Source organism: Neolamprologus brichardi, chromosome 23 (genome assembly GCF_056152115.1).
Source record: "Neolamprologus brichardi isolate AB-2024 chromosome 23, ASM5615211v1, whole genome shotgun sequence".
In the NCBI taxonomy this organism is placed as follows: domain Eukaryota; kingdom Metazoa; phylum Chordata; class Actinopteri; order Cichliformes; family Cichlidae; genus Neolamprologus; species Neolamprologus brichardi.
In genome coordinates this window covers 11,505,491-11,577,579 of record NC_142125.1, presented here as the reverse complement: position 1 = coordinate 11,577,579, position 72,089 = coordinate 11,505,491, and the positions used below count along the sequence as shown (strand labels likewise).

The 72,089-nt window shown below is 41.6% G+C and overlaps 3 protein-coding genes across 4 annotated transcripts in view; 2 read left to right on the top strand and 1 right to left on the bottom strand.

Annotated features, from left to right (window-relative positions):
• LOC118454116 (uncharacterized) overlaps positions 1 to 642 on the top strand; it is a 1,827-nt gene extending 1,185 nt beyond the window's left edge. For both annotated transcript variants that reach the window (XM_035907425.1, XM_035907426.1), the window contains one exon: positions 1 to 642. This exon is cut by the window's left edge and continues 456 nt beyond it. In XM_035907425.1, the coding sequence (XP_035763318.1) occupies positions 1 to 634 (634 nt within the window). In that variant the 3' untranslated portion in view covers positions 635 to 642.
• An 8,486-nt stretch (positions 643 to 9,128) lies between these two features.
• nfil3-4 (nuclear factor, interleukin 3 regulated, member 4) lies at positions 9,129 to 9,922 on the top strand. Its single transcript, XM_006790554.3, has one exon. The coding sequence runs from the start codon at positions 9,164 to 9,166 to the stop codon at positions 9,920 to 9,922; it is 759 nt and encodes a 252-aa protein (XP_006790617.1). The 5' UTR covers positions 9,129 to 9,163.
• Positions 9,923 to 20,117: 10,195 nt separating this feature from the next.
• On the bottom strand, positions 20,118 to 51,293 carry lingo3a (leucine rich repeat and Ig domain containing 3a). The gene is made up of 2 exons (XM_006790347.3): positions 50,780 to 51,293; positions 20,118 to 23,003 (listed from the first exon to the last, which is right to left on the bottom strand). The coding sequence occupies exon 2, from the start codon at positions 22,946 to 22,948 to the stop codon at positions 21,110 to 21,112; it is 1,839 nt and encodes a 612-aa protein (XP_006790410.2). The 5' UTR covers positions 22,949 to 23,003; positions 50,780 to 51,293; the 3' UTR covers positions 20,118 to 21,109.
• Between the last annotated feature and the right edge of the window lie 20,796 nt (positions 51,294 to 72,089).

Sequence of the window (72,089 nt, the reverse complement as noted above, 5' to 3'; positions counted from 1 at the left end):
TCTGCCCTTGTCGCCCATACCTCCCCACACCCCTTCTCTCTTCCAGGCAGGGATCAGGGCTGTGCGACAACAGGAAACTGCACTGAACCAGTATGAGTCCAAGCTCCCTTGTTTTGGCTCAACTAGAGGTCTTTTTAACCCACTAAGCCATCGCAATTGTGGGACACAGCCAGGCATCCTTCCTCTCACCGGCTCCGGTGTCCTTTCGCTCCGAGATAGTTTAGGGAGCGGAAGGTCAGGGGAGGTAGGAGTGGATGTCCAGCGCCAGGTCTCCTCCGCCGATGTAATCCCCATCTCCCCCAGTGTATCTTCCCCACCCGTCTCTTCCTTCTCAGCAATCATGTCCTCACCTGACACTCTCCACCATGCCTCTGCGCTCTCGTACCCACCCCAAAACTGGCTGGTGCCCCAGCTGAACCACTCGGCTGTGTGTAATAATCTTCTTCTGCCCTGGAGGTCCTCCTACCTGGCTCCGTCGGCCGTCTACTCCGGCCTTCCTCTCCACTTACAAGAAAGGCAAAGCCAGGGTGTCGGTGTGGAGGCGCACATTCAGAGGGGGCTGAAGAGTCGGTTCAGCAGTGCAACGCCTGGTTTGTCTCAGCTCGGAATGCATCTCAGTTCTGGGGGACGCTGACTGGACAGTTTAACTGTTAAGGTGTAACTTACAAGAAGTTTTTAAAAAATCCCCAAACTTAACGTGATTCCATACGCGTCCAAATGAGATGTGAGGTGAAGGCTTTTGCAGCTGTTTTTTTTTTTGTTTGCCAGTAAATACGCAGTCCAAAAAGAATGAAACGTGTGCAGTGGGTCATAATGAAAATATGAACAATTAAAAAACGAAATAAACAGCCTTCACGTGGCCTATATTCCCCGAAAGATCAGCCATGAACAATGTATTTTACCACGAGCTACACGGCACGATTTTCTGTGGTTTTATTCTGTTTGAATGAAGCTTTTGCGCTCCCGCTCTTTGTCTGCATTTGTTTTATACAATGAAATATTAATGTATAATGTAATAAACACACAAGCTGTTTTTTCGATATTGTTTTTTAATGTTATTCCGGACTTTTCTTTTTCATTCAGATTATTTAATTTCATTGCAGTATAGGTATTTCTTGTACATTTTTTTACCCTTTGCCAGTGATGAAAAACAAACAAACAAAAAGAAAAACACAGCGACTGCACCAGTGAAACTGTGCGTGCTGACTCGGTATTCCCCTTTATCCCCACTGCGTGATTTCCCAGCACAATTCGACTCGATGGAAAACTGAACGTTGAACCGTTTATTTGTGGGTCAGCAGCTCAGTGAGACACAATCCACCACATTTCAGTGAGACACCACATCTGGGTAATGTTTAAATCTTTAAATGCTATGCTTTTGTTAGAATAAGGTCTTTAATATATGAATGTATATCCATGCATTCGAATAGTCCTGTTAGTCATTTTACAATCAAGTATAAAAGTAATGCTTTAAGTCTAAAAGTAAAGTAAGTATAAAACTCTAAGAATATACTTAGAATATACTCTAACTATAAAAAGTATTACTTTTATACTTGTCTAAGTATAAAAGTAATACTTTAAGTATAAAATATACTTAGTGTGCATATATATATATATAGATAGATAGATAGATAGATAGATAGATATACCAAGTATAAAAGTAATACTTTAAGTATAAAATACTTGGCGTGTATATATATGTGTGTGCATATATATACACTAAGAGCAAACGTAAGTATAAAACTCTAAGAATATACTTACACACACACACACACACTCTAAGTATATTTTATACTTAAAGTAATACTTTTAAACTTAGTTGTCTAACTAATATCTACCTTTAGTACGCACTCTGGGGAAAATTATTTATTCATAAGCGTCAGTAAATCACATCTGAGATTTCATTTTTGTGATATGGAAATAAAGGCAGGCCGTTAACGTGTAAAGGCAAATAAACAATCAGGAACATTCTGATTTAGGTCTATATCTTAGGTCTCAACGTTCACTGGAAAATCCACCTATAATCCTTCCAGCCTCATAACTTTGTTATTAAATATGCTAACATTAGCGCTTAGAAAGCCTCGTAAGCTTCTGTTCGGTATTTAAGCTCAAATCCACTTTTTGAGTTATGTTTTAAATATGATTATGTGACAGCAGATTTGCTATTAGAAGTACTTTCGGCTGCTCCCTTTCTTATAAAGCGTCACCACAGCAGGGGGGCTCTGCCTGCTTCATTTTTTTATTTGTATTTATTTGTGTTTAATCCCTTTTTATCCCCTTCTTAATGTAACCCCCCCCCCCCCCAGAAAAAAAAGGTCCGGGTATCCTCTCGCAACAGGATCTTTCACTTGTTAGGCGACTGGAGCATCATGTCATCTCTGACCTGCTACGCAGTGCCATCGCAATCGGCTCTTAAATACCCATGCACGATCTTGAAGCCTCCAGCAGAGGGCGCTACAACACAAACGGTGTGGCAGATGGATTTCGTTTTGTGGAATAATTTCTGCCTCTCCAGTAGTATGTATGCATTTTTCAAACATGCACCGGTTTTAGAGTAAATAACTAAATAAAGTAAACGTAAACTAATATTAATGCTACCAATATATTCACATTGCATATTTTTATTCAGACTTCAAAGAAAGAATATTATATATATATCCTGTATAGTTTGTGTGTTTGTGTGTTATGGGTTAAATTCTTTTTATGGGATATGTCATAAATGAGAAACTGGTGACATGACCTATATTGTCAGACAAAATCACATCCTTTGACCCAGATTTTATTTGTTTGGATGTGGTCACCCCAATTCAATCATGGATTTGAACTTTACTCTCCTCTGAATAAATGCTTGACCTCCTTTCTTGAAAAGGGACGGCCTAAATTAAGGCATCCCAGGTGTTAAAGTTAAAAACAGAAAAAAAAACGATGACTGAATGTCCTGTTTAACGTACTGGAACTCGTCCGTCAGGGCTCGTGATGTCAAATTCATGTCTTTGTGTAAGACACGTTCCAGCTTTGACAAACCGCGTGCGTCTCAGTGTTCGTCCATCCAACACAGAGAGATGGACTGAAAAGAAGTTTACGTGCGAGTTTAGAAAATAACATTTTGGCATAAAAGGAACTCTCTTTCAGCCCTTTGAAAAAGAAAACATTTTTGCCTCCACGTGGACCTCTCGTGCTTATTTTTCTAACATTAAGGACTTACACGCATCACAACAGGAAGCCAAAAATCTGTCTACATGTGACACTGGCTATACATAGAAATGGGCGTTGAAGTAAAATTTCCAGTCACGACAAAAGCATGTATTTTAATTCTTGTGTCAAAGTCATTTTGACACAGGAATTATTATATTATAACAAAAGATTCTAAATTTGGATAAGAAGAAGATTAACTGAGCAGAGGCTTGAAATACACTCTCATAAGTCACAAACACTTCTGCATTTTCTGCGAATCTGAGGTGCCAAAGATTTATTTAAAAGTCACACATAAAGTTTTAGTCACATCTCCTCACACTTATGCTTTACACTAAATATCTGAACAACGCAGAACTGATGGTCATATCATTACCTGGCTGTTGTGGCTTTTATCTCTAAAACGTCTCATATTACTAAGACTGCCGCAACTACTGCTGCGCCCAAGCTTTTCTGGAACGAGACATCAGGTATGTGACTGAATTTTAACATGTGGTTAAAACATTTCACTAGTATCATAGTGCAGCTGCAGTACGAACAAAATGCTGTAAAGATGCTAACAATGCATTTACTCTAGAGATTTGTAAAAAATCATATAGCTTTACTAAACTCTAGGGCATTAGATGCATGTTTTCATTCAGTTTTGGCATGCTATCGACCAAATATGCCTAAAATTGAAAGCAGCATCATACAGGGGAGACCCCTGTGTGGGCAAGCCACTACCACCACAATATGATCGACATCAAGGAAAGCAGTCAGACACTTTTCATGCGACAACAGAGGTGGACAGCCAGAGTTAAAGACAGGAAAACAGCGCGTTAAAAAAGGCTGAGAGCAAAGCAAAAAAGAGCGAGGTGAGAGGGTAGGACTGAAAGCAACAAAGTATTATGATCCCCACTCGACTCATATGTGCATTAATTGCTTGACAGTGTCTAACAGAAGAGTTCGGCACTCTAAGTTGTACATTAGGGCGAGAGCGAGACCTCTCTGAAACAGTTCACTGGCAGCTCGACGGCAGCAGATCTTGTGGATACGCTTGCAGAAGGTAAGGCCTGAAGCGCATTTTCTCACATATACTGGCACCGACCATGTATGTTAAAAGCAAAAAGACAGAATGAAGGAAATGGTTGAGGTGTTAGTGACCGAGGGACGGACATTTATCAACGCGTGCACAACTGGTCTTGCTGTGACCACAGCAAAACATAACTGTGTATTCTGTGAAATTGTCAGCTCAGCAAACCTTTGAATCGCTTCACTTCACTCGCGACCAAAAGCAGAATTAAGCAGCCAGACTTGTAAAGTGTCATTTTCTTAATTCAAAATTAAATCAGGTATTTATTCTATATTCTATTATCTGGTGACAGTTGTTTGAGGAAGAGGAAGTGTTTGCACTGTGTAACTATGCGCAAGAGGAGCCCAGTTGTGTACATGGAGCTTCTCTACAGCAAACGACATATTTCTGTTAGCTGTATTTTTTAAATAAACTACCAAGGATAGGAATAAAAAATACTTTTTGATGTTCTGCAATGACCTCACAGTTATATCAGAATACGAACGCTCTGAAAAAACTCAGAAATCTCAGAAAAAAACGAACGTTTGTTTTATGAAAGGTGAAAAGTTATACAAAGTTAGAATAGAGCACAGAACAACAGTAAGATATGATGTTGGATGATCTATAGCTCATATGAATTATTGTATGTCATCTCTGCAGTGGTGTTTATGTGAGTGATTCAGTTTGTATCTGTATGTTTCTCTATTTGCTAGTTGAATTATTCAAAAAGTCCGGGATGGATTTGCATGAAAATGACCAAACGTGGGCTCGGCCCAACTCAGAGATCGTTGGCTTTTGAAGCCGAGCTAGCCCCGCATGCAGATCCCCATTTTTGGAGGGATTCTTTACCATTGCGAGGGAAGGCGAAACTGGATACTTCGTGCAATTTTAGCAAATCCGTATCAAACTGAAGTCTTAAAAAATGGGACAACTAATCGTGATGTTCTCAAAAACAATGTCACAAATGAATCGCTTCTGATCCAATCAATTCAACCATGATGTGGAGGAAAATGTCTTGGACCGCTCTTAGATGCTGCGCTGTGATGTAGATGTGAGAAAGTGGGAGTTTTTAAACATTTATTAATTCATAAGTTACCAATCCATCATCGTGCATACTTCTCAGACTAAGAAGTGGTCTCACCCAAAGCTGAACATTTTTAATAAAATTATATTTACTGCAATGACGATACCTTGGTCACTTAGTAATATTTTACGCATGATATAGTTGGGACATTTCGCCCGTATGAAGCCTGAGTTTGATCGGAGCTGCAAACATCACAAGTTTGCAGAAAGTGAATGTGTGTTTTATGAAAGCATAAAATGATTTTACTAGTAAGTGAAGGTTCACTGTCCACTCAGAAGTAAATAAAGGTCAAGCACTTTGGTAGCAGCGTTGCTAGTAACGCTCGCTATGAGCGACCGGAAGACTTCAAGCATAAATCCAAAAGGTTTCAAAAAGTAGTGCGATCACAAGTCTAGCACATTTATGCAAATTTTATAGTCAGTCATGAAGCTAAATGTCTATTTTGTGATACGAATCATAATTTGTGACACTTGAATAATAAAATGTTTATGTCGGTATGGCTGACAAAACAATGAGGAAATAATATTTTTCACGTAAAGTCAGGAAAATTACAAAAAAAGGCAGAACGCCTGATGTTTCGGAACATATTTACTGCATGCAAAGCATCGTGAGGATGGTAGTTTGTATTTTATCTGCTCTTCAAGAAATGCATTGCATTAGAAGACGGTTAAAAGCAAGAACGGAGGCGAGTTCTTTATTCACCCAACAGGGAATTCTCTCACACTAATGGCAGTTTCAAGGTGATGTGAATAGAGTACATTGAGGTGGAAAGCCACAGAATATGGACTGACCAACTTTTCCTATGAGCACTTATTTTAACAAAGCTTGGCAGGGTACAGAGCAACACAACAACAGATGTTAGAGTGTGAGAAAACGGATAGACACCAAAAGAAGAAGTCTGAGAGTTCCTTACTAAAAAGCAGGCGGGCTATAATTAGTCGATAAGAAACAGGTGCAAATGTGCAGCAGAGTAGTGAGCGGGGTTGGCCTCAAGAGAGATTTCACTCAGGAACCCTCTCTTTTTTTATTTTCTCTTTGTCTGTGTCTTCCTTTGTGATTATTGTTTTCTCTCTTCCTGCTGTTGCTTCTTTTTTTTTTTAATGTACAACAAGTAGTTTTTGTGTCAGACACCAGTTTGCAGGTGTGCACGTTCTCACACAGAAACACACGGGGTTTCTCTGGGCAAAGGTTTGAATATTTTTAACCAATGTGTACTCTCACCACTACACACACGGTACATGGCCTCTTTGAAACTACAGTTCTGTTGCCTCTGGCAAAGTCTGACTGTACGGTCACTCGACATGCTAAGAAAGTACTTTCATTTTGTACAACAGAAATAAAAAAGGCCATTCTACAGCCTTGCAGGGCATTGCACGGTAAGTAATAAGCTGTGAAGTTATTGTTTGCATTTAAGAGCATGCTATATGTGTGACATCCTGAGTGACAGCTTTTTTTGCAGCTCTTCTATGAGGTGTCACAATTGACTACTATCATAAAGTACCGTGCAGTGTATGATTAAAAAAAACCCACTTATCAGGTATTATATTGTGAGCAAGAATAAGGTGTGAATGAAACATCAATGAGTTAAAAGAGATAAGTGTAAGCCTAGCATGTATGAGTCTATGTGTGTTTCTGATTGCACGTACAGGAGGCTGGCTGTGGTTTTTAACACATTGTTCACCCATCTTGCACAGCTTCCCATAAAAACCACCCACAAACCCACGTGAATAAAAGAGAATTCATTAGCAGCAGTCAGTATTCCTCCTATTCTGTTCATTTAAAGAAGGATTTGAGGTAGATGTACAGCAAAATGGACAAACTCTTACTGGCTGCACGTTTGTTCACACAACAAAGTGATGCACAAAGATGAAAGTGCTGGAGAGGGGAAGCAGTGACTAGAAGGACAAGGCGATCAAAGAGGAAGATGAGGGGGAGACAAAGTGAGAAACACAAAGCATTGTTTGACTTCACGTTAACTAAAGATACCTATGCGTAATTTGCATACGCCAAGCTTAGGTCACCTCAGCTGAACTAAAAGCCGCTCGGTGCGACAGCATCTTCTCGGTCGCGTAAAACCTTGCGTGAAAAGTTTCCGTTAAGAAGCGTTTTATTTGGTTTCACAGATATAAAAGTAAAAAGAGAAAGGCTTGATGAGTATTTTTATTTGTTTTTGACAACACAGATCTGTGAAATCACAAATGCAAACTCTTCTAATTTGGCCCATGATGCAGACAAAGCACGCTGATGACTCAGTATGGAATATGGAGCTAACACACAAAGCCACAATCTTGCCATTCTATGTATTGTTTCCAGCCTTATTATTTTCATATGTTTCATATTGAGACAGGTAGGTGGTGAGGCTAGTTCAGGAAGGGGTGATGTGGGTCTCGAGGTGCTAGACAGAGTGTAATAAAGTACTGAACTGTAATAGCCTCTAAATATTTTTGGAGAGGAAAAAAACCATAATGGCATGAAAATGGTCTGCCATAGATAGACAGCCTCTACAGGCACGTGCAGTATTTTATACAATTATATCCTATTTTTAAAAAAGCCCTTTCTATCTGAACATTAGCCATTTATATGCTTAAAGCGAGACAAACAAACACAAAGTTGCAAAAACACAAAGTATATGTGCCTCTATTACTCAAAACATTATAAGATTAGGGACTAGCACTGCAACGGCATCCCGTTGTCATCAGCTTGCCCTAACAATATGACAAAAATATGGAGAAGTGCCTGCTGTTTTCTTTAACCAGACCCTGAAACTGCCTCCGTAAGTGTAAGAATCCAAATGTGAGACATATTCAGATTATAAATGTGTTTAATGACAAGAATCACTCAGAGCGTTCAAACCTTCACCGAGGCAGCTCGCTCTGTGCACGCGACTTCCTTTTAAGGGAATAGGATTGCATTTCGTGTATGTTCACCTTGTTTTCCTCGTTCCTTTAAAATGCATTTAAAATATGTAATGGATAACGGGTACTGATTTGTAAATAACTAACTGTATTCTGCAGCATATCTCTGATTAGCTCATTCTCTCTCTTGATGATACTTTCTTTAAATATTTAACATATTTGAGGATCATCTTGAAAGAAAGGCAGATATGAGTCAAATGTGACGTGATATTTGGATGCAAACGATACTCAGAATCCTCAAATACCATAATCATCTCCTAAATGTTGTCAGGACAAACAGAGGCAGCAGAATTTTAAACATAAGACATTTTACTGAAGTTTGACCTTGAAGAAGAGGTCAGAAGTCCAAAGTAATATTTTGAATCCCCCTATATCATGTCTTATATTCCCTTATGCTGTCAATATAAACAGCGGTAATTAGAAACAGTTTTAAACAGCTCTACGCAGCATTATTATCACGTCGACTTATCTATTGACCTTGAAAGAGAGGTCAGAGGTCAAATGTGACATATTTTAAATCTTCACACGGTACTTTCTAAATGTTGACAGCGCACAGTACAGCTGTAAGGTTGCAGGAAATCGTCATGTTATTTGAAAAGAACCCCAAAGCATAAATATGTTGTGGTTCCTGTTTGTTTAATGTAAAGCTATATCTATAATTACCTCCACCAAGGACGTTTTTGGCAGCGTTTGCACGTGTGTCATTCTGTAAACGTGATATTTCAAAATGTTTTTATTGAATTCTGACCAGTGTAGAGCGGGGTCACATTAACAGTTCATTAAAATTTGTCTCATTAATCATTAAAAAACTGCAGATTAGTTTCCTGATAAAGAACTCATTGCTTACTCAGCTGCTCGCTCCACTAACTGCTCTCCTCTACTCGATTTCAGGTCTCTGTTGTGACTCGCTCTTCATTTAGCATGGAGTCCCTACCGCTAGCTTTTCACGGGGGCCAAGAAAACCATGTTTTACACGTGGAAAACGATCTGGTACGTAAAGGACCCCGTCGCAAGAGGGAGTTCATACCTGAAGAAAAGAAGGATGAGCTCTACTGGGAGAAACGTCGCAAGAACAACGAAGCTGCCAAGCGGTCACGGGAGAAGAGAAGGATGAATGACTATGTGCTGGAGACTCATCTCATGGCTCTGAAAGAAGAAAACGCCAGGCTCAGTGCTGAGTTAATGGCCATCAAGCTTCACTTTGGCTTGGTTCACCCTGCAGCGTACACAGGCCAACAAAGTAATCCACTGCAATGCCATTTCAACAGCAGCAGCCAGCCTGTAAGCACCACCAGCACCCACCAACAATCCCTGCAGAGAAACTACTACTGGGGTGGTAGAGACTCTTCTGTCCTGCCCAGTCACCAGCCTTCTAACTCCTTTCTGATCCCTGCATATGCCCTTCATACGATGAGAGGCTATTCGTATTTCAACAGACCAGCTACTAGCGGCTCTGGCATCCTCAAGCCCCTTGTGCTTCCTCGAAATCTCCTGCCAACCCATTCCCATCATCCCGTAGGTCCTCTACTGAAGCCCATGGCAACAAGAACCCCCTCAGATGAAGAGGAGGAGCAGCAGGTTCCAGGGCTGCTGTCCATGTCTTGCCCACCTCCGCCTCATAAAATCATCGCCAGAGCAGGCAGAGCCCATTCTCCACAAAGACAATACATGTCTGACTGACTGTGAAACACAGAAGGACGAATCTAGCGTACAGCTTCATCAACCAAGAAACAAATGTGTTATTTCTTTTTCAGTACTGTCATACATGCCTGCTGACGATGTAACGTTATTGCTGGGAACTAACTGCTCAAGGTGCGCAGCCCTTTCAAAACGAGAACTTTTCAAGTGTGTGCAGCATGCAAACCTCCCCCCTCTCCACTTTTTGTTCCTACAGAATCAGCTGTCAGCTCTAAGTTGCTGACCATTCCCATTGCAGCCACATAAAGAACATTCTAAAGTAGGGAGTACAATTTTTTCCATACAGTCCATTCAGGCTGTTTAACTTCACAGAGCACGATGCTGTGGTGTTTGTGCAGTTCGCTGTTTGGTACTTTCCTGAGAAAGTATACAAAGAATAAAATGCACACAGAAGTAGCCACATGTGGGTCAGTGACGATAACAACACACGCTCACCTTTGCCCACCACTCTCACTTCAGAATTTTATGCAAAACTGTGACCGAGCTACAGATGTGTGTCCGGTGTCACGGTGTTTCACTGGTGTTAATGTGACTGACGATGTTAATGCAGAATTTACAATTAAACTTCTCTGTCATCATATCACACACTGCCTTTACAAACTGTAGGCCACAGTCTGCCTCCAAACGGAAAGAGTGAAGTATGAAGATGATCTGTTTTGCCGTGTGAGCAGATGTAGTCATGTTCTTCCATACTATGCCTACAATTTGTTTTTATTGTTCCATTAGAACCCTGACATTGTTTTTAATATTTTTACATGCAAAATTGATTAAAACAGATGAATAACAGCATTTTGAACAAAGTCTTTGCTTTATTCTTTGACACAAAGATGAAAAACACTTCTCTGACTTCTAACCATGAAGATTGCCCACCCCTGGGCCTCTGTGTCCATGCTTAAGGTTTTTGGGGCTTTGCTAATAAAGTGTGACAGTCTAACCTCATAGAGATAAAAACAGAACTATTGCATAGGATTTACAAAAACAGTAGCTGTGACCCCTTTCTTGGATTTGGCTTGCGTTTCAGTGTGTTTTTGAGTCAGCAGCCAGCCGCCCGGGCTGTAGCAGGTTGCTGGCTCATTGCCTGACAGTGCTGCTGGCCAGGCAATGTCCCAGTGGCTCAAAGAGAAACTCAAAGAAACATTCAGTGTCAACAGAAAGACAGCAGCTGACTGCAGATGAACTCTTTTTATAATATCACACTACTTTACAATAACTTAACCAGCTATTTAACATCAATTACGAAGCAACATCAGATATGCAAAAGTAAATTGGAACTTGGACTATGTTCAGAAACAATTTGCATTCAATAAAGAGTGAGCAAAAGAAATCCCACCTGTTTGCTTGCTTCTTATTTGTTATAATTGTCTCTCACGGGTAACGCCTAACTTTGTTATCAGCAGATATCCAACTGAAATAACAGGCAGCTGTTATTCCTCTGAAGCTATTAGCTGGGTTATATTTCTCATCAAGACTACAGCCTACAGGAGTCTGACGGACAGCTAGCAAGCTATAAGCTATTTTTTTTTTTAGCCTTTTTCAAATAGGAACAGTGGACAGAAAGAGGGGGGGAGGCATGCGGCAAATTATTTTTACGCGCTCTCAGCCATACAGCATTGTGGTCGCCGACTCATCCCAGTGAGCTTAAGCAGCACAGGAAGCTACTGATCTGGTGGCTAAACAAAACTTCCATGTAGTTACAACAGAGAAAATGTGGTAATTTCAGAGTGAGATGCACTTACAGCTTTTTAAAGCTGCCGAAGTACTCGTGGTGTTCTTTAAGCATTTGTGGACATTAGATTAAACAAATAAAATAAAAAATAAAGCACTGGAGGGATTTTTTTTTTCTTAAATAACTTTGTTTTACCTCTGGATTACACACAGCCAGGATTATGTTTTAGCTAACCACCAGTGGTTCTGATCTATGAGATTTATGCGTCTCTGTTATTAAGACTAGTTTATGATATATTGTTTTCTTTTTTGTAGTGGTGACATTGAAGCGATCAGAAAAACCACTAAATAAAACTTGGCTTTCTAAAAATAGTTTTGTATGAACACAAAACTATTACAGCAAAGCTGCACTGCTATAGTGGTCAAGGGACCAGAACAGCAAGTTCAATTTCAAGGGCTGGAGGGAGGTGGGGGTGGCCTAAGTTTATATTTGGTGAAACCCTGATTGAGATATACTGGTGACTTCAGTCACATCAAATGAAAGCAAGCTAGTTACAGTAAAGCAACATATAGCATCATACGCGTCACCACAACTGCAGACAAAGTCCGAGCTGTGACCTCAATCACAGCCTCACTGGGTCAGCCCAGCCAGAGCAAGTGCTCTGAACAGAGATCTGGTTGCTGTATGACAGTTTGATCTTTTGAAAAGAATAATGAGCAATGAATGAATCATAATTATTTCCCCTCACTGTACCGGTTACATATCAATATAGTAATCAGTATATTATCACTAGACTGGTCCAGCACAATAACTCTTCAAAGGCCCAGAATTTTCCATTTGCACACTGTCATCACAGTCAGGCATACTGAAATACCACTACATATAAAAACAGTGCAGAATTACATCTGGGTTATATGGTTTGTTTGTTTTTATTCTTTGGCAGACAGGCTCCCGTGAGACTTCATGCCTCTCAAACATAAAGAGCAGACACTGTTTATTTTCTTCTATAATTATCATGTACAGAACCACTGCATATAAAATTAGCAGAGACATACTGAAATGCTGTAGGCTATGTTTTATAAGCATACTTTGTAGTTGGCTGATATTTGCTGCCTATTAGTTTCCATTTGTCTGTAGATTTTTCTCACATCGAGTTTTAGTTTATGCTCTTTGGTTTAGCTTCTCTTTGACATTTTGTGTCTTGTTTAGTAATTTCGTTGGACTGGAGTTTTATTTTTAATGTTCGACTCCTTGTGTTTAGTGCCCTCTTGTATGTTATGTGATTCCCCTTTTAGTGACTTCCTGTTTTCTTCTGTTAGTTATTAGCCTCTTGTGCCTCACCGTTGCTTTGTCTTTCCTTGTTATTGTCTTAGTTTGTTTCAGCTGTGCGTTGTTACCCTGCTGCTTGTACTTTTCTTGATTACTTTGTGTTTATGCGCAGCCTCAGTTTCCCTTTTTCCTTCTTCCTGGTGTCTGTCAATGTGCCATTATGTGTTCCTGCTTAGTTATCCCATTTTGGATTTTTATATTCTCTGCATTCGACCTTATTTATGTGTTCTTTAGCGTAAATTTTGAGTCTCACATTTAGGTGCTGATCCAGCAGTCAGTGATACCATATTTATAGCCTGAAATACATTTTCCAATAGCTTTAGAGAAAATGGCTTTTGGTCTTCATATTTGTGCATGTTACATTTTTATTATTTTTTAAAAGTAACATATTAGACTGTAGCCTAAAAGTAAAACAGTGCTGGATGAGCAACCATCATTTCAACTTCATATCTAACTAAAAATAGAAAACTAAGTGAAGAGCATTTTGCAGCTATTTAGTTTAAGTGGCAGCAGGTCAACAACATGATTGGGTATAAAGATCGGCAAAGGTTTAGCAATCTGGAAAAAACACAGAACCATTTTAGAAGTATGTTCCTCTATGTACAAAGTCTAAGTGAAATTTTACAGCTAAGATAATGAATATCTGATTATCTATAGTACATAACATCTTAAAACGATTCTGAGAATCTAGAGAAATCTCTGTGCAGGAGGCCCACGGCTGAAAGTCTGCACTGGATCACTGTCATATTTGGGCCCTTGTGCAGCACTACATAAAAACAAGGATGATTCTGTCATTCTGAGTGAGTGCACGGGCTCGTGAACACTTCCAGAAACGCTGCTGTCTCCTCTGGACCAGAACTAAGGCTGGGCTTCAGTGGAAAGCTGTTCTGTGGTCAGATGATTGACGTTCCCGAGCCCGTGTGGTACAGAATCAGTTAGTCGTGTCATGTTATACACAAGTATCTTTTTCCTTTATTGGTTTTTGACCTTGTCTATTGTGTTCAGAGGTTTTTCTAGAATCTTTGAGTCGTTTAAGCATCACAGATGATAAATTCACCAATTTTACGTTGACAAGGCCTTGACATACATTGCTGAACTCATGCCCACACAGTGTTTTTGCAGCATGGGGAAATTCTTTTAGTTCTCAGAAACTCCATCCCTCTGACACTGACAGTTAACTTCAGTTAGTAGTGAGATATTCCAGTGGATGTTTTTTGAAGTATTACACAACTTTCCCTCCCTTTTGGCGTCACAGTTCTAAATTTCTGGAAATGAACACATATTTTTCAAAACACATTGGAAATGTTTCGGCTGTGTTGTTTTTGTAGTATGACTACAATATGAATGATATGCATCTAAGTCTGTTCTTTTATTTGCATCTCAGTGTGTATTTTTCCACGTTTCCTTTATTGATTTATTTCTGTATGTATTCATATTAGAACCACAGTTTTCGACACACAGCCATCGGTGGTTGCTGGTAATTCTTTGTGCAACCTGCTGGTGAAAGAGCGTGCTAATCTACAACTACTTTAACCACTTTATGTTGTGATATAACTGAAAACAATTTGAACTGTTTGAACTTGATCGTAGACTTTTTATTCAAGTCACAGTAGCAAACTAAATGATCATAACACTGACAAACACAGGTGTCAACAAATGTCATCTCACTACTAGTTAAAATCTAAACCAGTACAAAAATGACAATTCCCAAGACAAATCACCACTCTGAGATGACACATTGCAAACACTAACTAGTACTGATTTGCACACTTTTCTTGTTCAACTCTCAGTCATATGCTAGCTCAGTAATCAACAGTAATCTATTAAACTTTTGAGAAACTCTTTATCAGAACATGTGTGAAGGTTTGGGGGTTTTGAAGCAAGAAACTAGGCTCAGTTTAGCTGCACTGCATTTGTTCTTTACTTAAACTAGAACCTGTGCTTGCAAATTGTTACTTTCCTCCTTTTCACCCTCACCAACGAGCAGCTGTGGCAGGAGACACTGTACATCGGCAGTCTTTGTTCAAACTAATGATTCAGATGTAAGATCTTGCCTTAAACTTGTGTGAAACGCAACCTTTGAAACATTTTGTGGGGCACAGGATTTGGATAATGAATGCAAATACACATTTATTAAGCACAAATTGACAGGTGCATAGTGCAGGTGTGCTTTTTGAAGAGCTTATCAGAAGCGCTGCAAGCAAATGAAAAGCGGCGCACATGTCGCAGCAGGTGAATTGTTTTTTTTAACAACTGCTAACCACTGCATTCCCATTTAGACCACCACACCTCAACAACACGGTAGCAAAAAAACGTGTGATTACGACCCCCCACACACACACACACACGCACACACCCACTGTGTTACATCATTTCAGCCACTTTATGCTTGTTCCCATGGTATGGATGGAAATAACCTTGCTGAAGCACAAGCTGGGTATCTCTGTGTTAAAGTGCATTCTGACATCATTTCCTCTGGCAGCCAAATGAAGAAGATAGTTCAGGGCAGGGTTTTAACACGCTTTGTATTTTGCCACTTTTGTCTACTCCAAATAAATTAATAAATGGTATAAATGCAAGGCAGACCCAACTGAGTAATGATGTCATTTCACACTAATTCTGGCATCTAAAGCAGGTGATGACACATCTGACATGTTCGTTATGTCTCTTCAGAGACCGCCGAAATCTGCATAGGTAGCCACAGTCAGTGCTCAGCAAAGGCGGAAGGAGTTTCAGGTATATTACTTTGAAGTTACAAAAGAAAAAAAACTGTCACAATAATTTGTTTTCAAAGAAAATGTAACAATTTAAAATTCAATTTCAACAAGGTTTTGTTAAAATCCTATCTTGACTGTAAATAGCAGAATAATATTTAACGCGGAAACCTGTTTTTATCTATTCACATAAACGCTATTGATTCAATTGCAGCAGGTGTCTTGAAGAATAAAAAGCTAATTATCAATAAGTCCTTTCTCTTTTACATACAGTACCTACATAATCAGCTACTCAATATCTAAAAAAGAAAAACAAATGTTATTAAATACCAACATTCTTGTTCGTGGTCACTTTTTTCAGATATCTTCCCCTGTGTCAGGCTAAGAGGTGTATATAGATGAGATATCACTAGAAAGACCTGAAAAGAAAGAGAAAGAGGGGACAGTCATAACAAATGCACAGGCTTCCACACGTGTGACACAGATGAGCGGTAAAGGTATTCTCATTCCTAGTATAAAAGCGGATGAGATGTGATGATCAAAATTTAACAAGAACGTAACGATCAGAGGTGACTCATTGTAGAGTCATTGTAGGTGCAAAAACCATTCACTTTCACATGTGCCTTCAGAGGTATGAAAAAAAACCCTTATAAGGCGAGATGAGTCATTCTAGTCTGTATTCTTGATAAGTAGCCAAGTGTTAGACTGGTAAACACAGAGAAATTCTTAAAGTGTGAATGACACCCCCCCCCCCCCTCCCCACCTCCCCCCCCTCCAGGGGATGGATATGTCTGATATGCATTGGGGGTAAATCGCTTATACATCTAGTTCTGAGGAACGCTTCTCTTCTCTGCACTTTTTTAAACATTTTGTGGTGGTTTGAGTGGTTTCAACAGTTGGGGGCACAAACATGGTGCGATTATGATAAATACCTGTGGGTGATTTTGGACTCATGTTTATGGGAAAAGCTTTTGAAAGATAATGCTCACCTTGATGTCATCTGGGCTAAGGGGCACTAAACGTCTGGTGTGTTTTTGTCAACACGTTTGCAAATGTGGGATCTTATGACCTATTTGCTCACCTTTATACAAAATAAAATCTATAGTTTTGTTGTTGTTTTTGGTTTGCAGATGAACTCCAGATATATTTTGAGACCCTTATTTTTTTAAAAAGGAGGAAAATTTGATAGAAAATAATACAGGCCTATGAGTAAAAGCAAAATGCGTCTTACATCACTGAAAGTTTCAGTATATGTGTACTGCAGGCTTCAGCTTTCCACGTGACATCAGTGTAATTTAAATACTGAAACCGTCATGGCTTCCAGACTAGCAATGATACCACAGATCTTGAAAATAAACGTGTTAAAATCAAATTTATAAATATACTTGTTGTTCCTACAGTATTTAAAAGTAGAACGGGAGGCAGAGCCTTCAGTTTTCACGCCCCTCTTCTGTGGAACCAGCTTCCAGTATGGATTCAGGAGACAGACACTATCTCTACTTTCAAGATTAGGCTTAAAATTTTCATTTTGCTAAAGCATATAGTTAGGACTGGATCAGGTGACACTTAGTTATACTGCAGTAGGTCTAAGTTGCCGGGGAATTCCCATGATGCACTGAGTGTTTCTTTTTCACTCACCATGTGTTTATACACCTCTCTGCATTTATTCTTTATTTAATATTAATCTCTGGCTCCCCTATCTTCCTCCCTTCCCTCCCAACCGGTCTCAGCAGATGGCCGCCCCTCCCTGAGCCTGGTTATGCCCAGAGTTTTTTCCTGTTAAAAAGTGCTTATATATATAGGGGGTTGTCTGTTTGTTGGGGTTTTCTCTGTCTTACTGTAGGGTCTTCGCCTTACAATATAAAGCAACTTGAGACAGCTGTTCTTCTGATTTGGTACTATAGAAATAAATAAAGTAACATTGAAATTTAATGTTAAAATATTCCTGGATGAGGAAGCAATAACTCAAACAAACTTTTAATGCACGGGGATTTTAATGGGGCAGTGGTTCACACTGTTGCCTCACACGGTCCTGTATGGAGTTTCAGTGTTCTCACCCATGCCTACGTGGGTACTCTCCAAACATTGCGGCTTCCTCCCACAGTCCAAAAACACATACAGGCTAGGCTAACCTGCGATTCTAAATTGGCTGCAGATGTGAATATGAGACTGTCTCTTTCTCAACCCTCCAACAGATTAGTTGTCTATTCAGGGTGGACCATGCCTCTCAGCCCCTGAGCCCTCCATTCCATGACCCTGAACTGGATAAGGAGAAGAAAATGGATGGGACTCTTAATGAGTATGAAGCTGTATACTGAGTGTTAAAATGCTGAGAACTTTATGTGTCATTTATATGACCAGTTATCAGTCAGATAACTGGTCATATCAGTACAAAATTCATTCATTTACCCAGTGAACACTGTAGAAATGTTTAGCTTATTTTAGAGTTTAGAAATGTGTTAACATAGAATGTAGAATTATTGTAGAGACACTGACACTGCCCTCAATGTAATAAAGGCCTGACTGTCATGAACTTAGGAGTAGATGGTAGGAGACCCCTCCTCCAGTTGAACTGTGAAAGGTCTCAACATTTGACCTGGATAACTGTGGTCTGGAAGGGAAATGGGTTTTTTATGACCTCTAGGGAGTCACCTACACCCACAGTGTTTTAACTGTCACGCACACTCACTTACACGCACACACATACATACAGGTATGCGTACACAGTCACACACGAGCACTGACATAGACACAGACACAGAGTTTGCAGCACACCATAGGGGGGTTTTATGATGGGGACGCCTCTATAAAGCTGGCTGTAACTAACAAAGGGGTGACGATTTTGCAGAGGGACACACCGGCCTCGTCTTCCCTTCTAGAAGTGCATGCTTAAATGAAGATGAATAAAGATGAATAAAAGTTTTGTGAAAATGACTACTGAGTTCCGGTGCCGTCTCTGGATGCCTCGACGAATAAAAGAACAGGGGTAAAACTGATTTCGCAACAACACCAACAGGGCTTGTTTTTGTTTTATATTAAACTCACTGCCATGGATTAAGTCATCATACACGATTAAGCAGTAACAATCTTGAAAGCCCACAACAGACACATCTGAAAGTGTGAATGCAGAGTTGACTTTATCTGCTCACAAAAATGAATTTATTTTTTGTAACTTTTGACGAATGCATAGAAAATGAACAGTAATAACCCTCCCCAGACACTATATCATGCTTACTCATTCATCATGGCCGGACAAGAATGCTTTCTGCTGAGCTCTATATCTTTACTTGTGGAGCTGATAGCACATCAATCCTTCTGATGCAACTTTCTTTTGAAATTAAAATACGAGCACTTCCTGGGGAAAGAGAAGCAAATAAAAGCACAAAATCTTCTAAACAAATTTCAATGGGGGTTTGGGGGTGGGTCTATCGATACACTCCTGAGACCACCACCATACACACTCATTCGCTGGCCAGCTGCTATTAAAATGGAACAGGGGACAAGACATGATTGTAGCAGATAATATCACATGCTTTATAAACAGTGTACTTCATTATTTATAAAACAGTAAAGTACAAAACAGTATAGCACAATTTCCATACACAGTGGTTTCCATATTTACAGGAGGGATCGGGGGGAGGAAAAGAAAATTACAACTGAAACCAAAGTGTTTACATATTGAAAAATACAAATAGGAAGGCTAACTGATTTGAGATCGGTCCACGGATGTATTCAAAGTTCAGTATTAATAACTCTGTTAGTAAAATTAGTTGTGCAGTGTCGTTGTTGTCGAAACACGGGACTCAGTTTTGTGTGTTTGAAGAGGCAGGGTATACTGTTTTAATTCCAGCGCTGATTTAGGTCAACCATTGCTGAATTCCACATTTGCCTTTTGAGAAATTGAAAAAAATGACTTAATATTAAGTAAAACCCTGCTTGCACTATAGAAATAGTGAAAAGTACAATACTCGTCTTAGTCAACAGAGGGCAGCAGAACAACACTGTTAGAAATCAGCAGTCAAAGCCAAACAGAAAAATATGGTTTGTGATGATGACATTGGGTCCCAGCCCTAAACCCACAGATCATGAGATAGAGCTTGAGGGCAGAACGGCATGCGGGTGACCTCTGTTATCAGCATCTAGGCATCAATGTTAGTCACAGTTATCATGCAGCTTTTTGTTGTTGATTGTATCATTAAGCTTTCCTCAAATGACTTTGGCGGGTGTCATTTAGAGTTTTGCAAAGATTTTTTTTTTAAAACATTTACACTGAATGCCTCAAACGCAATTAGAGTTTCTTCAGCCACAGGTCAGACAAGCCTTCGTGTTATTTGTACATCTACAAATAGGTAAACGAAGTGAAACTTGATGCAAATGCCTTTCATGATTTGCTGAGTGAGTGAGCTCAGGGAGTGGGTTGTGTTTCAGTCGAAACTAAATAAAAATAAAAACGCTTCTAACTGAACTGTTATGAGTCATTCCGAATAGGACTTTAACACTTTAATAACAGCACATTAAAACCTTATTAATCACTCAACAGTACTATAAACGACCACAAGAACTTCAAAGTCAGTAATTACAAAATATATAATACATCTTATACACCCCTATGAGTGTTTCCTTTACAAATAATACAAGTTATTCAAAGTAAGAAGCCGACTCTGTACATGCATTTCATTTTATACACATGTTTGCAGATTAGGAGGAAGCTGTAGTTCTTTACTGAACAACAATGGGAAATCTGACTAGCAAACGTGTATTGGCATGTGCTGATTTGTCACCACATTACTGTGCACCAGGTCCCACTGTAGCTAAAAATCTGTAGAATGTTATTTTAAACAACTTCCAGCCGTAACTATTGATGTGAAACTTCTTTTTGCCGTCCCTTTGGACTGATGGTGATATTACTTGGTGCTTTCCAGTCGAATTGGCAGTGTTGCAGAGTGTATTTTAAGTGTAATATATTCTGTACGAACCCACCATCAGCAAAATGTCTTCAAGCAGAGCGAATATATCGTTGCACTCAACTTATGACTGTAAATAAGTCTAAATATGCAGTATATAGCTGGAACTACTAAAATACATATTGGCATGTCCTTGGCATTTATTGAGCACCACCCTAATATTATGTATTCACCGGTTTGTAGACAGAGCAGACGGAGGAGAAGGGTGTATTCTTTTTGAGATAAACGGGGGAGAATTCCTCGAACTGAGCTGGTCGGAGCATGAAGATAGTGTAGATGGGACTTTGCCGATCGGTCTTTTAACAGTCTGTTCGAGAGTTTAAAACATATTCGATGATAATATAGCTTTTCTCTGCACAATAATGTGAATACACGAGAAAGAGCTATAGAAATATATCAAGGTCTCGCAAAGATTTGCCGTTGATGCTCTTCAAGCACAGCAGTCCACTTTGATGTGTGCTTATAATCAGCACTGAGGAGAGAACACTAAAACAAATCAGATCATTTTCATGTTGAACTTCCGCGCTCCACCTTGTCCTCCACTGGCTGCAGGCCCGTCCACTTTTCTAAAAGAATATTCTACAGAGAAGTTGTTTTTGTGCTGCCCTCGCCCTCGACTCCACACAAACAGCAGAATGAAACAGAAAAGGACTACCCCCAGAAACATGATACAGCCCATGGCTGTAGATATGAGGATCGTCTTGAGGTCCAGAGTAAACTTCAAGAAGACTCTGGTATCATTCAGATTTGTGTCATTAAGATCCCCAGCATAGTAGGTGCGGTTGGCCATGAGGGCTGCATCCAGCGGCAGCCCACTCACTGTAAGTGTGGCAAAATATGTGTCATTTCCACCGGCATTGCTGGCTATGCAAATGTACGTCCCACTATCTGTGACCTGGGCATAGCGGATTTCTAGCGTGCCTTCTGGTAACACGGTAAGGCGGCCGCTACTCTTTGTGGTGATGCGGCGGCGCTGAGGAGAAATCCAGAATATCACTGGTGTGGGTTCACCTTCTGCTCTGCAAATAAATGACACTACCTGTCCCTCGCGGGCAGATATCTGCTGCAGTTTCCGGTTGCGGATTTTGGGCTTTTGACAAGTAAAGTGGTCAAAGAGAGCTGAATCAGAGAAAGCATTGAGAGCACGTCCTTGCACTTCAACAGGTGTCATACACACCGGGGAGGCACCATCAAAGTTCAGGGTCTTCCTGCGCTGAAGGATCCAGAGCAAGCGGCAGTCGCAGGCCAGAGGGTTTCCATCCAAACGCAGCGTCTCCAGAGTGTTGACAGACTGAAAGGCTCCCTCCTCCAGGGTCACCAGGCTGTTAGAGGAAAGGTTAAGAAGGCGGATTTGCCTTAGACCACCGAGCGCATAGGGCTGCACTACTGCCAGGTTGGTTTTGACTAGATGCAGCTCCTTCAGCCTTACGAGATCCCGCAATGCCCAGGACTCCAACACAGTGATGGGGTTGTAAGATAGGTTGAGGCTGGTGAGGTGAGCCAAACTACGCAGGGCAGAGGTGGGCACAGAGGTGATGTTGGTGTGCGTGATAGACAGCCAGGACAAGTTGAGACCCTGCAGGCTGTGAGGAGAGATGTACTCCAAAAAGGGCCAGTGATCGATCTCCAGGCCCCTCAGGTTTCCCAGCTTCCGGAAGTTTTGGTCCTCTAAGGCAGAGATACTGAGGTAGCGGAGCCGCAGAGTCACCAGGTTATGCAGATAAGACAAAGACTGACTGGACACCGAAGTCAGGTTACACCTCTCAATTGTCAGCTCCTTCAGTCCCACCAAACCCAGAAAGGCCTTGTTAGAGATATAAACTAAATCATTGTCGCCGACCTCCAAGTTCTTTAAACTTCTCAAGTCTTGGAAAGTAAAGTCCAAAAGAATTACAATCTTATTCCCACTAAGGTCCAATGAAGTTAGGTTGGAGAGACGTGAGAAAGCTCCCATAGGGACCAGCTTCAGTTGGTTACCCCTCAGTGAAAGCGACTTAAGGTTCTGAAGGCTAGAAAAAGCATTTGGTTCCAGGACACTGATCATGTTCTCACTCAGGTCTAGCTTTTCGAGACGTGAATACGGAAGCAGGTCTCCGTGTTCTACCCAACGCAGTTTATTCCCACTCAAGTCCAGGATCTTGGTGTCCAGTGGGATTCCATCGGGCAGTGCAGACAAGCGTTTACCATAACAAGACACAGTCTTGAGCTTAGCAATGCACTCACAGCGCTGGGGACATCCTTGGCTTTGGGCAGGTGACACTGTGATCATTAGTAACAAGAAAAGGAAAGGCAGCAGCCAGCCTACATCCTGACCTAGGCTCGCCCTCGTGGCCATCCTTTCTTCCTCTTCCTTCGTCTCCTGTCTGGGCTCGAATCACTGGGCCAGACACCTGCAAAACGAGAAGAAGGGATAGAAAGAGTTAGACAGAAAAAAACCCAATAAGGCAAGAACAGAAAGAGAGGGGAGACAAAAAGACAGATAGTGAGAGAAATTCATTAGCGTCAGCTCTCTTTAAACAGCAGCAATCAAACACTCTAAATGAGCGGAATTACAATTACAAACTCTAATTGACCCGACACAGCAGTGAAATTAAAGCCAGAGCGCCAAGATAATCCTCAAAGGACTGATTCGGCATTGAGTTGAAACAGTTTGGCTTACAATGGCCGACTGTGCATTGTAAGCTTACTGGTTTTATAATCACTTGCCGTGGCACAAAAACCCTAATAGCCGTGACTCAATTTGATATATGATGGTTAGGGTATATTGCTCCCCAGCCTGTCTGTATGAAACTCATGCATTGTAAATGAAAACGGGGAAATGGAGAACCTATTGTATTAAAAGCACCCCATGTGAGAAATCTTAAAATGCATGAAAAGCTAAAGTGAAGGTGGGCTCTCAAAAGTCTTTAACAGCAAATACCTGAAATGGTGCACATGAAGTGTATGTTGTGCAACAGAACACAAACAGCTATACTTAACACTTTGTAGAAGAAAACACAAGCAAGTGAACAGAGTGACTAAAACATCAAAGCGACACTGAATAATCAATAGACATAAAGCACAGTATATCCACCCCAGAGTCTTTGAGTACAAGCCCGACACTGTCTCGCACTGTAGAAGAAGGCCACGACTGGGTGCTTCAGTATAACTCCCATCACATCATCTGCACGAGGCTCTGAGGCATGAGGCTTATCATGAGAGGAGCTTGTCTAGGCTGATCTGCTAGTGGTTTCTCTCCCACCTAACGTCTTTATCTGCTGATGCTTTGACAGCAGATTGGCAATCCTTTATAAACCCATTGTGAAAGACTAACAAATAGGATGGAAAGTAACTCCCTATTTCACCTTGTTTTAGTACCTGATTGTGACACTAACTGTGTGTTAAGAGACGATCAAAAGCCACCTTTAGTTTGCCACGCTATCAATTGCATATTTAAACAATACCTATTATTTATACCTATTTCCTCTTGGAAAATTTACAATGCATCTTAGCTGACAGATGATTATTCCCAATACCCCACCTGCCACTAAATGCAGTTATACACCTGAAAATGTGTATAGAAAGCTCTGATAAATTGACTTAATGACACTGATTTTTCGAGAGCCACCATCAAAGACGCTGTGACAGAAAGCGATATACCAAACATCCCACACACTCTCACCCACACGCAACAGCCTGACACATAGCCTTTTGCAGTCGACCCAGAAACTTTGTGTTATTCACTGCGATCTAACAAGGCTCAGTAGACACTGGAGCAAGAACTCGCGCTGCACCCATGGGTAGTGTTTAGATTGTGGCTCAGACTTTGTGCATGGAAAACAAATCGCAGCAGATGGTTTAGTAGCAAGAAAATGGCAAAGCATTAAGAGATTTAATCGCCTGGCAAAGCAGATGTTCCCAAGGCACAGACATAAACAATGCCGTTTTAAAATAGAGCACCGCTAATGTAATGCAAAACATCTTCTTCATTTGATGGTCCAACATTCAACTCTGATCTTTACAAAACTTATGAATATGACATTTTAAGTTGGAAAGCACTCACTGAAGGATGCTTCTATTTTCTATTTCATTCTTTCCATTGCTGACGAGAAGGGAACTGCTTTTTGGGGGGAAAAAATATACATCATATAGACCTCTAAATTGAATTGCTGAACTTGTCTGCATGATTTCAAGGACTTTATGTCATGCCAAGCATGTCTTTAGTTGGTCTGACATGTTTTGACTGTGTGACCCAGGGTCATGCTGGTAAAATAGTAAAAACTCACCTCGTCTGCACAAGTAAAAAAATATTTCTTTCAGTATTCACCACCAGAGTATTAGCCACAAACTTCCTCTCTAGAGTCCTACTGTCCTCAGTCCTCTGCTTTTAAAATGTCTCTAGTTTCTCTGTCAGTCACATAGCCATGCTTTACGAACCCATATCTGGTAGCAGACATTCACTAATAAGCCCAGAGGCCCCTGGCTAGAGAATGCACCATAAGTCAACAGCAGGTGAATAGGGAAGTGTGCACTCTACTGTGTGTGTGTGTGTGTGTGTGTGTGTGTGTGTGTGTGTGTGTGTGTGTGTGTGTGTGTGTGTGTGTGTATATATATATATATATATATATACACACACACACATATAAAAGTATTGGTATTGATATTTGCAATAATGGCTCTGTATTTACTTTCGATATCAAAATTTGCAGTATTGCACAGCACTAGTACCCAGACCTATAGGAGTGTCAGTCAGGTCAGCTAGCTTAGGGGCAGACAGCATGGCTGTGGCTGTATTAGCATGGTTTTCTGCTGGGTGATAATAAATGCCTGCCAGCTGCTAAGGAGCTCTGCTTTCTATTTTTAAGAACCTTCCGTATAATGAGGATGGTGCAATGGTTAGCTTTGTGGCTAAAGGGAAATTTTGTCATGGTTGTTCAGTGGTGGAGATTATTATTAACCAGTGAGGTAAAGCTACTACACTAACATGTAAATGAACAGCAGGAAACACACAAGTGTTTGCTTTTATTAACACAAACTTGCTCTCACGGGCTATTTTTTTCTATAGGTAATATTATAATGTAAGAGATTCTATTTTAATAGCAGTAATTGTGTAATGCCACGAGTTTTAAATATAAAGTCACCGAGCACAGTCAGTGTCACATCTCTCTGATTATGCACTATTATGTTTCCCACTGACCTTCGGCGATTTCAATGAGCTACAGCGAAGCTGCTGCTCAGGCTAAAGAGTGGCTTCTCTTGACAAAGCTGTGACTGACAGCAACTCTTCCTCGTTACTCATAACTCACTTCACCCTGAATTTTTAAAAAGAGTAACATTTTGTGGTTTCTCACCAGCCAACTTGTAAAACTGATCACTATTGTACTGGCGTGAGTCATTAATAGCGACACTAGTGAAACAGAAACTTTAAAGAGGACGGAGGACTTCCAAAAGTGGACGCCAAAGGAAGAGAAAAAAAAACTTGTGAACAGCGGTGCTAATGTGATCGTGTCTCAGTTTTAACTATTTTAGAGTCAGTAAAGTAACTGAAGGGTTTAAAATACTCGGTCCATGGGATACGTGGGCTGTCAGTGAGATGCTCAGTAAAGTTCAGTTATGTAAACACTCATCTGTGAAGTCAGAGGATGTTCAACAAGCTGAGATACATCAGCTACGCCTCGCAGACAGAATCAATATGCAGCTCTGATATGAACCGCAAAGCTTCCAAAGGACAATACTGTAGGTGTTTAATGTTGCCATGGCAACGCTGCACCATCTCCCTCCACCCATCCTTGAAACGCTGTCCTTCCCAGTCTCCTGTTTTTCATATCAAGCTCAAATGCACCTGTCCACCAGATAGCTTCAGTAAGTTTCCCGCCCCTAGCGGCTGTTCCTGTTTACAGAGACACTGCTCATTAGCTCTTTGATAAATATTGCTAATTATTATCAAGTATTTTAAGCTCAATTATACTGTGTTGTTGCTGATGTGTACAACATCCTTTCTGCTTCATACCTGTAGAATATTCTGCCCCCCCCCCCCCCCCCCTTCCCTTTTCTGCTTGGTGTAGGTGCATTTAGGTCCCATTTCCTGTTACTTACCACCATCACAGCTGCCTGTCACATTCACACATTGCTTGTGCAATATGTGCACACATTCATAGCACTGACAAGTGGTCAGTTGTCTTTTGTTTTACTATTTTTGTTGCCAGGCAACATTTAGCACATGGTATTAGAAAAAAAAAACTTCACTGCCTGAAGTCATTTTCTACTCCAGAGTTGACTCAGTGTTTAAATGCATGGGGGATGGACTCATTTTATTTTATTTTTTTCCTGAGAACGCTGCACTGTTAGCTGCAGCAGCTTTATATTTCTGGACATCTAAGCCTACAAAAGCGTGCAATTTGTATTCGATTTTGCACATGATGGCTAAATCTTTTGAATTCATGCATGTCTTTTCTACTTTGATATGTCAAACTATGGATAATTCAAGAGGCAAACACAGAGTGTTCCTCGACCTGGATCTGAATTTAACTAATACTTGAATATTTTTAAAGGAATGCGGGAAACTGTAGGAATGATCTGTTATTTGTGACTTAAAATTACCTGAAAAATTCCAGCAGTTTGCTTATGCAAGATCAACACACGTGTCAGTGTCCCTGTGGAGATGAAAAGCATGAGTACACAGTCAAACTGTGCTGCCATGAAAGCGGAATATACAGAAGGCAAGTAAAAATCAGACGATGGCTTAATCCTGTGCTGCTCTGCACTGTGTTGTTCAACTTAATTTAGCCCGTACTATCGAAATAATAATGAAGGGCTCCAAGCTCTGAATAAAAAATAGTTCTAGAAACTAGCTATACTTTCTGATGTTTAAGAGCACCAAAGGTACATGTAATATTAAACTTTCTGGGGGAACTCAGGGCACCCTAATGCACACATGAATTAACCACAGCCTCGTAAGAGCCACGTTACAATATTCAGGACGTGTCTGTCTAATGGGATGGAATCAGCTTTAAGCAGACTTTAGTCAGGAGCTGACAAAAATGAATGTGGTGTTATTAAAATTTCATTAAAGAGACTTTGGTAGTGACCCTGCTATTGGTGCTATTGCTGCTGATGCAAACTGATGTGCTGACTGGCTTTGGAGTCTCCATTTCTACCTTCCTAAGACCCCTAAGTTCTCAGGGTGAATCATTCCCACACTTAATTAATTTTTATACTGAACTCAAATTTAATTAGTATTAAACTAATTAAACGTTTCAAATTTGACTGTGCCGTATCCAGCTGTCTGGCATCCTGATGGTGTATGTCATCTTTTCAGGTGCATATTTTACAACATTTTGAACAAATATTAATGATTTAAAAACTTATTAACACATCACCACAGGATGGAGTTTAAGAACTTTTGATCCAGATATGTGGATCACAGGATGTGACCCTCAGCCGGCTCACTTCTAATATGTGTTCAGTGCTAATTACCAAATATCAGGATGATAATAAGCGTGTTGTTTGCACTAGTCTATGTCCATGAATCCATTAGCTCTTATTAATCATGCCTGTTTTGCTTTTGTTGATAGATTTTGTTGTTTTGATTTATGATTTTTGTACTTTAAAAATTCATGCAGATTTCTTCTAGTACGCGTAGCTGTGGTAAATAACCCACCCCCCCTCCCCCCGCCCCCGTTTGCCCGATGTCCCCCGTCTAGAGATGAAGAGAAGCATGGGCCTGAGCTCTGAGTCTCTAAAGCGCAGATGACGGAGCAGGCGACCTGGAATTCATGTGCTCTTTGACTCCGGCCCAGTTGCCATCGGAGACATCGCACATACCCAGAGAGCGGGGGTGTAGCAGGAGATGTGTGGCTTTTAGCTCGAAAAAAACCAAACGCAGGTTAGATAGCAACAGCGCCATAATTAGACACTCGAGTGGGCAGAGGCCACAGCAGCGGGGAGGCTCGCTGAGATGTTCTGCCACTTCTCAACCCCACCACCACCTCTTCTTGCAGAAACCACTACATGATTTATTTCACTTACTATCTTTACTGCCAACTCATCTCCTCCCTGGTTTCTCTATACACAAAAGCAATCAGAGCTTGAAAACTAGCAACTTAAGCTGATTGGCATTATGTAAACACTGTCCTTCTTGCTGCAGCAGAAGAGGAGTCTGTGTGTGTTTGTGTTGCCTACAGCAAGGCCCTGAATCAGAACCAGCTGAAGCAGAGCAGAGGATGAGACTGGCAGACTTATCTGCAGGTGTAGGACACAGCTGACAAATGAGCAGGAAGCGTGTTGGAGTGTGTAGGTGTAAGCAGGCACCCTCCAGAAAGACACACAGGCCGAGGCATAACATCCACAAAAGCTCCTCGAATGGCTGCGCTCGCTGATTTTCACCGTGCCCACTCATTACGGTTTATATAAGCAGAACTCGCTCTCTCTCTCTCTCTGTGTGTGGTATGTGCTGAAAGTGTCCTCCAGAGAAAACACATTAGTCATTTACACTGAGGGAAGCCTTCGTCAGTGTCCATCAGTCTGTGCAGGGAAACCCTGAAGACCATGGCAGTGCAAGTTCCAAGGAACACACAAATAAACACACACTCGGAAAGCAAGAACAAGCTCAGGGATAAATGTGACTGACTTGTTTGTTCCCTCTAATGTTCCTGTAACTTCCACCTTGCAGTACAGTGATGGATCATTGTTACCGGGAGGGTCGCGCTACCCGACACAGCTAAGGACGAAGAAGAAAAGCTGGAGTGGAGAATTTGTGACATTCATATAAAAGCAGTTCCAAACTTAGGAAGAAGAATTGCTGTTTATTTACGCAAGTAAACGCCTCTTCATGTTCGAGCACACGAGCTTTCTGTGGACACTGAGGCTAAAAGAGGAATGGATGAGAGAAATGGTACACAAACAGCTATTTAAAGCGATTTCATCCCCGGGCACCTCATTACAAACTGATCGGTTATGTTGAATATTTCCATTGCACCTCAGCATCTGATGCAGATTGATATGAAACACTAGTCTAAAGATGCCAAATAAGACTCTCATTATTATAATGGTTCCAGGGAGATTCTTAAATTTCATTTCTGTTCTATGCAAAGCATGAACGTTGAAACCGAAGGACACAAAGGGGTGATTAAGAATGTGTGCCATGAATCTTTAATAAGAGAGACCTGTTTCAGGGCTTATGGACGTAAAGGCTTCTACAACCAGGAGCTAAATAATTGATGACGTTATGCTGGGTGGTCATGACCCACTGACATGGAAACTTTGACCTTACCTGGAGCTAAAATAGCTACATAACCAAAGACATAGAGAAACAAAAATATTATTATTGGTCAGTTACTGGTTTTATACTTCAGCTGATATAAAAATAGTTCAACTTTAATGATACATCTTAGCTTCAAAGAAATACCTTATAGCAACCTGCCTCTCGGTCCATGTATTAAGTAAACGGCATTTTGTATTTCCTTTGTCTACAGACACATAATAATAAAGTTTTGGCTGTTTATTTACATAACAAAGGACAAAGTGTAGCATAGAACAAAATGGACTTGCATCTTTTTCAAATTTTATTATACCTCAAACTGCACTGAAGGAGATTTCATTCTGTGATGTTTTTCAGTTTAGATGAGAGAACAGGTGGGGGCCACGATGCCTTACAAACACACTATCGTGACAGGCTCTGACCTGGTTTTCTATCTTATCAGTTTGTACTGAGGCATGTTCACAGCTGAAGGTTAAAACAAATATTGGGGTCCCTACACAAGCACTCCCACACAATCTGAGCCCTCCGAGCGCAGCCACTTTGATTTAACACAAAGGGATCTGTGGCTCCAAAGAACATTAAATTCGATGCCAAGCTCGGAGAGGCCACAGGCCATCACTGTAATGCAGAGGGACATGCTTTGCCACGGTCACATACACACACTGTATGAAGCTGGCTGAGGTTTACTAAACAATCAACATTGTTATAGCAACAAAACACTGAATACCTTCAAAAAGTGTACAATTACTCAATTACTGTACAAATTCTGTAAAATGTGCTCCTCATAATTAATAAAAACTAAAACTAATACTGAAAACTAATGAACTGGAAACAAAAACAAAATAATAATCATTTGAAATATAAATAAAACTCTGCTTAGTAACTCAAATTTACTTAAATTCAGGCTTAGCTTAACTTGAGACTACAAATGAACCTCCCATTGTCTGAATCTTCTTCTAACCGTGATCATGTTATTAATCGACAAACGTGATTATGAACACAACTGAAAAAAATGATGGAGGCATCTGGAACCGCTCTGGCTCTGCTGTTCTCCACCAACAGACATGGGTTTCACAGTGGAGCGACACTGGTCGGTCACCCGTCTGTCTTTCCGGCCTGCTTTCCGCATAGGCAGGCTGCCACTGGCAGCTAGCCTATTAAATGGCCAACCTCTCTTTAAGCCCTCGTGATCAGACTGTGTCAGTCAACCAGCAGTACCCCTCCTGGAGCAGCCTCTCGGGCTAGTTACACGACTTCAGCAGGGATGAGAAGTGACAGACCACCAGGAAAGAGAAGACATAATTGGGAGGACTAACCGTTTGTGCTCAGCGAGGAGAACAAAAACGTTAATTTGTCCTTGTCCAGATCTTTCACGACTGTTTTTACATTAAAAAAAAATACACGAGTAGAATTTGGTCAGCACCCTGATCGTGTCTGGCAATTACTAGTAAGTTGATACAATACGACAATCCGGTTTGAAGGCGTCACGGGCCATTTAACTATGAGATTCATGTCCTTGAAAGCTCCCTGATCAAATGCTAAACGTAATGACTTGGAAACATCCACTGTCTCTCTGTAGCTTCAGAGTAAATAGCTGGTTGTCATTTGCTCCAGTTTGACTGTTTAGTATGCATGACACATGCAACCCATTACTGTAGCGCTCTCTTTTGTTTCCATTATACTGTGAAATAGAGAACCTGGGCCAATATAACGCCGAGCATTACTGCTGGGGGGGGTTTTCCCCCTCTTTACCAATTAAATCACATAAAGCAGATTTCGCCTGTAAACTTGTACAAACAGTGACAATTCATCACTTGGTCTCTATTCTCACAGCAAAATAAACAAATCCTGGGTAATTTCAGGGCCGTCATCCCATAAAAAAAGTAAGTAAGCAGTAATAAATCATGATGCAGACGCCAGTCCCTCAGAAAAGAGGGGTTTTTTTCCTTCTGTGCATGAATAAAACTTGAGGTCAAAGGTTAATAAGAGTAATATTCACAAGCTCATATTATTACTAGCTACTCTGTTGGCAGCAGACTTTAACTGTGACCCTTAATTTGAGGTCATTTCTCCCATAAATGCAAAACTAAAGCTGTATAATCTATATTGCCTGTTTTTGGGTTTGTTGTTTTTTTTTACAGAGGACAAAGAGACAAGAGCCAGAAGTTCTTAGAAGGTGGAGGTGAGTGTGATCTGTGTCTCTGCTGGCATCTATTTTCTGACTGGCTGGCCTGTCTGCAGTGTCACCAGCCATCACTTCAATCCAGGCTCTTTCCATGCCAGTTGGCTCGGCTCTCGGTCGCTCTCACACTGCCTGCCACATTCAGAGACGAGAGGCAGAGATGGGGCGTTTTAGGCTGGCATCACACATCACACGCTTGCAGTTCTTTGCACTTCGCATACACACACGCAGAGATTTGCGTGTTCCAATTTACGCACGAAAATGGTCGAATGCACAGAGATACAAAAACAGACATGCATGCATATTCACTCACGCTCCCACTGTCCTCAATCTGCAGGGGAGTGTGTGTGAGTTGTATCTTAAAAGGCTAGTGTGTAAGGGATGCTGACCTTTATAACAGCCCTGTTTACAACATAAATGCTGAATAGAAAGCAGCTAAAAATCAAGTTGTGGCAAACGTGGGGTGTCTATAAAAGATGTAAACCGTACATCGTACGTACATCAACACTGATCTTTTTCCCCTTTGGTTTGAGAGACTCGTGGAAGCATCATAAGGGAAAAAACTGCTGGCGCCTGCTTTAATCCTTCTTGAAGCCTGCAGGCTCTCCATGTCCTTCTCATTGGATTCATTAAAAGGATCCCTGTCCTCTCAACTTCCCTTTCACTGCCTGCCGCCTGCTCATCAAGTGGGCCAATTACAAGCACGATCAGGAGTCAAGAACTATCTGAAAGGGGTCACATACACACTGCAGCTCCCTCTTACTTCCAGACGGAAAAGCTGAAATGATGTCGTGTAAGCAGTGATGCCACTTGTGTAGAAAATAAGGAGCATATTGTGTAACTATATCCAGCATACACAGAACACATGCACGGCTAGTCGCTAGCTGTCTAAACAGTAATGTCCTTTGCTAGATTGCAGCCTAATGTTCATATTTTATAAATGTAGATGCTAAGCAGACAGCTGCTACTAGCCCGGGCTGCAGGACTGGTGAAGAGAGTCTCAGTTAGGAAATGAAAAATCTGTGAACTGTGTCAGTTGAAACTGGCTTGTAAGGACGTGCCTGGAGCAAGATATTAACTGCTGAGTAGCACACCTGGACATTACTCAGCAAAGCAGAGGTGGTTTCTATATTTGTACACTTCAACAGACTAATTTGCCATTTTTCCATCTGTAGTGTTATGAGAAGCATCAAGTGCCGCACACTTAGACACAGATCAATGTTGTGTTTTCTTACTTTTCACCCACTAGTGAATTAGTTGCATCTGTAATGGAGATTAATTTCTTAAACTTTTTATGTGATTGGGTTAGAGTTTCAGATGGCAATCTAATACCCTGGAGGTCCTTTGAAAACGAAGTCTGACTACCAGTGCGAGGCGGCAAGGGGGTCGGTGTGCAAATTGAAAGTAATCCTCAGACCTAGGCAGCAGTGCAGCTGGATTCACGTCTATTCATAATTCATCACTCAACAGCAGTGGGGTGAAGATTGTTCTATATGTGTAATAAAGCAAGAAGAGACGTCTCTGAAAGGCACTGACAGACTCACATAGATCAGCCATTGTGTTGCTGAACGTCCCAGGTGAGGGACACACGTCTCCGTCTGTCACAAGCAGAGAGACAGACGGAGACGATAGCTGCAAGTCACACCGCGTTAGCTCCTACAGCCATCCATCCGCGACTTTCAAGAGGAGAGCAGCTGACTGAGCCTCTGCCAGTCTAATATGAACTGTCAAAAGCCTAATTAGACAGCACCCAAGCATCACTCACAAAAGGCACCAGTTTCCCTCCAGTTGGAGCGTTCAAGTTTTTCCTGACCAGAAAGGAGTCAAACTGCTACACTGAACCCCGAGGGCGAGAGAAAGGAATAATTGGTAGCACATTTCCAGAACAAGCTTAAACATTTTAAGCACACACTTGTGGTTGGTAAGTTCAATATTCACTTTTCTCTGACTCTTTAAGTTTCCTCCAGCATTCATGAAAAATATCTAAAAACCTTTGCTGTAAAATCATTTAGATAAATTATGTTTAATCACAAGTTTTTCCCGGGTTCCAGGTTTAATGCAGTCATCCAAAACACACGATGAGGATACATCGGACTCAGAGGAACTGCCAAATCACACTGTAATTCTCTGTGTGTTTGTATTTTCTGATAAAAAAAAGATGATTTAATCCCTTGTTATTGTAAAAACATAAGTCACAGCTGCTTCATCACTTTTATCCTTGTAAACTCGGTAGGGTAAAATGAGTTTATTTCAATGATATAAAAAAGTCACTTTTCCCTGGGCTGTTTCTGTGATAAACTCTTTGAACTAAATTGAATCATTCATCACTTTTCAAATTAGGTATCTAACGCATGAGCATAACTGCAGCTGAGGATTTAATTCACTCGTGGGACAGATGCATAAATCCTTATAGCAGCTTGATGCTGACATTTTTTGGAAGACAGCAACAGCAAGTCAGCGTGATTGATGATGATGACAGACACATGACAGACACTCAGACAGCTTGTGGACCCCAGACACTCAGCACTGCTTTACCTAATAGAGATTAGGAAAAGTTGAAACAAATTCACAAGCCGAAACCCTGAAAACGGCTACACTCAGAGGGTGTTGAGGCTTCACCTTGAATACAGAAGTTCAGTGACATTTCCTCATCTTCAAAGATGCACAGTTTGCATAGTGACAACACTGAGCCTACTGCACACTGTGGAGGTGACTTTGGCTGTCAGAGATGTTGGCTGCCCCCTAAAGTTCTGACATCACACGGTCCTGATGCTGAGGAGGACACGGTGGAAGTGAGAAAAAGAAGGAAGGACTTTTAAAAGATGCGATGTGGTGAACTACTAGTTGGCATATAGTGCCTGTGTCATGATAATACTGTCATAAAGTTTTGTGTGCTAAAAAAGTGTTGTATTGGAATGTTATTGTGCTTAGGTTCCATAGTGCACGCAACAGCAAAACAAGCCTGGACATGTCTGAGAGCGAGAGCAGCGTCAGCATCCCAGGACTACTTCAACAACCTCTAATCAATAAAGTACAATGCAAAATATGTTTTAAAAAAAGTATACAAACAAAAAGTATGTTTGTAGAGGTGCAAACAACAAAAACACACTGTGGAGTACAACAAGGCCACGAAGGGAGGCCAGCTGGTGATGTGCAACCCAAAACTAAACTAATGACTCAGTCAAGCACTGCTTGAGCGCTCACTGGTTGCACTCCATATGACAGGAAGAGCAAACGGTAGATGCAAATTACAGATGCAGTAACATGGTAGTAAAAGTGAATGTTAAGACAGTAATGTGCAGGCCCCAAAGAGTAACAAGGTGGTTAATTTAGTTATTGCTACAGTAAAAATGTAAGCACCAAGGATACTTTTACATCTGACTTATGTTCTAATAATAATAATAGTAGTAATGTACACTTCCCATGATGCCCATGGGATGCCCATTACTCTGCATTTAACCCATTCACTCAGTGAAGCAGTGGGCAGCCACCAGCGACCAGGAGCAGTGTTCAGGGGTACCTCAGGGTAGCCATTCAGTGGGTTCAAACCCCCGACCTTCCGATCATGGGGGCAACCACTCTACTCCACTCTCTACTGAGCTGTCCCTATTGCTGGCACCAAATTCACACTTCAAATTAGGTAGTGTGTCATCAGTGAAAATAACATCTTAAGTGTCACAATTGCAAATTTCCAATAAAATGTAAATATATTTAAATAAATATAAATAATAATGATAAATAATTTTATGGCTATAACACCCATCCCTACTACTAGATTGGCTATAGCCACATAATGTGTTTTTCTCATGTTTGTGCTGAGTCAGGCTAACAGACTGCTGCCATTACTGTTTTATTTAGCATATAGACATGAGAGTGGCATTGAGCTTGCGTCCTATGATGTTATTTTATTATATATTTACATTTTATTTGGGACTACCGAAGCAGGAGTGTAACAAGATATTGGAAAACGCAAAGACAGACCCAGAGTAAATATAACTTAAAGATGTGATATATTAGGTTACCTCCAGAGTAAAGCTCACTGCACCGTGTGCTTTGTCAGCTCTTTGTAGATATCCTAATTGCATTTTTAGAGATTAGTCATAAGGCTGACATGGCTTATGTGAAATACAGCATTAAAACCATAGGTGAACAATAATTTGCAACCAGGAGGTTTTTTCTATGTGTCTGCCATTCCTGACCTCCCTGTTTCTAAACTGCACCGGCTCATCGTTGTCACTGATATTTTGTAAGATGTTGCTGTTCCATGTAACGAGTCTCATTAGGCTGCTGCTCCAGCAGGGTAGGTCATAAAAGGTCATCAGCATCCAAATCAACAGCTCATAACTAACATCTGCTTCAAATTAGGATTGACAATCTCAGTTTCTGTTTCTGCCAATTTGGATATTTTCAGTGTTGCTATCGTTTCACACTACATTGAGGAAGATCATCTAAATATGCCTATTTAAATACAAAAATACAGCTGAATATCTTTCTCGTCTCGTTCCTCAGAGTCGACCATTGAATGTGAGAGATTATCAGAAGTAACCACGAGTTCACTCCTCTATACTAATATCTTTTTCTGTAAAGAATTTCTACGCAGCTCACTCCACAGCAGTGAGCAGACCCAGCTCTCACTCTCGTCTTACGTTCAGTAATACAACACAAACCTGTGCTGCAGAAACAGAGCGTTGACAGCTAGCCTTGTTTTAAAAAAGAAAAATACATCAAGACCGGTGACATCTCCACAGCTGTTATCCGTCAGTGCTTTGTTCCCTTAAATGCAAACAAATGCTAGAATTGATCACTTCTCTTTCAGATATTTGACACGAGCAAAGCGATTTTGCTCCAGAACGCATTTCCTGATAAAATAGGGCACCTCTGACATCAGCGTGAGTCTACATTAAGGTGAAAATGACGCAGAAATATCCACAAGTGTTCCTGACCAGTAATTATCCCTGTCTGACACACATGCAGCAGGAATAGCCGCTGGCCTGAACGGGATTACAGCGTAATGACATGCTGATGAAATGTACTGGGCCATCCAGCTCTGTCTATGTTATGGCCTGTTGTCCATATTTCAGCTGAGCCTGTTTGTATGGCCTACTTCGCAGTCCCACACTCTAATCCCGTGCCGATGGGAACTGCCACGCCGCCTGGTCCCCTTCCCATCTCTCCTCCACTCAGCTTTAATCTCACTTCGGCTAAGATGGTGATGGCGAGCGCCAAAGTGGGGATGGCTGACAGTCAAAAGCAGCCTCGGTTAAAGTGTGTTTTTGATTCTGATAAACAAAAACTACTTTAACTAAATCTCGTTATTTTGTCCACAATTTACAGTCTTCGCATGAATGAAAACAGCAGCGGATAAAACGACTGTGTGCCGTTTGGAGCTGTGAGCGAGTGGCATGTCTTCCTTCCTGCTGCGCCGATCCTAATAATTTGAGAATAGCGTGGTCTGGGATTTTGGTGTAATTATCCGAGAGCGCTAATTGCAGTAAGAATTCGGAAGCAATTATGAGGATCTTGAGCATCGACGCAGGCACTGAATCTGCATTGCGCAGAGTCTCACAGCAGCTGTTGATTAATCCTCAAGCTTCACTAACACACAAATCCCTGCACAAAACTTGTGGAGATAATCATTCATAAGTTAAATCCCAAATTTATTCGCTCATCCCTTTATTTGATTTGTGCGCACAAGGAGGGGATGTTTAGTCTGGAAAGAAACTCTTGTTTATAGCTTTGAGCTGAAGCAGAAGAAGCAGAATGTTCAGTATCTGTGCCACGTCTTCTGAGAGATTAACTAATGTGGCAGCAAGCTGCCTGATAAAAGGACTCAAGAAGTCAAGTGGCGGGAAAGAGAAGAAGGCGCTGACCAATGAGGGAAACGAAACAAAGCAGTCAAGAAAACGAGGAGAAACGAGAGGAGAGAAAAGCAGTTATTGAGCACAGGAAAGCAGAGGAGGGCGCAAGAAGAAATTATAAATAGAAATAAAAGAGCTTCTTCTTTTTAGTTTTCTTTTTTTTTTTACAGGGTGACAGATAAAAACAGAAAGCAGAGATGTGAAATGGTTTAGGGAAGGTGATGAGGGATTATACATCCTGACAGAGCCACAGAAGAAAGAGAGCCTTAGAAATGGATTTGTCAAAAGTGAGGCACTTCAGAGGAACGTGGACTGCAACCGTGTGTGTGTGTGTGTGTGTGTGTGTGTGTGTGTGTGTGTGTGTGTGTGTGTGTGTGTGTACGTGTGGTTGACAGCCACACTCTCTTATCTCTCTGTTGTAAATCTGAACTCAAAAGAGAATCTGTCACCGACTGTGCTGCTGCTGCCGTTGTCCATAGAACCTCTCTGAGAACCCAATTGAACACTTACATACTGACAATGAAATTGTAAGGTACACATAAGTTCTGCAAAAAGAAATACAAAAAAAACATGTACAGGCTCTCAGATGAGGCTTTCTATAGCGTCAACAATGACAGCACCTGTGATGAAGGCTTAGTGAGAGAAAGGGCTGGGGGCTGTGGGGCGGGGGGGATTGGTTTACCCCCAAAGCAAACAAACAACTGTCCACGGTACAAGCGCGAAGGATGAGCAATGAGTGTCCTTAAAGGAGATCACCATGCCTCACCATCTCACCAAGTCCAATGCAGATTACGGCATTGCGGCCTTTTATCTGCCATGCAAAGGGACCTCTTTAAAGTCTCTAGGCATAGCTTTGGGCACCCAGTAATTGGGTCCTGCCTGCACATTAAACATAGATCTGTTCTGGCATCACGCAGGAACTCAGCATCGGATGTACTGGGATGAAACAGCATGCTGGATGGAGTAAGAGGCACACACTGTGCCACACCAAAAAAAGAAGGAGAAGAAGAAGAAAAAAAGATAAAAACCTCACCCGTGCAAACAGACTGAACCACAGCTACAGTCAGACATACAAATTATTCACAGGCTCTTTTGAAACTGTTTACTCTGGGATGCAGATGCTGCCTTCCTCACACTGAGACAGTCGAGAGATAAACTGAAAGTGGTTCTGATGAGGGATTGGTTGTGAAGGATTTGATTGTGGGACAAAAGTGAGATGCAGAGGAGTTCTTTGAAGGAAAGCTACAGTATGCATGCATACAATAGACTGACAGAGGCAAAAGGAAGCAGGCAGGGCTGCCTTTGAAATAGGTGAAAGAGGCTGTGACAGTGTGTTGTCAGGCAGGCGAGCTGATCCCTGATTCTGTGATCAATGTTTTCCAAGAAAATAAAATTTAAAAAAAGATGAATAATTCAAAACAGACGAGTGACAGGCTCGTGAAGACGGGTAAAGCAACAGCGCTCGTCTGGCTCGCATAATAAATTCATAACATTCCCCTGATGTCCAGAACCGGCTTGTCCTTTTCGCCCGAAAGTGTGGCAAACAGCACACATCAGAGAGTACACCTGTCAGAGCTCGAAAATGTGACAGAGCATGAGCAAAGATGCGCTTGTGTACATAGGCAGCAGCACAGTCGCATGGACGGATATTTATAGCTACGCAGATCTGCAGATTGTGATCTATACCGACAAACATAACCCCATAATTCTAAGAAGCAGCATGAAATCCACCTCCACATATAAAATGTACCCACCGTGTTCCAGCTATTCTGTGAGCAGAGTATAGCCTCCATAAGGTATTGACCTAAACAACAGAAAAGAAACTTGCCACAGCTGTGATTTAGTTCAAAGCAAAGAATCTCAGCAGACTACTTCTGATCAAACACGTCTGACAGGCAAACCGAACCCGTACACTCCCACAAAGGAAGGGGGGGAAGATGAGAGGAACCACAGTCTGTTAAGCCCAATCTCATCACACCCATCTGTCACGGTTACACACGGACATTTACAGCTGCACATTTATTAGCTCAAATCAGGCCGGAAGAAAACAGGGAGAGATTTTCTTCCTTTCAGATGACAGCCTGGAATAAAGCTTCCCCCTATAAATATACTGTCCCTCTCTCTGCCACTGCATGAAAATAACACACTTGCTTCTCAGTGCACGGCAAGTAGGGTCATCTTTTATGGACTCTGCTATAGCTGCTGTTTTAAGTGGACTAATATTAACAAGGCATGTGTAAATAAAAATCAATTAACCTTTAATTCTCAGCATTATAAAAAGCTTCAGCATTTTCATAAAGTGGAGGTATTTCTATATCTTCTTAAACTATTTGAAAAAGGAAGCCAGCTCAAACTAACATCTCCATAATTATGTATTACACTGACACACGGCTGTAACACCTTCGAGCTACAAGCTCAAACGCTCTAATGAACACAGTAACGTCTGATATGTCTTACTTGACTTCAGTGTCACCTCCTTTGATTTATTAAAGAGGAATAATTTTCTTTTACCTCTGGTGATCAAAATCTGAAAAATGAGGAGTCTCTTGAATATATTTAGGGAGCAGAAGTTAGCCAGTAGTTAGAGCTGTATCCACGAATCCATTCTTTTATTTGACACTTCCTAATTATGATCCAAATTTCAATTTAAAAAAAATGCTTGAAAGCTTCTTTTAGGTTCTTTTGAGAATTATATTTAATTTTGTTTGAGCTGGAGGCAGCATCAGGTTACATTAACTGAAAACAGGGGGAGGCCGCTAGCTTTGCTGTGTCCAATTTGCTGTCACAAAACCTGCAAACTGCTGGAGACTCATTGTTCCCAGACCAGAAGTAATCAAGTAAAAAGAAAGCACACCCTCTCTCAGTTCTAAGGTTTTACGTATAAAGCCATAATAGAAAAACGTATGTGGTCCTCGGCAGGTGTTAAAATTGAAAAATACAACCTGAAATGAAACATTACACATATTTCCGAGTCACTATTTAAACGAAAACTGGACAATAAAATGTTTCCACATTGGAAGGAAGGATTCATCAGCTCGGGAAATGGGATCATCCAATGAGCACGTGAATGAACAGTTATTCAATTCCGAAAGTGAAGTTCACTGATTTGAAATCAAGCATAAACAAGGTTTACATTACAGTTCAAATGCTCCCATTTCTTGTTTCTATTGGGAGCAACTAAAGTGCACGCAAGCTAGCAAAAATATACTACAAAAGACGCAACACATAAGGCAAGTGAAGCGAGGATAAAAGGAAAGAGCAGCCTGACTGCGCAGTTCAATCTCATCTCCCTGTTCCACTGATCTCCACTTCAGGAAAATGATTTGATCAACTGATTATCTGATTTATGTTCAACAGCTGAAAAGGAGATAAAAGTCAGCTTTAGTTCTGTCAGCGTGATCCGCGGAGTAGACAGAGAGGAGAGTTGGAGGTCGTGGAGTGAGCTGAAGATGCAAAGAGGCGTGAGTGTTTAGTCTTCATTTATACAGACGGTTCAGTCGGATATTTAAAATAGCTTTAGTAGGTTCAAAGAACAATTATTTAATGAGGATGAGTAAGAGAAACAGACAATACCTAAAAGAGCTCCACGGACAAAAGTAGACATGGAAGCAATGCGCCGGAGTATTCATATTCTGCACGACTGATCTTGATATAAATGCAAAATTAGCTGATCCGGGCCAAGATGTTGAAGTAGCAGAGAGAAAACCATCTATTGCAGTAATGCAATCACTTAGACATAATAACAGATGCATAGCTCCTGTGAAAAACACGTCATGTCAACTGAATCCAGTTCAGCTTGGCAAACTTTATACACATCTGGAACAATTTTACGCTACAATATGCACTATGGGCTCACCACCTGGAAACAACAACGTCGGACCCCATCAAAATCTGCAAAAAGGCTCGTTACATAAGAATGAGCATCATTATTTTACAATTTCAACAAAATATAATACATTAAACTGGAAAAACGCTGCCAAACGTGCAGATATCCAAGTGTTTAAGCAAAATTAAACACATTTAAGTATTTAAGCAGGTGGCTGTGGCTCAGGAGAGGCGGTAGTGCAGGTCATCTACTAATTAGGAGGTTGGTGGTTCGATCCCTGGACGCTCCAGTCTGCATGCCAAAGTATCCATGGGGAAGATGCTGAACCCAGAGTTGCTTATCGGAGTGTGATTGTTAGACAGAAATCACTTGGACGTAGAAAGAAAGTGCTTCTGTGAATGAGCCATGTTGTATAAAGAGCTTTGTGATGAGCCCTTTCCTCTACTCCCTCTTCACCCACGACTACAGACCTGCTGATGGTTCCAACACCATCATTAAGTTTGCAGATGACACCACGGTGATTGGCCTCATCAGTGACAACGATGAGGCCGCCTACAGGGAGGAGGTGGATCGTCTGGCTGAGTGGTGCGACAGAAACAACCTTCTGCTCAACACCGAGAAGACTAAGGAGCTCATCGTGGACTACAGGAGGAATGCTGACCCACATCCACCCATCCACATTAAGGGGACAGCTGTGGAGCGTGTGAGCAGCTTCAAGTTCCTGGGAGTCCACATCTCCGAGGATCTCATCTGGACGACCAACTGCTCCAAGCTGGTCAAGAAGGCTCACCAGCGCCTCTTCTTCTTGAGGACTCTGAGGAAGAACCACCTGTCCTCAGACATCCTGGTGAACTTCTATCGCTGCACCATCGAGAGCCTCCTGACCAACTGTATAACAGTCTGGTATGGGAACTGCTCTGCCTCGGACCGGAAGGCATTGCAGAGGGTCGTGAAAACTGCCCAGCGCATCGCCGGAGCACCACTTCCTGCCATAAAGAACATCTACAGGAAGCGGTGTCTGAAAAGGGCTGGGAAAATCATCAAAGACCCCAGTCACCCATCACATGGACTCTTCACCCTCCTGCCCTCTGGGAGGCGCTACAGGAGCCTCCGGACTAAGACCACCAGGAACAGCTTCTTCCCCACAGCTGTCAGACTCCTGAACTCTGCCTCCTGACATCTGACCCACATTAAACTCATGGTCTGGACATACACACACCCACAACCACCTACACACACACACAATGGACAACTGTACCCTCAAACACACAATAATAACATGGACTGAACCACCACTCACAACCACTAGCACTTTATATACCTCTGTAGAAATTATCCACATATCTCACTTATCTTAACTGCACTATAGCTCTGTGTAAATAATCATTCTGTACATACGATAATTTTTAATCCTACAACTGTTTATAACTTGCATAGTTCACATTTATGTATAACTGTATATCTCAGATTTCTGTATAGTTTTTTATTTCATATTTATATCCTGTTCATAGCCTGTACATAGCTTGTACTCACTACAGCCTGTACATACTTATAGTTATAGAATATTCATAACATACTTCATACTGTGTACATTATAACATACCATAATAGACCCATTTCTGTAATATACTTATATATCTATATTATTGCTAATATATATTGTAATATATCTATATCATGGCTAAAGCACTTCTGGATGGATGCAAACTGCATTTCGTTGCCCTGTACCTGTGCATGTGCAATGACAATAAAGTTGAATTCTATTCTATTGAGTGCTCGAGAAGAAAAGAACTGTTTATCATTTTCTACAGAGAATTGTAAATACTGCTTACAGAAAGTACACTCTGTCTTGAAATACCAACATCCATGTGACTCAATGATAATTTGTCTTTGCTTTAGTAATTCTGCTTATGTCCTTCATTCAGTGTATTGTTAAGTGTCGTATGGTTACACAGTTTTACCATTCCTGATCCTCTCAGCTTTTGTATCTTATTTGTTTTTATATTTCTCGATTTAGCTCTTTGCTACTTTCTTCATAGCTCCCTCGCCGCCGGCTGGGATATATTAATACATCCAATTTAGCAGCCCTGAATTGAATAAACATGTATGAACGTTATGCGACAGACTGGCGACCTGTCCGGGTGTACCCCGCCTCTCCCCCTATGACAGCTGGGATAGGCTCCAGTGCCCCCCGCGACCCTGGGAAGGATAAGCGGAAGCAAATGGATGGATGGATGGATGGATGTATGAACGTTATTATTAACATTAACATTATTATTGATGGGTCTTTACCTTACAATATAAAGCGCCTTGAGATGACTGTTGTTGTGATTTGGTGCTATATAGATACAACTGAACTGAACACGGATGCATGGATGTTTATGTGCTATCAACTACTAGCCACTATTTAAATATATAAAGATAAGCATCACCGCACAAACACTTAACTGAGTGTTTTCAGAGATCAGCTGGATCGAACACACTCTTAACTATTGTGAACATCAGGACCTATTTGAAGACTGATTAATTAATCCCTTCCTTGATACTCTACTCTGACCACTACACATGAAGGTCTCATTAAGCCAAAGTCATTAACCGTATCTGGACTGAGGGAACACTATAAAGGGAGAAAAAAAGGTATATTTGATTAAGCACTTAAATATTAATTAGTGGATGATGTTGACTGGATGAGGGTGTGCAGGTGTGCTTGAAGATAAAGCTGCGGAAGTTTAATTAGGTATTGCAGTTTAATCGTGATGTGTTTTAATGCATGTGAGGGCAAGAAAAATGGGAAAATGTCGCGACTGCAAACACTTATGCGTTAATCTAATCTTGCTCGTAGTTACATAATTTAAGAGAGCTGATTATGAAGCGATCTCATGTGCGGGGTCTGTGGTATGAAAGATATGTGTAACTTGAGTCAGCCCACAGGACACAGCTGGCTTGACGCAGTGGTCCCAGATACAGTAAGCCGCGACCGCCTGGCTCAGCTGCTGCAAATGCAGTTTAATGACAGAGCTGGAAAGACTGATGCCCCTCGAAGCATGAAGTAATAATATTTCTGGAATCTATCAGTCGCTTTATACAAAGTAGAAAAGGTAAATTTACATTTTTATCTGCAAGTTATTTTCCATTGATGTGTTTAGAAAAACACTCTAAAATCCTTTTGAAAACATGAACTCTACTTTGGGCTAAATGTGAATTTATGATGTGAGAGTTACGGGTAAAATAGATAAAAGGCAGCTTTTAAAACAAGCTGTATTCAGAGAGTTAACATCTCTTACAGTCTGGGTACTTTTTCATTTGAAGAATCAAAACATTTCTCAACACGTCCTGAACAAAGGAGACAAATAATGCTTTAGGATTCTGCAGTGAGATGAAAACAACCGGGTGCCCTTCAGAGATGAGTGTTTCCATGCTACTGAATTACAGTGCCGCAAAAAGTGTTTGCCCCCTTCTTGATTTCTTACTTTTTTGCCTACTTGTCACACTGGCATTCTTCAGGTTATCATCAAATTTTAATATTACATAACAATAACACAGGTAAATACATAATGAAAATTCAAAAAGATTTTGGATTTATTATGGAATAATCTATCCAAGCCTACCGTTGCACTGTGTACAAAGTAATTACCTCCTGAACCTGATAACTGGCTATTCCACCCTTGGCGGCAAGAACTGCAATGTTTGTGATACCTTCAGACACATTGGAGGGTTTTCCAACATGAACGTCTTTAAGGTCACGCAGAAGCAGCTCAGTCTTATTTAAGTCCAGACTTTGACTTGGATTCTCCAAAACATTCATTTGTTGTTTGAGCCAATCAGAGGTGGACTTGTCACTGTTGAGTGCCCTTGAGCTTCAGGACATGAAGTAATGAGCGGAAATCCTCCTTCGGGGTTTTCTGGTATGGAGCAGAATCCATGGTTCCCTGAGTTACAGTGAGTCGTCCTGAAGCAACCGAGCCCCCCAGACCATCACACTACTGCCACCGTGTCTGACTGCTGCTGGGATGTTCTCTTTATGAAACGCTGTTAGTCCGATGCAGATGTAACGGGACTCAAACCTTCCAGAAAGTTCAGCTTCTGTCTCATCAGTCAGAAGATTTTCCCAGGAGTCTCTGAGGTCATCCAGATGTTTGTTGGCAGATGTGGTGTTCTCCTTGGACTCTCCCATGGAGGCCATTTTACCAAGTCTCTTTTTTATGGTTGAGTCATGACCTCTGACCTTAACAGAGCCAGACGAGGCCTGCAGGTCTTTAGATGTTGTTCTGGTTCTTCTGTGACCTCCTGGGAGAATTTTGGAAGGCTGGTCACTCCTGTGAAGGTTCAGCGCTGTGATGAGGTAAATACTTTCTCACAGCATTGCACGTTAAATGCTATGACTGAGAATAAAGTGTTATGGTGGCGGTTGAGCAGTTAGAAATGACAGGTAACCAATATTACAGTATGAATACCATTTACTCTGGTTAGTTGTTTCCTTTTGCATGCATTTCATCTGATAACTTAAAACAAGTGATGTCAAATGCAGAATCTATATCTCAGATGTAAAAGGACAGTTTTCATACTGCCAGACACAGACTGCCCAAAGATGGCACAGCAGTGAGCCCATGTTTTATGTTTTTAATAGCAGAACGAAGTTGGCATACAATTTAAAACTTGAATAAACAGTTATCTGTGTCACTTATTAGTTTATTCACGACTTGCTAATGATATATCATGTATTATTTTTGACTGGACAGATGGATTATTCTTGATTTAAGGAGATTATTTTTGAGGAACTGCCATATGTAGTCCTCAGAGTCCTGTTTAAATAATTTCTTACGCTATTAAGGATAACTTCTCTGATGAGACACCGAGCAGGAGCCCTGAACTCCATTTTCTCCAGCAATCTCAGCCATGATTGTCGATCCATATTGAGAAATTTTGTTTTATAGCCGTCCAGTCGCACCACTTTAAGCTGCCAGCAGCAGCAGAAATACATAAAATGAAATGAGGCGGAGAGTCTGACAAGTATATAAGCTCCCCAGAAACCCTCCTCTTCAAGCCCTAGCACAGCTCAGTGATGGAGACTCTTTGCTCTCTGACACACACGCTCAAGTATCAGCTCAGACACATTAGAGGTTTAAATAGTTGATCTCTCTTTTCTGTGTTGTTTTATAGATGATTTCATTTTTAGATCCAGCTGGCCTGGTGTGAAGCATTCATCGCCACAAACGTTCTCATCCTAAGGAGCGCTGGGCAAACAAACTGACTTCATGCAAGAAGCATGAGACAAAGTGTGATCTCTGAACTCCTCTTAACTGTGTAAACGCAGACACTCGTGAGACTCATTTGATTCCTCTTATTATTTACGTAACTACTAAGACCGTCTCATCGCACATTCTTTCATCCAGAGGCCGCGGAAAACATAAAATATGCAGCATCCAGAGTGCAAAAACCACTTCTCTCATGCCATCGCTTCCTCTCTGGATCTCGCCTGTGTCCTCCAAAGTCACTCTAGAAAAATCATCATCAGCTTAAGCGAGCAAAATTTCAAAAGTACACAGATAATACAAGAAGTTGAGGTATTATAAATAGGCTGTGCAATAAAAAGAAAATACATTAGCTAATGTAGTTTTAAACTGAAGGTAGATATATTTTCTGAGTGGGCCGTGACAGAAATTGCATCTGTATTGTTCTGGGTTGATTTATTTCTTTGGCTTTGATTCTATGGCTTTTAAAAAAATCTAGCGAAAGCCTCTGTAGTTACTAGCGGCTCCATTAGAGTCACATAAATAAGCAGCCCTGCAATGACAAACTGCAGCGTGTGGCACTTCATGACTGCACTGCCGTACTAATTCATCTAAAGCTTCAGCCTATTTTCCGCAGGTCAGGGAGCATAATTTTGAATAAAAACGCTCACATTTGGCCTTGATTAAGCCCTGGAAAAAGGTACACACACACACACTCACACACATGCAAGAGTCTAATTTCACTAAATTATTCTAGATGCCATTTGAAGATCAGTTCACATTCATAAGGTGATATATTGAGATCAGTAATTGCCATCCAGGGGACACAGGTGTTTCTGCAGCAACCACGGTTACGTAAAGACTGTCAAGCTGCTCGAGCAATCTTAAAATAGTTAGCTGAATGTAATATATAAACAGTGAAATAGTAAAATGCATAGCTCCAGGAGCTCCAGTTTCCCCTAGCATCAAAAAAACATAGAGGACTTTTTCTCCTGTCATGTGCTCTCAAACAAGGCACGGTGGCTGGCAACTACTACTAATATAAGGATGGGTTACAAGAGGAGAACTAGCTTTCCTACAGGGATGAATAAAGGAAATCTTACCCTCTATGAGTAATGAATAAATGATTAAACCAGAACGTCACTGATGTAGTAGCTCGTCCGACTCATGATCATCACAATTCACAGGTCATTATAATGTGTGAGGTACAGAAAGAAAGTAATAGGCTTCGCAGTCATTGGTTGGCGGTATTTTATAAACTAATGAAAATTCAAATCTACTAAAAAGTCAAGGAGGATTGCAAACAGTCACACGCGGGAAACTACAAGCTGAGCATTACTCAGGAGGAGTGATTTTTGTGACAAGCAGAATGACCTTGACCTTGATCCTTGCGTGTAAGTTTCACTAAATTCTGGCCAGTACTCTGTGAGCACTAGCAGGTCTAATCTCCGAGCTACATCATTAGATCCCTACCATAAATATTAGTTAAATAGCCAAAAGTGGCAATAGGCAGCTGGAATATTTGGTTTAACATGTTAAATAAAGGATTAGCCATTTGACAGAGTACAGAATTAGCTAATAGTAATAGATAAATTGATAAAATTCCCTCCAACTAGAAGCTGAAAAAAATCCATCTTTTTGGTCAGATTTTATCCCAACTGCACTCAGTTCGAGGATGCGATTGGACTGATCTGACAGGGCTGTTGTGGTCCATCTGGCATAGGACTACTGCTCTAAGGTAACGAGGTCAACCGGGCACTAATGTCACAACAAATGCGAAATGAAGAAATCACATTTTTAAAAAGACTTGTAACGCCCACGCGCTCTCTAAGCTCTGCATTAAGGTTACAGCCCCGTCTGAATGTCTGTAATGGCATTACAGTAGTCTGTGGGAGGCCGGCCAGCGGACGCAGGCCGACGATCATTCCAGCTGGACATCTTAACGCAGACAGATGACACGCCAGCCTGCCTGCAGGTATCGGACAGCCACTCGCAGGAGCACTCTCTCCTTTCAGTCCCGCATCGCATGCCTCCTCCTCCCTTTTCCTCCCTCAGCACTCTCCTCCCTGTAAGAGCAGCGATGCCCTCATCTCGCTGACAGTGGATGCATCTCTGTTTTATTGCCCTCATAAATACTGTGGAGTTGAAAACAATGAGGCACTGTTAAGCTGAGCCAATGTGACTGTTGAGCTTGGATGACAGCTTTATGTGCAACAGAAAGGTTCAAAATGAGAAGGTAAGTGTAGGCGTAGTAAAGGACAAGGCTAACAGGCCTGCTTTAATAATGCACTCTGAGGAACTTTGCAGACATTTCATTACTGACACATAAATCTGTCAAATAAGGAGGCTAAGTGGCACCTCGGGTACCATTAAGAGCTGTTTCATAATTGCCTTCACTTCAGTTGCTGTTTTTTCTTGATTTTCTTTAAGTAACTGCTCTCAGCAGAGATCTATAAGATGACACATGGAGGCACAAAATGCACAGCAGAAATCCAGTAATAATCCTGGGATTAATAAGAATGTAAGATGTTAAAGGAACTGCACCTACAGTACCTTAAGCAGATTAAGCATTTGCAATGTGACCCTTACTGTATGAACCCAGTGTCCAAGGACACTTCAACAGGTCGAAAGCAGCCAGTGACTGAACAAAAGCTAAGGCACCCGACTGCAGGACGCCAAACATAATTCTTCAGTCACAGCGCATGAAAAGAGGAAACATGGTGTTTGAAAGGATTTTCATTTGAATGTTGGTGAAATTACCGACTCTGCGGCTCTCTACCCGCCTCTTATTGGTTTAACGGTGACCGATTACCTGGGGCAAGCATGCAGGGACACTACGGTTAAAAATCGTTGAAAGGGCCAGTCTCAGACTGACTGAATCAATGTCAGTCAGTCTGAGACTGGCCCTTTCAGCCTGTGGCTGAGAGATGTGAATGTCACGGTATAAAAACAGGGTAGTCCGACAGACTTGGACTCGAGTACTTTCAGGGACCTTTGTTGCATCTCATTATCCTCCTTTGTCAACAAGTGACCCCCAAAATACTCAGATGATCAAACTCACAGGAATTACAATTCCCTCGTGTACTATCTTAAAAACAGAAACACATCAAATGTGCAATTTCAGCAACAAAGCAGCCAGTTACAGTATGTATGCAAGCACTGTTGGACCAGAGGAAGAAAGAGATTAAAGCAAAACTATATTCAGAATTTTCCTAAAATAATCATCCGTCTTCCAGAGACTGCACTAAGAACAGAGCAGAGGCGCAGTAAAAACAGAGCTGGGAGAGGGCTGAGCAAACACCGACAGAGGGTTTAAGACATGCCAGGCGGAGGACAGGCACCGAGCCTCTCACACCGAGACAACTGCAGGGATCGATCAAAGACTGCCTCCCCCCTTCCCTCGTTTAGATCATCAAAACCTAATTGACAAATGGTAACCAATGACACACACATACACACACAGTGGCTCTGCTTGCATGGTTGCACTAGCACACCATCCCGAGGTTGACAATAGAAAAGCACGAGATAATGAGACCTGATGTCCAACTGAGTTAGAGAGCAAATCAATCACATAACAGAGTGAGAAGTGTCTGAGGGGATGGGATGTGTGGATGATTACAGGCGCAGCCTTGGGCTCATCAGGTTGTCTGTTAAGGTGAGAGTTGAATATAGCAAAGTGGAAGAACGAGTGAAAGACACATGCAGCAAAGAAGAGGGACACAAATGATAAACGCCATGTGCACGGTCTCGTTTTGTGGCACATTAATGGATCACAGAGGAGTATGGAAAAGTGTTTGTTTGATTGCGAGAAAAGATGGGCACTTGACTCACCCAGGAGTACAAGTTGACCGGCTCTCCCTCCACATCTGAGCCTGGAGGTACCCTGGTCTCCGCTGGCCGTCTCCTCCGAGTCTGTGCAGGATGATGTTACAGTGTTGGTCCTCCAGCTTCTCCAGATGCTGGGCTTCTTCTTCCTCCTCCTCTTCCCGCAGCAGCAGCAGCAGCTGGACCGAAGTGCATTCACTCACCTTCCCTCACCGTTCTCTGCTCCTCCCAGCAATGCCGCGGAATTATCTTTCGCCTCCCAAATGGAGTCCCCCGATTCCCCTTCACCTCTGCTTTGTGCTACAGAGCCAGCAGGAGCTCCTGCCACAGCTCTGCGCGTCGGCGAAGGCAGCCACTAGCAGCGGCGAGCGGGATGGACTGATGGAGCTGTGGTTACTGGATCGCGTTTGTGTGAGTGTGCTGGCATTTGTGTGTGAGGGATGTAGAGCGAAGTGTGTGTATGAGTGTGTGTGTTTGAAAGAAGACCCGGCTTCTGATCATTGGGGCTCATCTGCACTCTCTCTCTCTCGCTCTCGTACTCGGGCAGTTTTGCGCTGCATTCACGTTCCGTGTATAAAAACGGAAAAGAGTCAGCTGCTTAGAAATTCAGCCCACCTCAGCTGAATTAAAATGTATGAATGATGAAATACATTTCAGCACATTTCAAAATTATTCGTTTCTACTACAATATTTTACTATTTGATTTATTCAGTTTGTGTTTGATTAAGATTTTTATTTATTTATTTTATTTTCATGTATTTAAACTATATTCTCGCTTTCCTCGGCAATACCCTAAACTTCTTATGATGTAGTAAACAACATCTAATTTACTGTAGGCTATTTCCGCCCAGCTAATAGAAATATCTATAAAAATTCTACTTTTAGCTCCGTTTTTGTCCTCCACCACCTTGCCAGGGGTCTCTCATTAAACAGTAGGCAGGTGTTCTGCAGTGGATTTACCAGAGCCTACTTGTAAACAGTTGCTAGAGCTGCTACTTGAAACTAGCAGTGAGAATGAATGAAAGCAGAAAATATTTCTGACCATAAAGCCAAAACAATGAGCCGAAGGACAGTAAAACTCTGCAGAGTTGTAGAGATCTGCAAAGACAAGTGGTTTTTGTACAGGCCGTCCTTGCATCTACAGCTAGTTCTATATTTGTTTGGCCCTGTAATCGATTTTAAATCAAATAGACACGAAGTGGTTGAAGTGCAGGTTTTCATCTTTAATTATTACAACAACTGTGCATTAAATGTTTGAAAATTACAGTAGTTTTTATACACAGGCTCCCATTTTTGAGGCACATTATTTATTGGACCATTGATTGCAGTTTCATGGCCGGATGAGACCCATTCCCTTTTTATTTCATGACAAATGAAGCAGAAATCATATCTGAAGTTAAAGTGTCGAGTTTGTATTTTACAGTTTTTCGTTGTAATTTCTGAATTTGACAAGAACAAGAAGTTACCAGAGATACAAAAGGCTTTAGGAGGGCCAAATCAATAATTTAGTTCATTCGTAAAAAGAAGGAATGGCGAGCTGAGCAACACCAAAAGACTCAAAAACCAAAGGAGGTAAAGTGGATGAAGACAGAATTTTTTCCATAGTTGACAATTATCAGACCAAGATAAGATCACTGCTGAGGAGACGAGTGTATCATTGTCAAGCTCTATAATTTACTAAAAGTTCTGCAAAAGTGTTTTTCAAATACAGAGAACAATGAAATACAAACCACTAGCTACACTCAGGGAGGTCCCATTACACTTTGCCAGGAGACATCTAAAAGAGCCTGCAGGTTTCTGAACATACATAAAAATCTTGTACTAGAATGATGGGAATAGAAAAGTCTGGGCAAGGAGAGAAACATGAAAAGCAATAACATATCATTGCTGGAGCCAATATTATACTATAAGGATGTATAGCCACTACTGTTTATTATTATTATTACCTTTATTTTGCCAGGAAGTCCCACTGAGATCACATTATCTTTTACGAGATAGCCCTGACTGAGGTTGCAGCCACACAACCTAAAGCGTCTAAAAATGCTACAAATGCAATATAAAATATAAAACCACAGCTTAAAACACAATATAAAAATACCCATAACATAAAATGCTAAATCATTAAGTGATTTGTCAAAAGAAACATCCACAAATCTTTCACTGCATTCCTCATTATGCTTCTAAATTCACCAATGGATAGAGGCATGTTTAAATTTCGGTCTTTCTGTAAATTATTCCATGTCCAAGATGTCTAGTAATAAAAGCAGTTTTTCTGAGATCTAACAGAACCCCAGGTACATCAGAAGGCAGCCATTTAATGGAGTGATGATGTGATAATAGTAGTAAGATGAAATGTGAAGTGTACCATGCTGTACTCTCTGCTCAGATTCAAATAAACGCTGTAAAACTATCTGACACAGTGCAAAAAATAAAGACCCAAAGCATAAAGCAAATGCAACCCAAGAGTTTCTCAAGGCGAAGAAAAGTGATGTTCTTCAATCCCCAACCTAACGTGGAGCTGAGAGAGCAGCTTTTCAGTTATTAAATATAAAATACAGTAGAAAGACACGCAATCAAGCAGTAACTAAGGTAGCTGCTGTAAAGGCCTGGCAGTGCAGGAGGAAACAGTATTTGGTGTCCATGGGATCTAGACTTCAGTCACTAACTGAATTCAAGACTAACAAATAATTCCTATATTTAAAATTATGTCTGTTTGTTCAATTAGATCCTGAGTTTCTGAAAATGGGGAACTAACTCTCTGGCTCTCTTACAGTTTATAAATAGACCTGGTAAATAAGTGTTAAATCCATGTTGGTCCTCAACTATCCTGTTCCAGTTCAGCTTCCTGTATTCCCAAAATGACAACCATCAGAGAGCAGAGGTCTCCATGTAGGAACAAAGGGAAGCAATTTGGGGTTTAGTATGTTGTTCCAGGAGAAAACAAATGAGCAGCACATTAAATCATAAACTCTAGCCAACCACCAGCCCAGCCTAACTGAGCAACAGCTGCTACACTGTTGTTCTACAGTGAGACTGAAGGGAGAGGGATGGTGTGCCAGGTGGCTGAAACTACAACAGAGCTTGAATTTTCAGTCCATGCTGAGTGCAGAATGAAGCTCGTGCTCTTTAAATCTTAGATGATGTTTTTCATCTCTGAAAAGAAATGACAAAGAAAATCTTTTTTTACTTGCACCAGAAGGTACCCCAGTGTAAGATGAAGATGGGCAGCACTCCAGATAGTTGTTTTTGTCCTTTATTCTACTTTATTCTACTGATATTAATTCAAAATTATTTTTGTTCTTTTTTAAGCGATAAGTGTCTGTGATGGAGGGAAGAGAGGCTCCAATGATCTTCTGAGCTGTTCTCACTATCCGTTGTAGGGTATTGCGATCTGATATGGTGCAGTTACCATACCAGGCAGCGATGCAGCTGCTCATGAAGCTCTTGATAGTCCCTCTGTGGTGAGAATGGGTGTTGGGAGATGTTTTTTTCTCAGCTTCTGCAGGAAGTAGAGACGCTGTTGGGACTTCTTAGTTATGGAGCTGGTATTCAGGGACCGGGAGAGGCTGTCCGCCAGGCGAACACCAAGTTGGTGCTCTTGACGACTTCCGCAGAGGATCCGTCGATGTTAAGTGGACCGTGATCTCCGTGCAGTCTCCTGATGTGCAAAACAAAATGCATCACGGGGAATTCTTAACAATATAACATTACCATATGTTGTGGATCTGAACTAAGAGAGGCTGCACATCTACAGTTTTCAGGCTGGACTGCAGCTATCCCACTATACTCATCCCTAACTCAAATGCTAGAATTCCTAAATCGGCTCAAATGCCAACAAGAGCTGGAAGTCTTGCGGTCTTCCTTCGGGCATCCTCACACATCTTTTACACTTCACTGCTGCGTTTTAGCAGGGAATAAATCTAAGCCTGAGGCAGTCATGGAGTGTCATATCCAGGTGAAAATGGCAGCTGTGCTACGTTTCATCCCATCTGCAGTCTGCTTTGCTGTCTTAGACGCACACGATGGGCCTTTCCTGTGCTGATTTCTCTCTGCATGTGTGGACTATGCATGCTGACGCTCTCCACACAAATACTGGATGTATATATAATACTGCTTGTTGCATTTTTAAATCCAAACTTCTGAACTGCAGTAGCCTGTAGTACGGTGACCTCTGAAAGCTTCGCCATAATCGCAGCAGAGCAACGATCACCATACCTGGTAAAATTAAGTCTGCTCTATGGGTATCAAGGGCTTTTCTGGCAGAATATTTTTAACAGTTTTTGCAGTACAAAAGTATTGAGGGGGCGAGTGTTGATAAATATGTTATACATAAAACATGAATGCAATGCACCTGCCTTCTGTGCAGGCTGAAGCGGCTGTACATCAGCTCTAGGACTTTATACTCATTTGTCAAACTGAAAGGACTGCTTACCCTTATTTTCTCTATGCGTGTGTGAAGGGCTCAATTGCAACGAAAATAAAGTCATACAATCACAGCCATGTTCCCGAGATCCAAAATATGCCACTCAGTCACAGAAATGCATTACATTTATATACGGTAATAAGGTCCCCAAGGAGAGCTACGACGTAATAGAAGTGTCTCATTAGTTTTACTTCACGCTTTTCTGAAAAAAAAAAATGGATGTAAGAAACCACATTTACAGTTTATTCCTGTATCAGACACACTCATTTTATTTATTTATATTGTTCCCATTGTTTACATTGTTTATTTATTCATTGTTCTCAGACCATCGTCGGTGATTCCAGTTGATGGGGTGCTTGTGCTTGTATGCTGTGTTAGGTTTTGAGCATTATGGACCAACATCTTTTTCTAATTTTGCTGTCACGAAGTTTAACATTGAATATGTTAACTGAGACCTATAGGGGTATTTTGCAGTTTCTCTTAACATTGCACGGTCTGACGTTGGAGGACAACAGCCTTGAATGTTTTATATTTGTGATTAATGGCCTTATAACCCTTTTCAGATTGATGGGCGCCAAAAGTGGCTCCTTTAGCGTCATTGCTAACTGTTAACTGTTAACACACCTGAATAGTTCAGACCTGCAGACTGTTAAAACCTCTGCTTTTGTAGAGGTGCTCACACTTCAAGTGCATTTGATCAGCAGCACTTGGCTGCTAGTTTCCCCCTTAATTCCTGAAGTAAGGGTGTATTTAACGTCTCACAGGACTTCAGAGTGCTGTGAAAACCTCCTTTTTCAAACAGTTATCGACCATAACTGAAAGAGACAAAGACAGAATATGTAGCTAATAACATCAGTCTTAAAATTACTTTCATGCTATTTCAACCTTGTTGTTTATACAAACTAAAAAGAAACAGTCTGTATTTACTAAGGCTTTATTTCTCTCTGCAGTTCAGCTCACCTTGGGTCAAGGCCATTAGCTGACTCACTATCCACTTTTGTTAGATCTAATTAAAACTAGCACAGGGAAACAACAAGCTAATGGTGTACAATACTGGCCTCTGATACTTTGCAATATTCAGCCATCACTCTATCCCAGCTGCCCTCTCCTGCTCCTCGTTAACCCCATATACATCTGGTTAGTTGTCTGTCTAAACCCTGAAGCCCAGAATCATCCTAGCTTTGCTGTTCTCGTGTTTTTTTTGAATGGTGAATCCCATCAGTGGGAACTTCTGCACATTTCCCAGTCATTTCACTATGTTTCTGACAGTATACCTACTCACCCTGATAAGATAAGATAAGATAAGATAAGATAAGATAAGATAAGATAAGATAAGATAAGATAAGATAAGATAAGATAAGATAAGATAAGATAAGATAAGATAAGATAAAACTTTATTAATCCCTCGGGTGGGTTCCTCTGGGAAATTTGGTTTCCAAAAAAGCACAGCACCGACAGAAGTTAGTTATAAGTTGCTACATCTATTTTCCAGTAATATATCCCATGGAGAGCCCCAGGCTTCCACAATATTTCCTCTTCCTCCTCATCACCCTTTGCCTTTTCTTGCCAAGGCTATCGCGTACCAGTTCATCCTGTAGAGGCAAACAATCCATAAAATGACAATTTGTAATATTTTTTTAAAAGATTCACAACAACCGTCATACACACTTTAACAACTGCTGCTTATAAAGATGAAGGTATTTAATCCTCATTTACCTCCCAACATAGTAAAATCAACATTGATATGGCCATAAGAAACAACTCATAACTACGTAAGTAGTTGTGTTTTTATACATATAAATATATATAGGTATGAATATCTATTCATACCTATATAAAGGTGATACAGGGGATGATGAGAGACAGCCCCAACCCCAAAAATGTTGAATATATGCATTTATGCCCCAAATAAAACATGAAAGGATCAAAAGGCCTATTCAGAAAAAAGAATTACTAAGAGAGGAAAGCCTGCGACAGCGGCAAGTGATTTTCATTCAGCGACATATATCGTCACACAGACAGAGTTGTGAGTTATGAGCTACACAGCTCTTCTCTGTCGCCGTGTGCGTGCAGGCAGGTTGATGATGGTGAAATTTAATTTAATGCTTGGCGTCTTTCTAGTTTTCAGTGAGCTTCAATAACACAGCTGAGATGTACAAAATTCCTCAAAGTTTTTCCAAAATACAGACGTGTGATATGTTTTCAGTGTGCAGAGTTTTAGCTAGTAAGGTCCCGGAGCTTTTAAATAAACTATGTGAACAGGTAACTCGAGCTAAGCAGGTTCATTCTGTGACTTTTACATCTGGAACCAGACAAACACAAGTCCATATGTGCATTGACTCAGCCAGGATGATGACAGTTTGATAGAAACTGTAGTAAGGAATGCGTACAGTAATGCCTGAGAGCCAAAGCGCAGGCGTGAGAATTGACCATTTGGGTGAGGGTCTGTTGTTAACCACTGATTTCTTCTTTGGCCAGCAGGGGTACATAATGTCAGGTCCTGGTGCTCGTCGTGCTTTAGACTTGTTTTTGATGACTGACTTTGTGCTAAATGATTGGGAGCTCTCCTCTGAGATCCACCAGCCGATTGGCAAAAAAGTGTCACGTGATGCCTTTTTGTTCTGCTGCTTAGTCTCAGCTCTGGGTGGGTCTGTCCTTGTTCTGTTGTTTCCTTCCAACTGGGAGTTGTTGGGTCTTTGAAGGTCAGGCCATTTATTCTCTATAAATAGACAGATTAAACAATCAGCAAAAGGATTTTACCATTCATCCTCATGAATGTCAGATTAGAACAGTCGAAAGGCTTCTTCCTCTGGGAACCATGAATGTCAATACAATTTTCATGATAACCTGAGAAACACTTTAAAGAGGCTGGTAAACACATTAGCAAAAAGCCCAAAAGCTCAGAGCAGGATTTTGTGTCTTTCTACAGAGTCCTATAACCTCTGAGTGGGTAAGAAGATCAGGCAGAAAACTGCATTTGTGCCGCAATACGCCACACGAGACGAGAAGTGGATCTTTGTTAATTAATCTATGTCATTAAGTGAGTGAGTCCATGTGAGTGTTGGAAGTTTGTTCTGCAGGCTTTTCGAGCTGAGATCAACGTACCTGCTTCCTGCGTGAAACTGACGAGAAGAGTAACCACGCCGCACACAGTAACTCCGTGTGTGTGTGTGTGTGAAGGTGAGTATGAGTAGCCACGAAGGCACAGTGTTAGATGTGAAAAAGGCTGCGTGAGTAATCGTTGCTGCTCAGCTTGTCTCTCTGCTATGGGCTTCCTGCTTGTGAGGTGAGCTCAGAGGTGGCACGTGTACTTCGCTAACAATGCAGACACATTCAGGCAGCCAGCACATTCATCGCACCATCAGCATGAAGCCACAAAAACACACGGACAAAATGACAGAAAAAGCCTCCGGCTGGGGGATGTGAGCTGTAGGTTCCATCCATCCATTTTCCTAACTGCTGGGGGCTGGAGCCCATCCCAGCTGTTATAGGGCGAGAGGGAGGGTACACCCTGCACAGGTCAACAGTCTTCAGCTTTCTAATCTGTTTCACCTGCAGTCGGAATAGACACACAGGACAAAAAATGATGGGAAATGCTGCGTGTGCAACATGTTGTGCTACAGAATACAAGTCAGAGCCAGACGTGGATTTCTTGTGTACAAGCTTCAAGCATAATGGCATGAAATACAGTGAGAATACATTTATTAAGTGCTAACATTAAGTTGTGTCATCATCTTTGACCTGTAGCCTGACCCATCTTATTTCCACCATGGCTTTCTGCAGTTGGTCTATGCAAGCAAGCTTATGAACTCTTCTTTATAATCTGATGTGATGAATAGAAGTAAGGATATCCGTGCTGTAGCCAGGCAGAGGCAGGATGAGTAATATGTTGGTGCTTCAATGTTTGCGTGTGCGTAGGCTGGACAGTCCCACAACCGCAGGCTCAGACAAAGGTTGGTGACTCAGCAGAGCTCAGCTGAAGCAGTTAGAAAAATAAAGTAATGGAGAGAAGGTAGAGCTCTGGATTAGCGGTGGTCTCATGAGAGAGAAGAGGAGTATGGGAAAGGATGGAGGGATAAAGGTCTTGAGGGAGCCTGAAAACCCAAAGGGAAAAAATGTGTGAGCAGAAAGAGGAGGAGGCGCATCGGAGGCATTTGCTTCTCCCTAAAGGCTGACCTTTGGGGAGTGAGTGAAGGACGGAGGAGTAAATAAAGTATAGACAGACTACGAGAAAATAAACAGCACCCATGGGGACTCTGAGGGAAGCAGCAAGGAGGAAGAGGAGACAGCTTGGAGGAACTCTGGAGACTACCAACACACACAGACTTCCCTTTGGATGTGGGCAGGAGACCATATTTACTACAGTAAATACAGAGACAAGTGAGAGTGTGAGTGAGCGTGCCCGTGTGTGTGTGTGTGTGTGTGTGTGTGTGTGTGTGTGTGTGTGTGTGTATGATTGCACAGTTTCTGTGTATATCTAAGCAGGACTGCAGTGACTGTGGGCCTCAAGCAGCTTCTGACTTCTTGCATTATGTCATATTGCTTTGCAAATTATTGCAGCCAGAAGTAGAAAGGTATGAAGCTTAACTGCCTCCACAGAGAATAACCGGCGATTAAGGAGAGATTTCGTCTTCCTTCACTTTCGGTGCAGTACAAGATCATCTTAAAAGGAATCTTGTGGAGTTTTTGACCTCTGGAGGTGCTTTTAAAGCAGAGTTTTGATGGGTCATTCTCCGGTGGAAGGAAATATCAGCAGCTGCGGCTCGTTATGTGCAAGATTTTGAAAGAAAGAAAGTGTACTTTATTGATCCCCGTGGGGAAATTCCTCTCTGCATTTAACCCATTCACTCAGTGAAGCGGTGGGCAGCCATTGGGCGCCCGGGGAGCAGTGTGTAGGGACGGTACGTTGCTCAGGGGTCCCTCAGGGTAGCTGTTCATGGGAATCGAACCCCCGACCTTCCGATCATGGGGCCATGATCATGGGGCAGGGATAGCTACTTACTGAGCTATCCCTGCCCCTGCCCCTGCCCTGGCTTTTGTAAAGACATCTGACATCACTGCAAAACCTGAAGTAGTTTTTTGTGCTACGTACATTTTTACCTTTACCGTGGTGTAAAATTGTATAATCAGTACAAAATACAGCACTTTCACTGGTTACAGCAATTAGAAAAACTGGTCAGTCCAACCTCGTTTACTTCAGAAAGTGTCTTTTGTGTATACTAGGACAAACCCCATGAGATACATCATCCACTTTTGAAGGGGGAAGGTGGGGGCGGCGTTTAAGCATATTTAGTATGTGGGCTCTAAAATCCTATGTGGCCGGACTTCTGGAGAGTTACTTTATGCTTACCGGTTCTGTTGTTAAAAGTTTGAGGTCAGTCAGTCCCTGCTGCTGTTTACTGAAGAACCACTTTTTTTCTTAAGGTTTTACTTAAAACAGGAAAGAAATTCGCAGCAAACTGACCTGCAGACCTGCAGCACAGCTTCCCCTGAGTATTTTTACACTTATGCATTTAATGCTTTTGTCTAATAAATTACATTTTAAAATGCTTGTTTGTGCACAGCTGGAACGGTTGCTCAGAACTAAAATCTGTGTGTTACAACTGTCAAAAGTAAAACTACGTGAAAATCTCATAGCTTTCATACCTAGATGGTATCATTTTCTAAGATTTCAAAACAGACGAAGGTATTTGGATTTTTAACCATCTCACCTCATTCATACTAAAGCGACTGGAGCTAATACTCATAAAACTGACTTTTAATCGGATGCAAATTCATGCACTCCTGCAGCAGCTTCCGGATGTAGGCGTAACTGGAGGTCTTGGACAATGGGTCAAGGACTTTCTTTAAAACTAACCTCCCACAAAAGAGACTACATTAAAGAAGTGCTCTCTGATTGGGTTCCTTTAAATACAGAAACCCCTGCAGGGCTTTTATTCCCCCCACATTTTTCATTTCACACCAGTAATTTCTAGATATTTAATCAAATATCACAATGACATGACATTAGTGGGGCTTTTCCATGAAAATAATGATTGCTCTGATTATTTTAATCAGAATTCTAAGTTGAAAAAAATGGTCTTATTCACCTCATAAACCAGCACACACAAATAATATGGATTTACAGTGTAGGAAAGCAAGCCAGGGACTGCACTGAATTCAGAAACCGAAGGTATTGGAGGGAAAATGGATGGAGAGCGTCCTTGGTTTTAATATCTCAGTATGGGTACTTGACTTTGGTGGAAAGAAAAAAGCTGACAGCAGGGAAGATAGTCGGCCACCAAATGACCTTTACAGTGCGGCTCTGGGTCGAGACAGGAAAGCCCTGTTAATTATTAATCACACGAAACATCTCCTCCACCATGAGCTTAAGTTTCGCCCTTTAGGGTGATGCTAAAGAACAACCCTTTTAAAGAAAAAGCTCTGCAAAGGTTCTTTTATCCTACAAGTCACTAATATGGTGTGAATGCACAAACTGTTGTGTTTAATCGTGACGCTTTTATCTCATCTGAAGATGTTTGTATTGTGCTGGGTGAGAACAAAGGCGACTTTCATGCCTGATCCAGACAATGATGCTTGTTTAATTCTGTTCTATTTAAAAGTCAAGATCTTTAATGAGGGCCGGGCCTGAGATGCTGATCACAGTCCTCTCTTGCGGCACATATTTCTTTTCATTTTATTTAAAAACCTCTTATTATGTCTGTTATGATGGGGAAAAAAAACTTTAGAACTGCTTATAATCTTAAATTTATATTCAAGGCTGAAATTGATCCCAACCAAACGAAGGAACGTTTCACTACTGCAGGTTTCACAGAGACATTATAAAGAGTGCAAAACAAGGCAAAGGAAGGTGAAGGAAGAATTGTTATTCTCTAGAGAGAAATTTTACTTTTAAGGAAGAAAAGAGGTTGCGGCAGTCTAGTCCATGTTGCTGAAATTTCACTGCAGCAACCCCAAAAAAAAAAGGTACTCAGAAGTTTGTATGGCCACCACGTGCTTGTACAATTGCCTGACCACATTACAGGTTGCTCCTAATGAGACGACGGATGGTGTCCTGTCCAAATCTGGATCAGATCAATAAGCTATGGGACAGTCTGAGGTGCAACATGGCAGCATTGGATAGCCTGAAACATAATGTCCCAGAGGTCTTCAATTGGATTTAGGTCAGACAAGCATGGGGGCCAGTCAATAGTATCAATTCCTTCATCCTCCAGGAACTGCCTGCAAACTCTCACCATATAAGGCCGTGCATTGCCGCGCAGGAGGAGGAACAGGACCCACTGCAGCAGCGTAGGGTTTGACAGTGGGTCCAAGGATTTCATCCTGATACCTAGCAGTCAGGGTGCAGTGGTCTCTGCGTCTTATGTACACACCAAAGATCTGCTGGAAGTCCTTTTGCAGCTCTGGTAATGCTCATGCTGTTCTTCCTTGCACAGAGGAGCAGATACCGGTTCTGCTAATAAGTTAAGGGTCTTCTACGGCCCTGTCTAGCTCTCCTAGAATAAATGCCTGTCTCCTGGAATATCCTCCATGCTCCTGAGACAGTGCTGGGAGACACAGCAAACCTTCTGTCAATAGCATTGACAGGCCATCCTGGAGGAGTTGAACTACCAGTGCAATCTCTGTAGGATCCAGGTTTGGCCTAATGCTACCACTAATGACACTGATCCTACAGCTAAATCCAAAACTAGTGAAAAACAGTCTGAAAAGATGAGGAGAAGTAAATGTCAGTGGCCTCCTCGTCTTTATTTGTCCAGTTTTGTTATGGTTATCGCATTGATGCCCCTCTAGTGCAGCTGTTGTTAATGTAATAAACACCAAAGCAGGTGAAACTGATTAACAACGCCCTCTGTCACTGACCAGATCAGTGACCACTCGCACTGACAAGTGTTCCTGTAAGTTTTTTAAGCAGTGTATTTATATTGTAGTCAGATTCAAGGACAAAAATCAAACTATGTAGCATTTACAAGAAATCCGTCTTTATGAGACATCTGCCTAACCCAGTTAGTCACAAACCTTCAAGAATGAAGTCTGACCTCCTCACGTTTTGTTTTATTACTACATAAAACAGATAAAAATAGTGAGATGGAACTGAGTGCAGGCTCGGAGTGTTTCTGGGTCAGTGTCAATCGCAGTGTGAAGTTACCTCTGAACTAAAGAGACCCTAACCTTTTAGTGTTGAGGGTCAGCGCCTCCAAAAAGCGCTCTGGAACAGCTCCCCAAACTGTGCACGCATCACTGCTTCACATGGGGAAAAAAAGAAAATCCGGCAGCTTCCCGCCAGCGTCAGTGACAAACAGGGCATAGAAACACCCACAGCAACAGCAGGGAGAGAAGAGCGTGTTAGTGGCAGATTTCTCATTAAATGCAGACATGCAAATATTGTATTTATGCTTTTCTGCATAAGTGCACGAGTCTGTGTAGCTGGCTGTGAGACAGGGAGCTGAGCTTGACAGATCCAGAGCCATGCAGGCAGCTTCAATGAAGTGTTAAATAATTGATTGTTCCCTGGCAAAAAGAGAAAAAAAAGAAAGTAGCAGGTCTGTGTATGTGTGCGTGAATGTTGCTCGTACTATATGATTCCAGCTCAGGCTGTGAATGAATTCATTAATTAAATCAGGGCTAAACCAAACCCTGTAGACGAGTGCAAATTCCCCTGCTAGGTTAGCTAATTAAATCACAGTAATTATTTATAGTGCAGTCATAAAGTTAAATTAATGTTTAATTTTAAGTGGGGAGGGTTTTTTTGTGTGTGTGTGTGTGTGTGTGTGTGTGTGTGTGTGTAGGTGTGTGTGTGTGTGTGTGTGTGTGTGTGTGTGTGTGTGTGTGTAAGACAACAAGAGAAGTACAACACTGCAGTGTTAGGAAGGAGGGAGTCACAGAGAATAAAGTATTTTCTCATCCTGATTAGAAAAACAGCGATGAAAGGCCTCGGTGTTGCAGGCGACAGTAACATAAATGAAATTAAACAGTACACAGAACTCGGTGGCAGCTCAAGGATAGCACGCAACAGCTGAGATCATCCATCAAATGAAAGCTTTTAGCACAGAACGAGCTGAGGCAGCAAAGGACGGTGCAGGTGAAAATCAGTCACAGATCTCAGTAAAGCTGAGCTCTGCAGAAATGCGAGCGAGTAAAGAGGGCGGCTGCAGCAGAGAGGGCCGAAGGAACATGAAGTAATCACAGGAACGTTAAGACCAGCGAAGCAACAGATTAAACAGCCTGAGCAAACAGCGCACTGACTTATACTTAATTATAAGATGTCAAAAAACATTTGTCCAGCGCTGTGACGGACTGGCAGCTCGAGGTCATCATCATCCTTCTTGCGCTCTCATCTCTTGCTCACACACACACATAAGTCTGAGCAGACAGTGGAGACATTTGTCTGTATGAAAACAGACTCAGATTACTGCAAAGGTATAATATCGTAGATTCTATTTAATCAAAAGACTGGAGCCAAAGTCCATCTGGAAGCATTGTTAGTTTGCAGCCATGTTAAAATCGCTTGCAACACTTGGGGAATGACACTGTACATCCGTCATGTAGAGCAGCATCAGTCAATTAAGTTACACTGCATGTTATTATTTAGAAGCAGCATACAGTACTGTATGCAGTGTTGCAGTGTTATCGGTTTCGGTTTCAGTGTGTATTCAATATTTTATTAGATTAGGCCGGTGTAAAATTTTAGCAGTTGCGGAAACAGGTATCCAAGGTGTTTATGTTGCCATGGCAGCAAGATATAGATGATGTCGGCCTTGGTTTTGAGGGAAGCTCCTTTCGACGGCGTTCCTTGGGCTTTTCTGATGTTTGGCATTCCACGCCTCCTGTGTTCTCCATCCTCCTGTCTGTGACCCTGAAATCAATCTCAGTCTGCCACCTTAAAGGATGACTCAGCTCCTCACCCGCATCAGCAGGAGAGAGGAATGAGGAGAGAGGAAGCTAGCTATGATCATGGATGCACAGGTGTTTTTACCCTTGAAGGACAAAATCAGTCTTCAGCCATGTTACACAAGCGTTGATCCTATGGCAGCTCGATGATTGGATGCGCTGCTATTAGCGTAACACCTCTGACACGCCAAAACATGATGATCACGTTGCCTCCGTTCCTCTCTCCGTATGTCTCGTCTTCATCTCCTTCGCTAAGAAAAGAGAAGCATGGGGTGAGGAGGTGTTTATGCAGAATGTGGACTAAAACATAGCTTCAGTACTTGGACCCACAAAGCTCAGCTGCTCAGAGTGACTGATGTGTTTCATATGCACAGAGGAAATGACAACAGATATGAGGTACAGTCACCACTAGTCGCCATTAATCAGTTCTTTTTTGGTTTGGCATGCAGATCATTTTGCAGTGAATGCACGAAACAATGATTATCTTGCCTGTGGTGACTAAAGCCCGCACCTTTAACTTAAAGGTTTGCAGCCCACAGCGACTGAATATTAAACACTGCAGTTAGTGGAAGAAACACTGAATGCAAATTAAGTGTTGGCTAGCTGTGTTTTCCCACTGTGCCCGCCGAGGCTCCATACAGCTCCTATAAATCCAACATGGCAACCTCCGATGTTTTTAATGATGTGAAATTGTGATGATTGGTTCCCCTGAAATGTTTTTTTTCTGCTGTATTGCTATTTGCATCATCAGCTCCTGCTGATAGAAAAGACACAAGGCTTTACACTGACTGCACCTCTGCAGTTGAATACACATCATAATTACAATCGCCACCTCTAGCCCCAGCAGACTCCGTCCACCCTACCCGCTGTGAGAAAAGATGTTAAATCGATTTCTTTTTCTTAGACCCAAATCATGCACACTGAGCTTATTAGAAACCGCTTATTTCTTATTTATGCCACGCCCACAGCTACGTCTCATTTTGCATTTTCATTCAATAATCCTCCTTTGGGTCATATCTGACACAAACTTAAACTACATCTTTACATTTCTGATATTTTACATTGGCTTTGGCAGGTTCTCTGGCATACATGCAAAGTTAGAGCTGCCATCTGTTTTGCTGAAAAAATAATTCCTTAATGTTCACTTAACAGCAGGAGATAAAGGAGCGCATTAGATTTGTTTCCTCTATTCTGGATCAGGCGTTTTATGTGATGATGAGAAAGGAAGTAAAAGGAAAGCTTCTCCTGTGCTCACCCTGGAAGGTCAGAGGTCAGGGTTGACTGCAGGTAGTGGCTATTGAGCATCTTTCTCAAAGACAGCTTCACGGTGACGCATGTGGGGACATGCCGAGCGTACGTGCAGGAGAGAAATCTCATCCTTATCCTCGCTCTGTGGCCTGTGTTCCACTGGGGCAGCTAATGAGCAATGTAAAGTCCAACCAAGCTCTCAATCTGCTGCCCACAACATCACGGCACACCGTGTCCGGGCACAAAGCCAGAATTCAAACAAAGTGCCGGACTGTCACAAGCACCCCATGTATACGCTTCCTAGCTCCGGGCTATGGGTGGGTTTTCTGTTATCCCTGTAAGAGCAAGGACGCAGCTGACATTTAGGTGTGTGTGTTTGGAGGCAATCTGTTGTGAATTTAACAGTGAGTACACAAAGGCCAGGGAGGTATTGATTACTTTTTAGCTCCTTTTTAGATTGAGATGCTAGTGTGCCATTTAAGTGTGTAAGCATGTGTGTGTGTTACTCCACGTGTTCAGACAGAGCCATCTGTTCCAGTCTATAGATTTAATGTATTATCCACTCTCACTGTCAGCACTGGTGCCTTACAGTACCTGCTTTGGCAGAGTTAAGTTCTGCAGCCGTGCCACTGAAATTAAATTTAAAAGGTCGCACTGAGAGTATGTGAGTGTGGATTTTTGCCAAATACGTCTACAGTAACTTGCATAAATCGTTGAATTTGCTTCTTCCCGGAAGATTATATTGGTTAAATCTACTCTCCATCATCTGAAGTGTGCAGACGAGCTTTTTTTTTTTTCAAAGAGAACTCAGACAAATAGCTTTATTTATTCAGCAGGGAGAAGCCTTTGCTCCGGTCTTATCTGAAGGTAATGACAAAACTGTCTGTAGCCGTCACACAGAGAAACACGCCGGCCGTGATTAATCCACCTCCTCTCTCCTAATCCAATCTCAAGTCCGCTGTGTTTGTTTTGTCTTCAGTCTTAACAAATGGACTGTCCTGTCCGCCAAGAGAGACGAGGCTGGAGGACTCGTAGAAAATAAAACAATGTCAGGGTCAGCTATTGATGAGCCCCGCAGGCAGCGAGCAAGTCAGAGGAAAAGAGAGATATCAGGAGGCGAAGGCAAGAGAAGAAGAGAACAAAAAAACTCTCTTCCCTTGTGGAAAGTCGGCTCTAAAAGTGAGCGTTGCTGAGGAGCGGTGTGGAAAATGTGATCACGGTTTCAATTTGAAGCTGTCAGGAGTAAATAAAGAGTATGTGGCTGGAAGGCATAGAGGGCAGGATTACTGAGCCTCGCTCTGCTGTGGCTCATTTCCACCTTTACTAAGAAAAAGGAGGAAAAAGAAAACACCCAAAGAGTGAGAGACTTTAAACTGCTTAACTCCAGCAGGCAGAAGGATAAGCCGACAAAAATATATAGATTCAGTATATAACACTGCAAGTGAATCATGGTGAAAACTCGTGAGCTAAATGTAGATTATTATGAAGAGAATCGGGCATCGTTTTAAGCTTGTGCTTCTCTTTCAGAAAATCAGCTGCAGATGTGATGTCATTCTCTGCAACTTCTTTGCCAACACAAAAATAACTTGCATAAAATGCAGCATCCTGCAGAATGTGTCAGCAGGGATTATGGGAGCTCGGTCAAAGTGATGCTGAGCAGTAAGTTAGAAATCATCCATATGCTTAGCACAGGGGGATAAACAGGTCAAAGGACAAAGCACAGGTCTGCCCTCTCAGCATTTCTCTGACTCATATTTAAATGCGTGAGGTCAAGTGTGACATAAAAATTGCACACTGAAAATTGGACATCAACACTGCTTGTAAATATCTGGAGGCAGCGGTTGCTTATAAAGGCTCTTCTGAGCTTTCCATGGCATTTATTTATGCTTATTGAGATAAGCATGCAAATATAAGCAAGCAAATATTGTCCCCAAACCAAATTATAGCACATCAACATCCCCAGAGTATCCTCATCTTCTGGCCTCGCGTATGCAACAACAAAAGCTTCTGATTTCCTGTTTGTCGAGAAATCTTTAAATGCAGATGAACTGCAGGCAGCGAAAAGAAGTGACACATCTCTATCTGTGCTCATCGCTTTAGGCCTAGAATACGGTTCAGGTACTTTTATCGAACGATAATGTGTGTGAGGCGCGTGCATACGCTTCCCATATTTAATGTGGCATTAGATCAGCGAGTTCACACAATAGCCTCCCACATCGTATGCAGATTGAAGCAGAGCAGAGGATCGTGGGTGGATTAGAAAGCTCTGGGGTTATGCTTCTCTTTTACTGTGGTTTCCAGCCAGCTTTAACAGCTCAGACAAGAAGAATTCAAATCGCTACAGATCATACGAGCAAACGAACCAGGGTAGATACAATAAAAACCAATTAGATGTGCACAAAAGGAGACGTTTTCAATGCTTCGGCTTTGGCAGAGTAGAAAAAAAATCTTATCGGTAAGTGTAGATTTCACAAATTGGATTCTTAAAATTACTTTAAGAAGGAAGAGATATCACGTTCTCCCTTCAGCCTCTGTTGCACCGTTCGTGACTTTCACATTGCACTGCTCCAGCTGATTATGTATATTTAGCTCCAAGCGGCACGTCTGGAACAACAGGATAAATACTTCTTTCATATTTGCATTTTATAGGCACATTATGGCACCAGTGGTCAACTGCAGGAGGAAAATATCCATGACAGGCTGATATTTCTTGCTGACTGCTGCTTGTTAGCGCTCAGGCCAGAGAGCCGATTAGGATGGGTGGCCGGTTGAGTTAAGCCGAGTGCTGCGATGCACACAGCTTAGATAAAAATCGCTTTGAAAGTCAGAAAGTGAGTGGGAGCGATAGCAAGTTCACCAAAAGAGGATTTGGAGGGTGGCATAATCAAAAGTTATGCAGTCACTTAAAGCCCAATGGAACAGGATGCCGTGACAAACTAGAGTGGTTTGGTGTACTTTCAGTTTCTTAATATATTTCAGAGAGGTGGGCGAAAAGATAAAAAAGGTTTTTCCATTGTTCCCGTTCACTCTGTGTCACCACATTGTTCTCACCTTATTTTTAGACCTGTCAAATGGCCTGTGCTTTGGTGCCTCCAGGTTTCAGAGGAGCGCTCCCTGCCCGGCAGTTCATCAGTTGTGCTTGCGTGCCTCTGGCTACTCACTTCATGCTTTTTGTGTTATGTAAGCAGACTGTAGCAAAGTAGCACATCTACAGTTGCCAAGTTCTCTGTCTGCTCCTAATGCTGCAAAGCTACTCTGACTCCATCGCTTCATCTCTCTCTCCCTTCTTTCTTTCTCTCTCTAAGGGCAGGATTTTAAAAGCTCACCCTCAGCCCTAACAAGTATCAGCTCACTCTGTAGGCTTTAGTCTTTTTCTGTGTGACATGCTCACTTCTGTCGTTTTTACCACAAAATCTTGAAATTCGAGGCAGTGGCTGTCAGTTTGTTCCTGGAGACACCAAATGGGCTGTTGGTCCTAATGGCCCATCACAGTCAGATCAATCAAACAGCTGACAAACCATCTGATGGATGGGAGGCATAGTGTCAAGAAAAAAAACAGTGGCCAGACAGCCAAGGTGAGGAGAAATGAAAGGCCATTAAATGCTGGAGTCTCCAGAGAAATATATATATATATATATATATATATATACACACACACACACACACACACACACACACACACCAGTGGAATACGTGGAGATTGTAGCCTTCGGCTCTTTGAGTTGTTTCAACCTCGATGTTGAGAATCTAAGGTCTTGCCTCTTGGTTTAATTTCCTGTTGCTTCTCCAGTCGCAGATATCATCAACACCAACAACAGCCTCGGGAGGTCTCGGAGTGAAAGGATACATTCATATAGCACTTAGATCACACACACACATCTACAGATCTATGTTTTGGATCTAAAACAAGGCTAGGCTTTACGATCACGAAAATCTCCAATAACTCCGATATTGAAAGGCCATTTGTAATTAGCTGAACTCCTGATGGAAGTTCTCCAGCATGCTACAGTTAGTCATGCAGCAGCCATGAAACATGCGTGTCCGTGTGTGGGTGGAAATAAATGCATACAGTGAACAAGGAGCACAATTCTGTGTGAAAAGACGACAAATCTTATTTGTGCCACTGGCCACATCAAGGATGTTTAGGATTTGGCTTGCTCTAGCTGCGTGTGTGTGTGAGAGCGGGAGAGAAAGGTCTCACTGTGACTAAGAGGAAGCTTAACATTCACTCTGCATGTTATCAGCGCTGTCACTCAGCTGTGCCTGGCACATTCTCAAAAGCACAGGACTACGCTGAGCTGCGGGGGAAAACATAATGACAAACAAAACGACAGCAGAAAGCAAACCGCAGAGAACATCATCCCAGAACTGCCTCGACATCTAGGAGAAGCAACGTGTAATTTCTCCATGATACATCGGGTTATCTAACCGCATAATGAATAGTATTTTTCCTAAGATCCAGCAAAAATCATCTGCGGTGGATGTTCAGCTTCCGGCAGCAAAAGCTTTAACCGTCCTTTTATTTATCTGTCCTACTTCTGCGACCAGCATCATCAATACGGAGTCAACACGAACTGTTTTCACCTGAAGAACAAGAAAAAGCACGGAAATGTGGGTTAATTGGACAGCTGGTAATTGGAGCGTATTAGTCCCTTTGCTGCCACAGATTGTATTCTGTGGGAATAGGAAAGTGGGGCATTTTGGAGAATCTCAAGCTGTTTACAGCCTGAAAGCACTCTGCTGATGAAGGCTAGAGCATGTAGACGTCTGGCATTCAAAACGGGAAACGAATATCACAATCAAAACATCAAATCAAAGAAACAGTTGGTTTTCCTTTCCATCTAAAAAAGAATGGCAGCGTCAAGCAGATCTAAGCATACAGATCAGACAGCAGGGCTTTAAATGGTTTCCACACCTGGGATTAAGGTGTGTATGTGTGCGTCCCTCCCCAGGGTGTCGCAGTATCTCTTAAATTAAGCCGTTTGTTTTAGAAGCATTGAAAGGCCAGATTATGTTCTGTACGCTGGGATCTAAAACAATTGTGTCTCATGTTACTTGATATCTTTAACTTGCTGTTGTCATTCACCTCACCTGCCGACGCCAGATCTCCCCGCTGCAGTGGTGTAGTGCAAGTAAGCATATTTACTCAAACACAGAGCACATACTGCTTGTTTTTTTTTTTTTTGTTATTTATGGCCACTTGGGAACAGTAGATACGAGCTGTGAGCACAGCACAGACGTATCACCTTCTGAAAATGAGCTGTGAGAGCTGTGAGAGTGAATGAAAACAACAAAATTACAGAACAGCTCAACAATGGTGCGAAACGGAGGTGGAGATTCAGGTGGTGATTATCACACTGTCATTTTCTATCATCTCATTCTCACTAGATAGATTACTATAGTGTTAAAAAAGGAGGGTATATGTACATATAACAACAATGAGAATCATCCCCACGGGCCACCAAGACCCACATGTCCATCCTAGACTGTCCTTCTTGTTCCGCTGCTCTGTTCTTATTCCAGGAGTTGTTGATATCTGAGAGATGGGCACAAGATGTTCTTTAAATTCCCCCCTGTGAAAAGGTCACGGTGACGATGCAATGTTGCAAAAGGAAATATTTCAACTCATTCTGAGACTATTGTAGTTTTGGTGGTTGCCCCTAATCAAGTGGCACTTTGCCATTAAAGTAACGAGCGAGTGAAAAGGAAACGTATTAGTGAGTAAATGTGAAACAAAGTAAAGTTCAAAAGAAAAAA

What these genes read in the sequence shown, in the direction of transcription:
- lingo3a (XM_006790347.3), bottom strand. Translation starts at nt 22,948, where the DNA reads ATGGCCACGAGGGCGAGCCTAGGTCAGGATGTAGGCTGGCTGCTGCCT.
- nfil3-4 (XM_006790554.3), top strand. Translation starts at nt 9,164, where the DNA reads ATGGAGTCCCTACCGCTAGCTTTTCACGGGGGCCAAGAAAACCATGTT.